The 70,687-nt window shown below is 45.0% G+C and overlaps 2 protein-coding genes, 1 long non-coding RNA gene and 1 pseudogene across 4 annotated transcripts; 1 reads left to right on the top strand and 3 right to left on the bottom strand.

Annotated features, from left to right (window-relative positions):
• Positions 1–1,106: 1,106 nt before the first annotated feature.
• On the bottom strand, positions 1,107–2,975 carry LOC308643149. Its single transcript, XR_014020709.1, has 4 exons — positions 2,752–2,975; positions 2,057–2,153; positions 1,864–1,950; positions 1,107–1,653 (listed from the first exon to the last, which is right to left on the bottom strand). It is a non-coding gene; the product is annotated as an uncharacterized lncRNA (long non-coding RNA).
• A 141-nt stretch (positions 2,976–3,116) lies between these two features.
• Positions 3,117–33,714, top strand: CLCN1 (chloride voltage-gated channel 1). Its single transcript, XM_081282972.1, has 23 exons — positions 3,117–3,408; positions 6,224–6,344; positions 6,721–6,852; positions 7,428–7,556; positions 7,762–7,895; positions 9,048–9,125; positions 10,214–10,292; positions 15,265–15,390; positions 15,690–15,774; positions 16,022–16,123; positions 16,426–16,510; positions 16,768–16,917; positions 21,898–21,967; positions 22,145–22,255; positions 24,793–25,006; positions 25,253–25,386; positions 27,416–27,660; positions 28,037–28,145; positions 28,418–28,497; positions 28,716–28,754; positions 32,336–32,440; positions 32,523–32,609; positions 33,194–33,714. Exons 1-23 carry the CDS (start codon positions 3,229–3,231, stop codon positions 33,563–33,565), a joined length of 2,967 nt encoding a protein of 988 aa, XP_081139098.1. The 5' UTR covers positions 3,117–3,228; the 3' UTR covers positions 33,566–33,714.
• A 411-nt stretch (positions 33,715–34,125) lies between these two features.
• FAM131B (family with sequence similarity 131 member B) lies at positions 34,126–44,616 on the bottom strand. Its single transcript, XM_081282973.1, has 7 exons — positions 44,321–44,616; positions 41,740–41,849; positions 41,358–41,393; positions 40,966–41,059; positions 40,478–40,675; positions 38,731–38,874; positions 34,126–38,515 (listed from the first exon to the last, which is right to left on the bottom strand). The coding sequence occupies exons 1-7, from the start codon at positions 44,346–44,348 to the stop codon at positions 38,043–38,045; spliced, it is 1,083 nt and encodes a 360-aa protein (XP_081139099.1). The 5' UTR covers positions 44,349–44,616; the 3' UTR covers positions 34,126–38,042.
• A 20,966-nt stretch (positions 44,617–65,582) lies between these two features.
• Positions 65,583–66,031, bottom strand: LOC308645295 (small ribosomal subunit protein uS13-like; annotated as a pseudogene). The gene has a single exon. The product of its transcript is annotated as a small ribosomal subunit protein uS13-like (transcript).
• Between the last annotated feature and the right edge of the window lie 4,656 nt (positions 66,032–70,687).

Below are 70,687 nucleotides of genomic sequence, written 5' to 3' on the forward strand. Positions count from 1 at the left end.
AGAGGGAGAAAGAGGCCTGCTGATTACTACAGGGAAATCCTAATCTGCTGGGAATAGATAGAAAAAGACTAAGGATTTTTCACCCTGTGCTGGGACTTGAACCCAGAACTTGGCCCCTTAAACATGCTAGACAAGCTTTCTATCATAATGACAGCTACATCCCCAGCCTAGGATCAGGAGTCCTGAAAGAGCAAAGCCCAATAAGGAGTAGAGGAGAAATGAGCACCAGTGGGGTCTTCTACAAAGAGAAAGTGTCTCAGAGGTAGTTGTAGTTGCTTTGCTGAAATTTCAGAAAGCGGGGCATGAGTGCTGTGCTGCCAGCCATGCAGAGGGAAAGTGATGCCTGAAAACACGATGACTATTGGATTTATTGCCCCATCAGTTGGGGAGGCTGGACTTGGAGTTGGAAAATAAGAAAAACTTAGAAAATCCATACCTAAATTCCGAGGGAGATTCATAGGACTATCCTATACAAGCACCTTTACCCGCCAAACAAACCTCCCTCCCACTTATGCCCCCTGTGGCCACTCTGTATAACTTCCTTCAAACAGCAGTTCCATAAGCCGGCAGGTTTGTTCTTGATTCTCCTAATATAAGAATCTGGTTCTTAGAGTGGCAGTCTGCTTTCCTTCAGGACTACATGTTTCCACTTGGCAGGTATGAGCACTTTCCTGACCCGTCTGGTCTGAGAATCCAGATCAGGCTGAGTTTCTCAGGGGCAGGAAGGAAATAGCAATTGCATCTGATAGTTGTATCAGTTTTGTACAAAAACCAATTACCTTTAAAAGAGCCAGACCTCACAAACAAGTGAAAAATCTTTTCTGTTTCTGAAGGCCTCCAACAGTATAATGTCATTTTTCACTCTATTTTCTTTGTTGAGGAAGCGCTCCTTTCATTTCGCACCAGTTCCTTAGAGCTTGCCTTATCTACTGACTGCAGTAAGAGCAGGGAGCCTCACAGAATCTTTAGTCCCTCAAACAATCACAAACATTTGTCATCTCGAAGGGTGGATGATAGGTCTGAGGATTTATGGGACTAATGGTAGAAAAGATGAGATTTTTTCAATTTTATTGGTATATAATTGGCAAATAGAGATTTTACATATTTATGGCTTACAACTTGATGTATTGGTATACGTATACATTGTGAAGTGATCACTATAATCAAGGTAGTTAACCATCATCTCACAGTTACCCGGGAGTGTGTGTACGTGTGTGTGTGTGTGTGTGTGTGTGTGTGTGTGTGTATGTATGTTGAGCACACTTAAGCTCTACCCTCAGCAAATTTCAGACACTTAGTATAGTATTGTTAATTATACAAACTACACACATTAAATCTCCAGAACTCATTTGATAACTGAAACCTTACATCCTTTGACCACCATCTCCCCAGGACCTATACCCCTAGCCCAGCCCCTGCTCTCTGCTTCTGTGAGTTCCACTGCTTTAGATTCCACCCATGAGTGAGATCATGAAGTATTTGTCTCTCTGTTTCTGGCATATTTTACTAAGCATGATGTCCTCTTGATCCATCCAAGTTGTCACAAATGAAAGAGTTACCTTCTTTTTAAGGCTGAATAATAGTCCATTGTATATGCACATTACATTCATCTGTTGATCTGTTGTTTCTATATCTTGGCTGTTGTGAACAGTCCTGCATTGAACAAGAGAGTGTTGATATCTCTTAGAGTGATTTATTTGTCTCTGGGCAGATACCTAGAAGTGGGACTGCTAGATAATATGGTATTTCTATTTTTAATTTTTGAGGAATTTCCATACTATTTTCCATAAGTATTGTACCAGTTTAGATTCTCACCCAAGTCCACAATAGTTCCCTATTCTTTGCATACTCTCCAACACTTACCTCTTATCTTTTTGATAGTAGCCGTCCTAAAAGGTGATATCTTGTGGTTTTGATTTAATTTCTCTGAATGTTAGAAATGTTGAACACCTGGAAAAGATACTTTTAATGGTATCCATCTTCCTAATTGTTTGGGTGATTCCATTTAGTTTAGGTCAAAATTAAACATTGTAGGCTAGACGTTTGGTGTCCCTACCTTCTGGTCCTTGAATTTGGATGGATCCTAAATTTTGCCTCAGTTTATAGCTTTCGTCTATAATGAGATCATTGGGAAGGAATCTTCTTAGGAAAGCCTGTGAAATAGACACAATGCTGGACGGAGCAGATTGGCCTCGGTCAAAAATTATTTATTGGCCTAAAAGAGGAAGAATAAAGAGGTGACTTCCCCTTTGTCTTTTGCTTGTTGGCTCATCATGGGAAGCACTCCTTTCCCACCACCTTGCCTCTGGCTTATTTCCGCTTCTCCCTGTTATCTGCCTGCGCTGACAGAGCTGTCATGGGCACCACAGTTTAAGTGGGAGCTCAGTCCTTCCCCGTAGATCTGGGCTGGCCATGTGGTTGATACATGTGGGTCTGGGAAAGGGGAGAAGTTCGAGAACCCAAGGCTATTACCAGTGCTTCCCTCAAGTGTTCCACACCCAGAGGGTGATAAGAATGGGATCAAGGGGGTGGCACCAAAGGTTATTAGCAGCCTCTGGCAGACCAGGGCAGAGAGCTGAAGGAGTCAGCAGGGAATGGAATGGGTTAGAGAGTCGGCCAGACAGAAGCACAGGATCTAGATGAGAACTGAACCCTGCAAAGGTACGGAGCTGGAGACCACCCAACAGGGAGAGATGGCAGAGAGGCACCAGCTGCTCTCCCAGGTGAGTTTCCTGGCCGGCATTTCCAGACCTTCTAGTTACTTCAGCACCACACTCCTGGCCTTCCACATGCTGAGGGAGAGGTGGGAGCCAGGGCTTAGTGCAGACCAATGCAGCACACAGCCCGGAGAACACACTGAGCAGCTCCCTACCCTGCCCCAGCGATATTTATAGAGGAATCACTGACCTGGGCCTGGAAACCTACTAGTGACTAGGGAGGGGACAATGCTGCTGGCCTGTGAAGGGAATTCCCTGTGGGGCTGTCCCACAGGTTCTTATCCCAACCCCCACCCCAGCACTACACTGACACCTGCTTCGACCCCAAGCAGATCAGATGTGGCTGGGGGGGGCATGTCATGTGATGGGGAGGCATCTATAAATAGCTGGAGGTGGGCATGCTGCCCCAGACGCCTTGGGGACAGGCGAGAGCAGAAGTTTAAGGAGCTGCCCTGGGGGGAGGACGGGGGCAAGCAGGCCAAGGCCTGGCTAGGGCTGGGGGGCAGGCCACATGGAGCAATCCCAGTCACAGAGGCATGGGGGTGAACAAAGCTGGTGGGGTAGTGCCCCCCAGTACCAGTACATGCCCTTTGAACACTGCACCAGCTATGGACTGCCATCTGAGAACGGGGGCCTTCAGCATCGGCTCCGAAAGGACGCAGGCCCCCGGCACAACGCCCACCCCACACAGGTAAAGTCCTAAGGGGAGGGAAGCGGTGGACAGGGGAGAAGGTGGGGCCAGGGATGGGTGAGATAGGAATTAGGTGAAAAGAGGGAGCACCTTTCAACTTTGTAAAAGTCCATGGTAATATGTACAAATTATAAAACCCTTTCAAGGGTATGGACTCACCTAAGTGTGCACTCTAGAAATATACGTGCATATTCATGTAGCCTTTATTAACAGGATAACCAACTCCTATGGGGAACTGGCAGAAACAGATCCAGGAGGAGCTCGTGCTTACGTAACCCACACAGGGTGATTCAAGTTGGGGCCCACATGCTCTGTGCTACCAGCATCTCCCACATGCAGACCCTGGGGGATTTCTGCCATGCAACCTACCACAGAACACACACACACACACACACACACAAACTCTTCTACAGAAAGCAGAAGAAAGGAGTCGAGACAAGGAGAGAAAACAGGCTGGGTGTCTTGCCAGTATTCAAAAACCTACCCATGTCAAAATGAGCAGAGAGATGCATTCAACTTTTAGGAGTTTGAGGACATAGCTCAGTAGTAGAGCACTTGTCTTGCTTGCACTAGGTCCTGGGTTCCATCCCTAGCACCACAGTGGGTGGGGAGTGGGGGAAAGCTCTTAGATGACAAGATTGAGCAAATAAGAACCTATTAAGTGTGAACCACTTAGAAAGGTGCTGGTCCTAGAAAGGAACTGGCAAACTAGTTAGGGAGAAGCATCCACCAGGGGTGGGGATCAGTGGGTTCAGACATCTAGAAGAGAGGAAATAGATTTGGGCCCAAGGAAAGGAAGGTGGTGAAATCACCCTGGAAAGTGTACAGGCCACGATTGGTAAGTCTACCTCTCGCCACAGAAACTGCAGAGACGGAGAGCGGAAGGTGTCCTGAGGGTCAGATCAGACTTAGAAAGTGTTTTGCTGACAGGGAGCCTATGTTTCTGTAGGTGTGAGGCTGGAAGCCTAAGGGGTAGGCTCTGTGGGTGATTCACAGCATTGGAGTCAAGAGGATCCTCAGCCCTGACCAGTCCCCCAGGGAAACTGTGGAGGCAGCACAGGGCTGGTGGAACTTTTGGGGAGCAGGACATAAATGTCATGTAGGCTGTAATAGTGAGATAGTGGTTTCTGGAGATGGTGGCACCTGACTGTGGCCTCTGACCCAGGCCTTGGAACACAGCATGAGTACCCTCATTCTCAACAGGGTACTGGTCATTTCTAGAGGGGGAGGGTGACAAATCGAGGAAAAGTGCAGTTAGGGCACTTTCTGGTGACAGTGAGGACACTGGCCAAAAATGCATGAAACCACATGGGAAAGAATGACAAATTGGTTTGGAGAGGGGTTCAGCTGGTTTCCACAAGTCTTTGAAAGCAAAAAAATTAGTTTGGATTTTTATGAAGGGAAATTCCAGAGTTACACAAAGCAGGGAGGATGGTATAATGAACCCCCAAGTACATGACAGTTTTCCACATTGCATCCACCTCATTTCATCAACTCTTCACATGCACAGAGGACTGTCAACATGTCCCAGGCATGGCATCACTTAGAGACTTGGGTTTTGATTCTGCCTTCCCCTCCCCTGCTTCAGTGTGGTGGTTAGTGCTGGACCAGCACAATGGATCTGGTCCTGTAGCACCTCCCAGCCTAGGTTTTGGTAGGAAGCACACCCTTCCTAAGCTATGCCAGCCTGGGACCTCAGGGAGCCGAGACAGCCCCAGTTTTCTGACCTCCACTGGGAGTATCTTCTAGCTCTGGGTCCCAGGCAGGGTTCTGAGGGAAACACTGACTCCCTGGGCCACCAGCCTCATCCTAGGAGACGAAACAGCTGGGAGCAGAGCAATGAGTGTGTGCCGGTTCCGGACCAGGTAAAAACTGATGCTCACGTTATGAAATCAGATCTCTTCTAGGTGGTTCTCCCAGAATCAGCAAAATGGCCTGGCTTGCACCTGGTCCCAGAGGCTGGAGATAGTGTAGTGGGGGGCAAGGGGGCAGTTAAAAGTGATCATTTTACACGCACCGCACAGTCACATATGCTAATGTCAAGAAGAGGCTTTGGGATCTGACTGTGCCTCTCTACCCCCTTCACATGACAGTGGGGCCTGGTTACCTTGTTTTGGGAAGTAGATTGATTGACTTCCTTATCAGACCTGATTCCTCATTATGCCTATGAAGGCTGGGGGATGAGATGGATGGGGTTTATCCAAGCTCAACAGAGAATCCAGGTGCCACAGGAAGGCATTCACAGCAAGCAGTATAACCAAGTCATTTGTCTCCGTACCCATGTGCAATTTTTATGAGTCAATGAAAAATAAAATCATGTGCTAGCTAGGCCAGTTCATCCTCACCTGGTGCAAAGAGTGACCCTAGGAGGGAAGTCAGGGTCAGGGAGTTGGGGGTCTTAGAAATTATAGAGTTCTACAGAAAGCATAGTGACACTTAAAATACCTACCAGCTATGGATGCCCAATCTAAGTATGGTTCTCTGTATCTCCACTACCTAATGGGAATTAGCCTCACTGATGAAGGCTACCACAAACCAAAATGAGTACAGGATGAGGAAGGGATAAAAAGAAGGGGTGCGTGTGTGTGTGTGTGTGTGTGTGTGTGTGTGTGTGTTTGTTGGGGATAGGGATGGACAGGAAAGAACAGAAAATATGCGACTGGAGAGTGGAAAGGTAAGAGCAGGGAGATCACAAAGTACCCTGCATGCAGCCCTCAACACCCCAGATCCAAAAGAGCTCTATTTCTTGTCTGTGAGTCTCCTTGCTGCCCTCTGTCTATTCTGAATAGACACTGACCATTCTCCTTCCATCCAGATTTATGGCCATCAAAAAGAGCAATTCTCAGACAAGGAACAGGATATGGGGATGCCCAAGAAGATGGGCTCCAGTTCTACGGTGGACAGCAAGGATGAGGACCACTATTCTAAATGTCAAGGTGATGGGGACTGAGGAGTAAAGGACTCTGGAATAGGAGGTACAGGGATTGCAAGAGTACCCTGGATGCTCCGTTGTACGTACCTCCCTCTTCCACACACTCATAGAAGCCCTCCTCTAGGTGCTAAGGGAAAAGCACTTCACCCACCTCCTTCACACTGAGCCTTGTTGCCTACTGTCTCCCCCTCCTCACAAGAAACAGAAGCTTTATAGGGGAACTCACAAATTTATGGGGAGTTGGTAGAGGTGTAAGGAGAATTCAGCAACACACACAAGACCCTAGAGCCCAATTCCTCCCCTCTACTCCTCAACCGCACACTTGAGGTAGACTGGTGGGCTGCTTTTGTCTATTTTTTTTAACCTTTTTCTCTTCCTAGATTGTATCCACCGCCTGGGACATGTGGTGAGAAGGAAGTTGGGGGAAGACTGGATCTTTCTGGTGCTCCTGGGCCTGCTGATGGCTCTGGTCAGCTGGTGCATGGACTATGTCAGTGCCAAGAGCCTTCAGGGTAGGCTCCTCGGCGTCCCCCCACACGGAGGCTGTTCCTAGGATTTCCACCTAGGGCAGGTTTGGGTAGGGGATGCTGTACGGAGGGCAGACACAACTTGTCTGAAGCACCTGGCCTCAGACAAGACCAAACCCATCAAGACTCGAGGCCCAAATCCACGTCCCTTCCACCTGCAGTGGACACCCCTCTAACAGGTTAACCCACTTGCTCCAGTTTCCCCAGGATCTTCCCAGTTTTAGTTCCAAGTCCCAGGAACCCCTCAGTTCTGGCCAGGTGGGTGGATTGTCACCCCATGGCCTCTAGCCATGCGCTACAGTCTATTCTCAAGTGTGACTTACAGCCCAAACACCTGCCTCCACTGGCAGAGGGAACTTGAGCAGGCACTCACCTCCTGCAACTCAGGTTTCCCACATGTAAAATGAAAGTAGAATCCCTGAGGAGAGGCAAACAGGATGTCCGCAGCCTGGTGGCACAACCAGCAGTATGTCTGCCATGCAGTGCTCTAGACATGGGGTGGCAGTGATCACCATAACTGTCAGCATCTCCCCTCTGACCCCAGGCTTGTGTCCCTGCAGCCTACAAGTGGACTTACGCCCAGATGCAGCCCAACCTTCCTCTGCAGTACCTGGCCTGGGTCACCTTCCCGCTTATTCTCATCCTCTTCAGCGCCCTCTTCTGCCAGCTCGTCTCTCCCCAGGCTGTTGGTGAGAACTTTCTAGAAGAGTCCACACAGTCTTGTTGCCTGCAGACTGTTCCACTCTGGCTTCCTCCCATCCTTCAGCCCTTTGGGGGCCTTGCCATGATTCCCTCCAGGACAACTTCTTCAGTCCTCCCAACCCCCATTTCCCTTCCATCTCCTGCTTAATCTCCAGCTCAAACTTGCCCATGACCCTTCTTTAACCCTTCCAGGCTCTGGAATCCCTGAAATGAAAACAATCCTTCGTGGGGTTGTCCTGAAGGAGTACCTCACAATCAAAGCTTTTGTGGCCAAGGTGGTGGCCCTGACTGCTGGGCTGGGCAGTGGCATCCCTGTGGGAAAAGAGGTGGGTCTGGTGTGCACTGGGAGAGAGCTGAGGAGAGAGAGAGAACAATCTAGGGGCACTCTGGGAGCAATTATGGACTAAAGGCAAAGCCAAGAGGCAACAGGGAGGGGAAACACTGGAAGGTCCTCTCCTGGGGATGCAGGTCAAAAACGTCATAGCTGGGGGGCTTTCCTTTAGATCAGTCTCTCAACCTGGGCACTGTTGGCATTTGGAACTGGAAAATTCTGTGCTAGAGGTACTGTCCTGTGCAGCGTGGTATTAAGTATCATCCCTAGCCTCTAACCATAGAGGTCAATAGCAACCCCAGTTATGACAACCAGAATGCCCCCAGACATTGCCAAATGTCCCTGGGGGGTGAAATCCTCCACCTAGTTGAGAACCACTGCCTTAGCCACAATCCCCTCATTTTAACATGAGAAAACATTTTAACATGAGACCTAGAAACAGGCTGTGCTTCTTCAAGGTGTCACCCTCTGGTCTCAGTTCATCCTCATGTACCCTTTGCCCCCTGCTGTGGACACTCCACACATCCAGAGTCATCTTTTTAAAATGGAATAGGTCACATCTGACCTCTGATCAGTAACTTCTCTACGGCTTTTCATACCACTTAAAATCTGAAGGTCTCACCCTAGACTGCAAGATCTGGGCTGATGACACCCTCTGTTCTGCTAACCTTCCAGCCTCCCAGCCTGCCCCACTCACTGTGCCGGGTTCACAGGGCTTTCTTCCCATCCCTCCACCACACCAAGCTCATCCCACGTGGGACTCCTGCACTTGCTTTATTCATTCTTCCTCCTGACACTCCTGTGGCTCACTCACTTCATTCAAGGTGCTACTCTGTTTCAACAGGCCCAAGGAGGGGCCTCACCAGGCTACCTTTATCTAAGCACATGTCACCACCTGCCCTCAGCCACCCCATCTCTCTCTCACCCTCCCTCACTGGCCTCTTAGTTGGCATTACCTGAAAAGAAAACATGCAGGTCTAACATCTCGCTCTCTGATGAAGCTTCTCAGAGGCAGAACTTCTGTCTGCCCCTTTTCTAGCACTTCATCCAGTGCCTGAAGCAGGGAATATTCATTTCACTGAACCCTCTGACACGTTCCCTGCCTTGCAGCCTCTCACCCTGAGCCCTGGCTATCCCTCTCTTCTAGGGCCCTTTTGTTCACATCGCCAGCATCTGTGCTGCTGTCCTAAGCAAGTTTATGTCCATGTTCTGTGGGGTCTATGAGGTAAGGTTGAGACAGTGGAACACAGTAGGCGCCAGTTGTGAAGAAAGCCAGCCGCGTGTGCACAGGGGGCTGGGAGGGCTGCCTCTGCTCCAGGCTGGCCATGATGCTGGAGGGGACATTGCACTAACCACACTCCTATTCTCCTTGGCCCTGCCTGCCCACATGAGCTGTCTAGTGCCTCCGTTTAGCCTGTGCCTGTCCTCCTCGTGCACACCTGTCCTGATCCGTGCCCCCCGCCCCATGGTGACTGGGCTGGTCTGCCCTCATGTTACCCTGCTAATCCACATGGCTGGATCCTCCATCAGTTCCCCTTGATATCCCTCCTGTGCTGCCCTTGTCCCTTTGCAGTTCCTGACCCCCACCCTGATCTTGCTTACATCCCTCCCGCCTGTCCCACCCTGCCACCCCCTGGCCCCGCGTGCTTCTCTGTTGCAGACCGTGCCTGGGCAGCTTGACCTCCTGGTGCCAGCCTGTGCGGTAGGCGTGGGATGCTGCTTTGCAGCCCCTGTTGGAGGCAAGTTTCACTTCCTCCCCTCCCCAGTTGCCTGAGCCAGACTTGGAAGAGGTTTGAGTGGCTGTCACAGCTTAAGGGTGGAGAGGGTCATGCTCACCAAAGGGGCTGGTGGGTGGGCATCCAGGGAGTGACCAGAGATTATCACCCCTAACCTCAGTCCTATATATTTTTTCATCAAAGGGCTGGATAGTCTTCTGAGAATAATTGCTGTCTCATGCAGAATTTGCTGACACTTTTCTGCCTGTCCTCTCCTGACTATTTTGCTACTCCCACTCTCACCACGAGTGTCCCCATCTCTAGCCCTCTCTGGTCACTTATAGTCTTACCTGCCTGGTATATATTGGCTTAACTTTTGTTCATCTTCAGTTTGGGCCTTGAGCCACGAGGTCACTTCCTGTTTGTCATACTCACTGAGTTTCTCCTGGCCTGGGAGTCGCAGGGGCAATGGGACCATGATGATTCCCTATGACTTAGGCCTCTAACTCTGCCTTCTTGCTGTCCCTACATGTCTCCCCCACCTCTGCCCCTTGCCCTCCTCCTCCCTCCTGCCTCTCTCTCTCTCTCTCCCTAGTAGCAGCCGTACTATTACACTGATATCCTGACGGTGGGCTGTGCTGTGGGGGTTGGCTGCTGTTTTGGAACACCACTTGGAGGCAAGTTCCCCCTCCCACATCAGGCCACCTGCCTGGCCTTTCTCACTGTCAGCCTCACCTAGTACTGGAACTAACCATTTTCCTATTATTATGAGGACAGCTTTTAGTGAACATTTTACCAGTGTCTAAGTTCAGTTCCTGCTAAAAGCTGTATGAGTGAGATGTCATAGAGGAGAGTACTGAACTGAATCAGAGAGGGCAAGTGACTGGAGCAAGGGCATCTGTTGGTAAGCTGCCGGGCATCCGAACCAAGGCAGTCTTCATAGTCCTCTACTTATTTAAACCCCATTTGTATCATCAAATCTTTTGCTGCCATGTATCATGTCTTGTGTTAGAATCCATGCACTTCTTTCTCCAAGGGAAAGCTTACATTTTGCTGTGTTCTATTAAGGATGTGGGAATTTAAGTGGACTTTATTTAGATTAAGGACAATCTCTAAATGAGGGGTCCTTGTGGAATTTTTTTTCCTGATAACAAATTATAGTTTAGTTTGACTCTTTCTACCCATATGAGGCAAGCAGTGGTCTTTCCAATAATTTTTCTTATCATGGATGTGGTTGAAGAGGCTGTTCTGTTTATTTAGTCATCAAAATCAGGTATAGCCACACTAACAGGGCAGGGATAATATGGATCATTCATTGGAGTTGTTGGTGATAAAAAACAAAAAAGGTTACCAAGTTGATAACTGAAGGAACAAAATTACAGAAAGGGCATATGCTTTTCAAATGACCACCTGCTAGAGGTTCTTTTCAATGATGAAAATGTGATTGGTCTTTCCCTAGAGGAGTCTTTCAGGTCACTAAAATGGCTTGGCTCAGGAAGAGGGCACAGGTCAAAGTTCAAAGTCAATGCAAACATACCCTGCTGCCTTGTGCTGACCCTGTGCCAAAGCACGCAGCATGGGAGACTGGGTGAGCACACCAGCAGGCACCCATTTGCACTCCTGTTGTCAGCTGTAGTCATTGAAGTCATTAGTCAGTGGAGGGTACTGTGTTTGAACCTCTAGTAATGGTACACGTTCACACTTACTTCTATATTCATGTTCACTTTTACTTACTCTTTAACCTTCAGAAGATCTGAAGAATGTTTTTGGACAAAAAAGTTTTGTTATTCTAATTTTGTTTCTATTAGCCAAGTTTTTTTTTTTTTTTTTAAGTAAAGAATCTACATTTTCTATGTAAAACCGGAATTTCTGAGGTGAATGATAAAGGTTTTTTGGTCCTGTGTAGAGTACAGAAAAGGCATAACCCATAGGAAAGTCACAAATCATTGCTTTGAACACAGAAATTGTTAAGCACTTAGCTGTGATCCCAGCTATTCAGAAAGCTGAGGCAGAAAGATTACAGACAGCCTGGGCAGCTTAGCAAGATCCTGTCTCACAATAAAAATGAAAGGCCTGGGGATGTAGTTCTGGCACTGATGGTGTGCTCCTGGTTCAATCACCTATTCGAGAAAGAAAAGAAAAAAGAAAAGAAAGGAAAAAATTAATTATTAAGCACTTGGAAATGAAGGTACTGTGCTCAGGCTGTTTGTATTAAATGATAAATGTTAAAGGTCTCTGCAGATGGCATTACTTGATTTATTTTTTCATGAATATGGAATAATTCTGAAAGAAAAGTTAGTATTAAGATCATTTATTCACCACGTAGGCAACTCAGTTCCTTACACTAATGAATGAATTATCATTCAGTAGTCTACTGAAATGACAAACATCTTTTTGCTGTCATTATTTCTCAGGCACCATGCTTAGTCCTGTGCTTGCTGGGTGTTCATGTTTGAAAGGGAAGAAAGACACACAGATCATCACAGCCCAATTAAGTGTCCCAGTGGCAGCCTGGGCAGCAGTGGGAACCTACTCCTAGGCTGCCTGGGGAGCCTGTGAGGCTTTACAAAGGGCAGTGTTTAATATGAGGTTTTGTTAATAAGCAGGAAATTACAAGAAAGATAGTGAGGCAGGGTATACTGGACAGAGGAATAGCATCAAAGTCAAGATCTGGGAAACTGCCATTATATAGGTGAGTGCTATTAGGGGGCATGGAAAAGGAAAATAGGAAATGAGTCTGGAAAGGTAAATGTGCAGAACCTGAAGGTCTTCATAGGCCATGCACAGGAAGGTAGGTTTTATTCTCTAAACTGGGATTGGCCCAATTGTACTTTACAGGACACAGTTCTTCGTGGTGTTAATAGATATAACAGGTAAAAAATGGCTTCAAGACCAAATCCATTGGAAACTGCTTGGTTAAACATATAGTTTTTTTCTTTAAAAAAACTGGAAGGGTTGTTAGAACAGCTGAGATGCTGACTTGCATGGTGAATACCCCAAATGTGGCTGGAAACATTTCCCACAGAATCCTTTTGGCAGCCACTGTCTTGGGGGACTTGTATCACACAGACCTGACTTTGGGAAGTGCTCTGAAGCCATGGAAGGATTTCGAGGAAGGAAGAGACATGACCAGCTTTGCATATCTGTCCAATCCCTTTGGCACATGTGTGCAGGATAGAATTGGCCTGTGGATTAACAGGATTAATCTAAGATTAACAAGAAGACCATTGTCATAGTCCCAATGCTAGATGACAAAAGACTGAAGTGGGCAGATGTAGAAGAGATTGAGAAGAGGTTGATAAATATGAGTGGTAGAAAGAAAAATGGGTGTGACCTGGTGATTTATATGAGGTTTGGAGAGATAGGAGAGAAGGAGGGGCCTAGGCTGACACCGAGATTTCCAGCAAAGGCAGCAAAACAATGGTATGGGAAGTGAAACAGCTGGGGAGCTGATAAAGATCACTTTGAGTATGTTGAACTTGACATTCCTGTGGCATATCCAAGCAATAACAAGTAGACAGCTAGCTAGGTAAGTCCAAAACCCAGGAACTGGGCCAAAAACAAGTTTGCTAATCTTGGTATGTAGGTGTAGCTGGCACTGCAGGCAAAGTGAAATTGAGAGCAAGAGAGGGAGACCAAGGACAACACCCTGAGTTGGATAGAGTCATACAAACCCACAGAAAAATAGAGAAAGATTCAGAGTAGAAGAGAGCAGTATCCCAGACCCAAGAGGTGAGCAGTTTGTTTCTTTAAAGCTTTGTTTCCTTTTAAAAGCACATTTTGTGTTTGGCTCAGGCTAATGTTAAAATAAGCTCTCATTCTTGAGCATACAGTGATAGACTGCTAGGGAAAGTGTCCCAGATCCACACTGTAGGAAAGAAAACCTAGCCCAGGATTTCAAAAAATTGTTGTAAAATATTAATAAGTTGGAAAGTTTCACCGAGGCCACTCAAAGCTGATTTTGCTTTTGTTACTGACAGAGGAAAGGAGGGAGCCTGCTCCACCTGATCCCCACTGTGGGGACGCCTCCTCTTAGGCAAAAGGCATCTGCATCCCCTGATGGGATTTGAAGAGCAAGGCAGCAGGAGTGGCCAGCAAAGCTGCCCCAGGTCCCCTTGGGCTAGTGCTGCCTGCTGAGAGGCCACTCACTCCGTTCTGTTCTCTTCCTTCCTCATCTTAGCCTTTCTCATTCCTCTCTGATTTGTGCCAGGTACTAAACTGGTTTCATAAATCTGAACAAATAACGAGAACTGTAATAATCCAAATTCAGAGAGAGTAAGATGAAAATGGGTAGTTTTTACCTGAAGAAAAGATCTAGCTGGCGTGGTTACCCAGAGGACGTGACATTGGGGCTGACCATAGGGCTCCATTCCTGGGCACACTTAACTCAGTGTAACCAGTTGACTGTCCCCTGCTGAAGAGGAGGCAGAGGCCCTTGTGGGATTTGAGAGATATGACTTATAGATAAGGAACAGGGAGAAGAAATTCCTAACATCTGTGATACTGTCCAAAGGGGAAGGCAGGTTGTGGGTTATGGGCACACCAACAACCTACCATCCATTGTAGGAAGAAAAGGGATAAATCTTGCCATGTTCACTGGAACCTCATCTCCATTCATCTTACTATATGCTGGGTCTCCTCCCTCATTTTTTGCTAAAGATGAGACTTAGCCTTGTTTTAGTTAATTTTGTTATCAAGTTTTACTTTGCATGTGATTAAAGTCCACCACTTTAAAAAAAAAAAAACTTATTTATTTATTTTCATATTAGGGTTTGTACCTGGGGTTGCTCTTCCACTGAGCTCCTTTTTATTTTTTATCTTGAGACAGTGTATTACTAAGTCTAACCCACTAACTCTTAATATGTTTAAAGGTTTATCTCTTTTGAATCTCTTGAAAGCTGTTTTTATAAACTCATTAGCATTCCTTCCTTAGTCTCCACGCCCCTTACTCTTATTCTATAGATCTCCCTCCTCATTTTCTACTCCAGTGATTACTCTCAGAAATAGTACTAATGAGGACTACTAATTGGACTACTACCCTTTTACCCCACCCACCTTTCTTAAGTATGATTGTTTTTAATCTTCCTCCAGCCTTGGTTACCCCCCTTGCTTTGGTCCCTTTCAGTGAGGATTTCTATGTTAATTTTTGTTTGTTTCTTTTCTTGGAATTGTCAGCTTGTGTAAATCCCCTGCTGCTTTCTTACTTCTCCAAACTCCAGCCCCTGGAGGTAGGCAGTGTCAAGAGAGTCCCAGTGAATTCTGAGCTCTGCCTGGCAATTCTGCTGAGTACCTGCCCTAGAAGCTTCCTCCTTTTAACCTTCCTACAGACTGTTTTCAACTGCCTTTAAACATCTATTGATATTCAATAGTTGCGAACTACATACTACTCAAACCTACATACTAAGGGGTGGGAGGACACAGCCACTTGAGCCTTATGGTTTGGGGGTGGCGGGCACATCCATTTCCCACCTCTTCCTCCAGCCTGGCAGGCCTGTGGTGTGCAACCTGCAACACCAAGAGATCATTCCTTTCTACACTGGCCTGTCTCAGATTTAGATTTAAGTTTCAGCAAAAACTCCCCATGTCTGAGCAGTGGGGCAGTGGAACAGTGGGGCAGTGTTTGCTGACCCCGCTTCCCTGTCCCCATAGGAGTGCTATTCAGCATCGAGGTCACCTCTACCTACTTTGCTGTTCGGAACTACTGGCGAGGATTCTTTGCAGCCACGTTCAGCGCCTTTGTGTTCCGCGTGCTGGCAGTGTGGAACAAGGATGCTGGTAACAGCGAGGCCCTGGGTGGAGGCCTTGGGACCTAAGGCTGCTGGTGAAAGGACATGGGGGGCAATTTAGGAAAGGAGTGGGTGGCATAATTTAGAAGCAGGCCCAAGGTTATAGGACAAGGACCTAGGTCATGGGGTAGGGAGTACAACTATGGAGTGATTGTGTATAGAAAAATGGAAATCACAAAGAAAAGGAGAAATCAGGCCTGGGGGCAAAGGGGCAGGAACCCTGATGGCCCACCCCGCATCTGGCTGGCGGTGGAACCCCCACTGGAACCCTGCCTTCTCATCCTGCAGTCACCATCACTGCTCTGTTCAGAACCAACTTCCGAATGGACTTCCCCTTTGACCTGAAGGAGCTCCCAGCCTTTGCTGTCATCGGGTCAGTGGGGCCAACTGCTCTAGGTGTGGTGAGCAGGGTGTGGGGTGAAGCTATGGATTGGAAGGGACCAGGCCCGGAGGTGCGGTGGGCGAGGGGAGGTGTGGCTTGTGCGGGGAGGTGTGGCTTGTGCGGCGAGGTGCGTGGAAGGGAAGGAGGGAGTCTGGGGTTTGTTTCCCTGCCGTGGTTGGGTTGGAGGGATGAGGGTTTCACGCCCGTGAGGTTCCAACCCGATAACTTACGCCCTCAGGATTTGCTGTGGGTTCCTGGGAGCCGTATTTGTGTATCTGCATCGCCAAGTCATGCTCGGTGTCCGAAAGAACAAGGCCCTCAGCCAGTTTCTTGCTAAGCAGTGAGTCACTGCCCTTCCCTTGCCCTACCCATTAAATGTTCTGATTTCTCAAGTTCCTCCCTTTCTCTTTGTAGAAGGCAGTAAACGCCTCTAGGTGGCGTGTAGGAGCAGGAATACTGCTAGAAGGGCAAGTTGTGTGGGCTCCTCTATAATGATTACTTTTTTTGGCAAAGAGAATGCTCTTTGTTGAAAGACCTGAGAGACTAGAGTGGACTGCAGGAAACTTGAGCTTGCCAAAGTTCTTGTGGTATTCACCATGGGTGGCTAGGCTCGGGGGAGGGTTAACTCTGTTTCTCTTTCAGCCGCCTGCTGTATCCTGGAATTGTCACTTTTGTCATCGCCTCCCTCACCTTTCCACCAGGAATGGGTCAATTCATGGCTGGAGAGGTCAGCCCTAGGGAGACTGGGGGTTTGGGGTTGGGGGTCAGGTCGCTGCACAGGGACTAGGTCCCTCAATCAGGAAGGGAGGAGACAGCTCAGGCTGTGAAGCTTAAATAGTTTTGCCCATGGGTGGACTCTCCTGGGAAAAAGGAAAAAGGGATCCTTGAACAGAGAGGCTGGGGAAAGAGTTCTTCATTCTCCATGTAAAAAAGGAAATACAGTCTCTCCCTGGAGAACCTGCTTGCTCTGCTTCTTCCCCTCAGCTGATGCCTCGCGAAGCCATCAGTACCTTGTTTGACAACAATACGTGGGTAAAACATATAGGTGACCCTGAAAGTCTGGGACGATCAGCTGTGTGGATTCACCCCCAAGTCAACGTGGTCATCATCATTTTTCTCTTCTTCATCATGAAGGTACTGCTCCCCCACTGCAGGCCTTGTAAACATGTCTTCAATCTAGGTACCCAGGGTTTGCGTGGTGTAAGAGGGGGCAGAAATTCTCTGGTCTTTCCCAGAACTTACAGAAGAAACCATAGAAGCTGCAGAAGTGAACCCAGATCTGGGCTAATTGCTCCGTTCATATCAATTTCGAGATGTTTGACATAATTATAATCACCCTTCCAGAGGTTCCACTTGATCTCTTATTAAGGCATCTGAGAAGCCAAGTAAACAGAGCTTAGCAATATAGATGGCTGTGTAGAAACCTTGCATTAATTAACCAAATTCCTCCCACATATTAGATAATTAGTACTTCATTCTCCATGTAACTGATACTTCTTTTTTAAAACATTTTTAACTGTGGATGGACACAATACCTTTATTTTATTTATTTATTTTTATGTGGTGCTGAGGATTGAACCCAGTGCCTCACACTTACTAGGCAAGCACTCTACTACTGAGCCACAACCCCAGCCCCTGATAATTCATTTTTCAGGTGATTTGCACATAGATTTTCTCCCCAGATTATGGGTAATCGTTTTTCTAGAATTTCAAAAGAGATAAAATATTTAAATTAATTTTAATACTGACTATAAATAATTGTTATAAATGTTATTATTCTTCATTTAGGTGGCTAAGTTATTAGGATCTTTCAACTCAAACCATTTTTTCCTGACTTCAATTAGGATCTTTTTTATATCCATTCTTTTTCATACTTGCCCATCAAAGGTTATATATATATGGCCTTCTCAATTATTACCCTGTACAAAGACATTTTTAATTTCCAGCCCTGGTGTGACATCTAGACAACTGCTGATTGCCTCTTTTCCTTTTTCTATGATTATCCTTCTACTAACACTGTGTCTTGCTTAAATAACCCAACATTTTTCTCTCTATATTAGTGTTCTCATATGTGTGTCTGCCTATATAGAACTTTCATGTTTTTGAATACCTTTCTATTAACTGGTTCATTAAAACATTTTATGAATATATATTTGCCCAGGACACAAGTCACTAAGTTATATTTATATTGTTATTACAATACAGTAGGTTTATTTATTCATTTGTTCAAAAAATGTTACTAAACACTTGCTATGTGCCACCATGTAATATTTGATCATTGATCTTTAGCTAATCTTATGCTTGCAGTTGAAAAAACTTATTTTCAAAGATCCTTTCTTGTTTTATTTTCTGCTCCTTTAATGTGCTTTTCAATGATCTTATTATAAGTACGAGAATCAAGTATTTCACACACCAGGTCTTTCCACTCTGTAACTCATACTCTCAAGATCCGCTACAGGTTTCTTGAGCAGTATTTGTGTGTGTTCTCCCCCAGTTCATTTGAAACCTTCACTTCCATATTTTGCACACTTTATTAATTTAATTCTTCTTTATTTCTTCAAAATATTTAAGAATTTTCTTATAAAAAAGTTGTCAGCATCTTGTTAGGTATTTGATTTCTAGACTTTCATTACAGAGTTTGTTTTCTCTAATTATAAATCCACCCCCCCCCCCCATGTTGGTCATTGAGTCTACAAGTCCATCTGCAGTAGGTGGATTGCAGTTTGAATGATATTTCAGAATTTATTGTCCAGTGATGATAATTGTATTTTTCTGATATCTCTAAATTGAGTTACTTTGTAACTTTGGAGTTACATACACTGTTAAAGAGTCAAGATTTTGAAAAGTTTTATAGAAACAATATACTGTATATTTTTCAACATTTTCCCTTCACCTCCCACCTCCCCAGATTTCTAGTTATGTATCTGGATTGCTCTTCACAGATTAAAACTTATTTTGAGAAACCAATTTGGATGCTATAGAAGACCTCAATTGTAATTAATTTCTCACAATATTATTGATAATATTTACATCATAAATGTATCAGAAAAAGTAGCACATAATTCCTGGGCTATATTTCAAGTCCAACAGTTTGCAGCAAGCTCATAATATTCTATAATATTTATAAACATAAAAGCATTCATTGCTACAAATCCATGATGTTTCCCAGCATTTTCACTGCCTAATCATTGGACTCACAACCATGCCCTTCTTTTTTCCAAAGTTTGAGAAATAGCAAACATAGCCAATTTAATATGTAAAAATTATCATATTAGTCTGTTCTTCATTACTGTAAAGAAATACCTAGGGAGTCTACTTTGTAATGAAAAGAGATTCTTTCAGGCCCCCAGTTATGGACAACCAAAGAATAGGGGCTTCATTGGGTGATGACCGCTTTGTGGCAAAAGGGAGCACACATATGTATCTCAGTGTTCAGTCTCTTGTATTCCCTCTGTCGTCTTCTGAAGCCACCAGGAATTAATCATGAGGACTCCACCTAGATGACTTTATCTCATCCTAACCAGTTCTAAAAGGCCCTACCTCTAAACACCATAGTCATGTTGCCACCCCCCTAATACCACACAATGGGAATTAAATTTCAAATCATGAAACCTTGGGGCACTCACACCATATGCAAAACATAGCAGTGAATAAAACAGCTTTTCCACAGTTGGATTTAAAATTTAGTGCCTCTGGACTTCTGGCAGTGTCATACAAACAAGTGGGGTTCTTAGTTCAGCTCTTTCATAATTTTGAGGAAGGGAATTTTTACCTTTCTCCATCTTGAACCATGGAAAGTATCATCGTGTTATAAATCAAATGATTATGAATGTGATTCCAGCTTCTTGATTTCCCTTTAAATAAGTCTAACTTTACTACCTTCTATCAATATGTTTGCAGCGTAGCCTGAGAACATTATGTTCTCTGTAGAATTCTTTCTGCCTGATCATATATCACTCTGTCTCACGAAGAGTCTATATGTAGTGACATCTGCGGTAATAAGTCTCTAGTTTCCTAGTTCTCTGTAATTGGTGATTAAAGTCTTGGGACTTGTGTATCCACATCACTTCTGGATCTTTTCTTTCATGTGTCAATAGCTAAAAAAAGTCTTGCTAATCTCATGTCATTCTTTGTGCTATGGAGGTTGATAACTTCAGAGTCCTGTCCCCCCCCCCCCCCCAATCCTGAACGTGTTCTTACACATATCTTGGAGGATAATCTAGTTCATCCTCTGAAATCAGACATACCAGTCATCGATTATCGGTATTACTGGAGCTTTTGGCTTAACCTGAGCCTTCAAAATCCCTGTGGTGGTGTTGTACTTATTCCAAAAAGATGTTCATAATAATTCAAGAGGTCTCAAACTATTAAATGTCATAATAATTTAAGAAGCTTAAGCTACAATTACCTAGAATCTTGTCTCCAGATAGTCTGATGCATGGCCTCCAGTGGGGTCTTGTCATTGCATTTTAAATAAGTGCCCCTGGATGAGCATCACTCTGTTAGGTATTTTAGTGACTCAGCTCCAATAGTTTTTCTGCTTTATATGAACACTGTTTGGCCAGCCTATCATCTTTCCTTCCTTCCTACCTCAATCCTGCCAATTTTCACAGAGCACTGTGCCAGTGCAGAGAAGGCAATCACAAGATGCATTCTCTACCCCAAAGAAAGTCTCAGTGTATATTTTCTTCATTTTGTGCAATTAACGTTATGGTTCTCAACTGTTTTAAACAGACATATTCTGTCATGAAAAAGTGTGTTTTGGGCCAGGGTCATGGCTCAGTGGTAGAGTGCTTGCCTCACATGTGTGAGGCACTGGGTTCAATTCTCAGCACTGCATATAAATAAATGAGTAAAATAAAGGTCCATCAACAACTAAAAAAACATTTTTTTAAAAAGTGTATCTTTTGTCTCATCTCAGAGCTTATGGGATGATGCTTCTTCAGAGTCTTCGTTACTGTCTCTTCAATTCAGCTTTGACTGATGGGAAGTCTTTCTAAGGTCCAGAAGATTAAAAATTTTATTTCTCATTAGTTTGCAGTGCAGTTGGAGCAATTTAAAAAAATGTGAATCCTTTAATCATGGCAGTTTGTTTTGACCTTTAGCTGTTACCATCTTGCACCTAATTAGTTTGAGATCCTTATCTAGAATTGGCTTACTTATTTTGGAAGCAATCATAAACCTGTTGCTGAGTTATTATATTCGTCTCATGCCTTTATTTCTTCTGCAGATATTTCAAATGTTCAACCACTATTTTCTTTTCATTCTGTTTCTCAGTTCATTTGTATTCTTTGCCTTAGAATGTGCATACTGCTTTAGCTAAAATTGTCCCAATTTCTTTTTGGAATACTACCTTATGAAGTTGACCTTGAAGATCTTTTCTATTGTATTGGCTGCCTAATTGGGCTCTTGCTTCTTCCTTTCAGTACATTCAGGACAGGTTGATTTTTTTGTGTGTGCGTGGTGGGGGACAAAGCCAAGACCCCACATATGCTAAGCACATTTTCCGTCACTGAGTAACATCCCTGTCCCCAGATCTAATTTTTCAAAGCAAATAGCTCAGGTTTCTCTGTGAGGTTCGCCATATGGGGGGCTTTGTAAAGACACATGGAAGCTAAATTCATTACGCAATAAGTCACTAGGACTTAAGTGCTTACCAGTTAGAGCTGGGGCTCCTTTTCAGAAATATTACCTGACCAGGAAAATAAATCTAGCTTTAAGAGTTTCAGGCTGCTCTAGAGGTGAACTGTCTGGGTTAAGTGAGTACAGTGGGCTCAGCGCCTTTGGGGCTTGAAAGGGGGGTCCCCTGGGGCTCTATTCCTGATTGCAGATTGCCAAAAGGGAAACAGTCATTCAAAGTAGGAGGGATTTAGTTTAGCCATCTGCAGGAACTTTCTTATCCTGTTGTCCTTTGTTATCCCTCATCCCAAAAGTACCAAGTTTTTGGTTTTGTAGAAAAGATGGCAGGCAAGATGGCTTCCAGAGGATTAGCTATCCCTGGATTTCTGTGATGACTCTTGAGGTCAGAAGGACCACAATGAGTGAGAGTGTGTGTGTGAATGTGTGTGTTGGGCAGAGTTGAGAGGGGGTTCTAATACTTCTTTGTTACCCTAGTTTTGGATGTCCATCGTGGCTACCACTATGCCCATACCTTGTGGAGGCTTCATGCCTGTGTTTGTGCTAGGTAAGTTCTGATGGCATCAAACCTGAAGCTGCAATCTAGGGTTCTGAGAATCAAGAAAGAACCTGAGATGCTGAAAGTTTGTATTTGCCCTTAACACTCATGAGAGATTATCCTGAAAACAGAGAGAATAAAGAACTTGGATTTCACAGCAAGTTCCTTCTTTTATCTTCCCACTAGGAGCTGCATTTGGAAGATTGGTAGGAGAGATAATGGCCATGCTGTTCCCTGAAGGTATCTTATTTGATGACATCATCTACAAGATCCTTCCTGGGGGCTATGCAGTTATTGGTGAGAAACTTCCCATCCTCTGGTAACAAACATTGGGTACCCCAAACTCCCACAATCAAACTCTCCGAATACGTCTTCATTGCAATGTACACAATATGGTTTCAATTTGAGGCCATCTAATTCAACTTCTGTGCCAATAACCAACCCTTGGCTCTGACACCAGCTCCTATTATACTTCTGCAGGCCTTAGTTTCCTCATGTGGATGAGGGATAATGGGGACTAAATGTGAAACATCTTGGATCCTGTCTGCATATTCAGTGAGGGTTTTTTTCTTTCCTTCCTAAGAATCATGGAACCAATAAAGCAGGTGACTGGCTCGGGTAAACTCCATCTGAAAGGGGCTAATGTTAATAAGGACTAAGGACACAGGAGCGACAGCTGAGAGACATGAGCTCTAGGTTCTCCCTGCTACTTGTTACCTGGACAACCATGGAGAAAGCTGCCTGAGCCTTAGTTCCTTTACTCTGAAGTGACTTCTGGGATGGAGCCATCAAAGGGACTGATATAATCCCCCGGATCGTCATTCCTTTTCCCACCCTCCCCTCTTCACCCAAATCCAGAAGCACCAACCAGCTTTGTGGCTCATGTAGTACCTTGCTCCCAGTCTCATTATAATGTCTTCCATTGCCACTTAGAGTCAAGGATTCTTTTTTTTTTCCCATACTGTTTATTGTTACATTATAGTTATACACCATGGTGGGACTTGTTATTACGTAGTCACACATTCGCACAATATAATTTGCCCAATATCCTTCCCCAGTATTTCCTTTTTCTCTCCCCTTCTCCCTCCTCCTGGTCCTTTTCCTCTATTTTACTGATTTCCTTCAATTTTTGTGAGATTCCCTCCTCCATCTTTCTGTTCCTTTTTCCTATCTAGTTTCCACATGAGAGAAAAACACATGACCCTTGACCTTCTGAGTCTGGCTTATTTCGCTTAACATAATGGTCTCTAATTCCTCCATTTTCCTGCAAATGACATAATTTCATTTTCTGTTTATGGCTGAATAAAACTCCATTGTGTACATACACCACATTTTCTTTATCCACTCATCCCTTAGAGTCAACTATTCTTATCCTTTATCTTCATGCCTCTCAGGTGTCCCTCCCCATCCTCCCCGGTGGACATTTCCCAGTTTATGTGTCCTGTGATAGACAATGTTCTGAAGTATGTTGGATGCATCACCCAGTAGTGTCATTCCTCCCAACATTTCCCTCTGTGACTTTTTCTTGTTCCATTTTCACATATACCATCTCAACATTCTACCATAGGCTGCCTATTATTTATATTTAAGTAAAAAATGTAGTCAGTGCAGGAGGGACTATTTGGATTGAGGAGAAAACAACTAAAAAAATTAAGCAAGATAGATTCATAGAATCATAAGATTTTTGAATCAGCAACAGCTTTAGAAATCATTTAAGGATGCTTTTACTGTACAGGCGAGAGCATGGGATTACAGAGAAATTAATCTCTGTTCATACAGTTGAGGCATAGAATCAGGATCTGATCAGGTCTCATTGCTCCAAGTCCACAGAATGATTCTTGGGTTTTCATTAATTGTTAGCATCAAGGCCCAAAGTAAAATAACATCATGATTTTATTACAGAATTTTTTTTTCTGGTACTGGGGATTGAACCCAGGAACACTTTACCACCCAGCAACACCCCAGCCCTTTTTATTTTATTTTGAGATATGGACTTGTTAAGATATGAGACTAGTTTTGAACTTGTGATCCTTCTGCATCAGCCTCTAGAGTTTCTGGGAGTATAGGCATATGCCACAGCACCCAGCTTAACATAGTATTTTAAAAACCAATTATGGAGCTGGGTGCAGTGGCATATGCCTATCATATCAGCAACTCTAGAGGATAAAAAATTAGTTCAAAATTTTAAAAGGGCTGGAAATATAGTTCAGTGGGAAAGCACCTCAGGTATGATATATATATATATATATATATATATATATATATATATATATATATATATAAAATTGAAAAATAAAGTGCTCAGTTAAAAATTATCCAAACTTTCGCAGGACATGATGACACACACCTGTAATCCAAGTGGCTCAGAAGGCTGAGACAGAAGGATCATGAGTTCAAAGCCAACTTCAGCAAGTGAGTTGCTGAGCAACTCAGTGAGACCCTGTCTCCAAATAAAATACAAAATTGGGCTTGGGCTGGGGATGTAGCTCAGTGGTTGAGTGCTCTTGAGTTCAATCCTCAGTACCAAAAAAAAAAAAAAAAAAAAGATTCAAACTTTCAAAAACAAAGAATAGATTAAACATTACTACCTTCATCTTGTAAATTAAAATCTTGGCACACAAAAAGATTTTGTGACTTACTGAAGATTACACAACAAGGTCTAAAGGATGGATTTCTAACAGGTCTGCATTCTAGCTCTACACTTATTGTTATCTCAGGAATGTTGGCACTGCCAAGGTCCCATCTCTCATTCTGTGTAATTCACATCACATCCTCAAGTGTCCTTGCTAACCATGGCTGCCTTAACCTACTGATCCTTTCCCATGTCATTCTAGGAGCAGCAGCGCTGACGGGTGCCGTGTCCCACACAGTTTCCACAGCTGTGATTTGCTTTGAGTTAACTGGTCAAATTGCTCACATCCTACCCATGATGGTAGCTGTTATCTTGGCCAACATGGTGGCTCAGAGCCTGCAGCCCTCCCTCTATGACAGCATCATCCAGGTCAAGAAGCTACCCTACCTGCCTGACCTTGGTTGGAACCAGCTCAGGTCAGGGACACTACCTGGAACTGGCACAGATTTGATGAGGGAGACGGGGCTCTGAGGTTGAGATGGAGATCAGGGTCAATGTTGGGAAGCACTGTTCTCAATTACATTTGTGTTTCCATGTACTAATAAATACTGTGAGTGACTAGTGCGTGGCAAACCTCAAGGGAGGAATGGAAGGGACAGCAAAGGCATAGGCAAGTGGGGCGGGGGGGGGGGGCTAACCCACCCTGCTTTCTCCCTCCATAGCAAATTTACAATCTTCGTTGAAGACATCATGGTACGTGATGTGAAGTTTGTTTCCGCTTCTTGCACATACGGGGAATTGCGATACCTGCTCCAGACAACCACGGTCAAGACTTTACCACTGGTGGATTCAAAAGGTTAGTGGGAAGGAAAGAAGCAGACTTCTGAACTGGTGACCTAAACTGGGGTTGTACAGAGGCAGAGGTGGCTCTGTTGAGCAGGCTTGCCTATACAGCCACCCTCCTGCTGTGGAAGGCCCAGCCTGGCCTCATAGGGATCTTGATCTTCCTAGAGGAAAAGGTCAATGAGGAAGTGGTCAAAAATCCAGTTAAATAAATACAGTTGATTCTTATTGTTGGAGGCACTTCTGTTCTATAAAGTCACCATGAGCCCAGAATTAGTGAGCACTATACTGAACAATTGCCCCTAGGGGAAAAATTGCAATAAGGTTCCTTAGAGACTCTGGTCAGTATTTTGTCAACTAATCAGCATATAAACTTATATTATATGTGTTCCTGTTTAAAGGTGCTTTATTTAATAGATATTTGTTATTTATTAACATTTAACTTGTGGCAACAGCACTGTAATCATTCCTGAACGAAGCTTACCTGACACGCATACTTTCTCCGTAAGGCATATCTCAGCCTCCTTGTGCTTAGGAACACTAGACAGCACTTCAGCACCATGGCATTACGTTTGGGGGTCATTTTAAACAGCAAAATCACCAACTACAAAGCTTGAAGATGCAAAAATCATGGCTGTAAGAAGCTTGCAAAAAGAATCCTTATTTACAATACTCAAGCTGAAAGGAGAAAGCTAAGCACTATTTTGTTCAACCCCAGATGGGGACATGAGCATTGGGAAACTTAAATATTTTGTTCCCCTGTATGTGTCTGTGAATTACAGAAAAAGCACCTCTAATATTGATATGGGGTTACAAATGTACTTTAGGGAGTAGGTGAATTCACAATTAGGAAATACATGAATAATGAGAATCATAGCCTTTTACTACTTAACTAAATCACATCTGTTTTTAATGTTCAACTTAAGGAAGAGATGAAACTGTTCCCTAGGGAGTAATGGATGGTTTTAGTAAACGGTGACTTCACATTTCTCTTCCCTCACCATACCTCTTGCCCAGATTTGGTAGCTCATCCTACTTTGTATTATTTTATTGTGGTTTATATATTTATGTCTTGCCTTCCTCACTATTCCTTGAAGGTAGAATAGTGTCTACCTTCAAGGAATAGTGAGGAAGACAAGCTATAGCTTCTGTCTTTCCAGCATGCCTTGTCCTAAATATTTACTGGATATTCAATAAATACTTCTCTAGTGAGTGTTTAAATTATGCAATAGAGAAACATCAGGTGGAGCTATTTGGAGCCATTAAGATTGTTAGTCTGATTTCAAATAATCAGAATATCCAAATTTCTCAATTTAGACATTTTCTCTAAACTAAGGCAGGTTCTATTATGTTATAAAGCAATGGATCTTGGTGTAAAGGTACAGCCCATGAGGTGCAGGATTTTCACTGTAATGACTGAGATTTAGCACAGTTTATCTCAGTAACACTGCTACAATTTCATGACCTTAAAACTTAATGAAAATGTTAATTATTATAGCAGAATTTCTGTAAACATATCCTGACCTTTCCAGAAAAAGTAGGCATTTATTTATGTCTAGAAAGACCCAGTTTAAGTGATGACATGTCAAATGTGAAAGGCAGTGTCCTCGTTTCCCTTCTTCCAGGGTAGAAGACACGAGCTTGCATTGTTTGTACTTCTTTCAAAGTGTGCTCAGGTCATAGCCTGTTTGAATGACTTTTCACAGATCATTCTATTGCACAGGGTTGATTGATCCATTTTAATACTGAGCTCCTCTATTTGCAAACATTCTATATGAGGGCAGCATCCAAATAAGTACACTTTAGCACCAATTGATGTGATACCAATTGGGCCTGTAAAGTGCTAAATGTGTGAAATAGAAGGGATGGAGTGAGGTCAACCCTGGAGGATTTTTGAAATGAGTTTTTAGAAAGAGAGGGCTGGAGAGGGAAAAAAAAAAAAAAAAAAGCAGACACTGGGTTTCTGCTCCCCTGGCTCAGTTGTGCCAGGTAGCTGAGCAGAGTCCGGAGCAGCCCCCAGGCTGAGCGTGGGTTCCCCCCAGATTCAATGATCCTGCTGGGCTCCGTGGAGCGCTCAGAGCTGCAGTCGCTCCTGCAGCGCCACCTTTGTCCGGAGCGGAGACTGCGAGCTGCCCAGGACATGGCGCGGAAGCTGTCCGAGTTGCCCTACGACGGCAAGGCGCGGCTGGCAGGGGAGGGGCTCCCTGGCGGCGCGCCCCTGGGGCGGCCCGAGTCCTTCGCCTTTGTGGATGAGGATGAAGACGAGGACCTCTCAGGGAAGACCGAGGTGATGAGCCTGGAAGGGCCTGGGGGAGCCGGACCGAGGGGGCGAAGGGAAAGAAAGTTGTCGGCAGGGGTCGCTAGCGACATCTCCACCGTTTGGCGATGGCTGGGCTGGACCGTGACAGGTGCAGGGAAACTAGGAGATCGGAGACCAAATGTGGATGACTGAGAAAGCCAGAATTCTGGATTGGGTGAAATAAAGGCAGTCCTCTGAGTCCAGTCCCTGAAGGAGATAAGGTTGTAGGTGACTGTCGATGGGACTTCAAAGGGATGCGGGAACCTGAGCCACGGGGAGGAAAAGTTAGATTTCCCAGGACACCCACTGGGAAAGGCAGGGAGGCCTCTTTTCGGAGGCTGAGAATTTTTGTTATTTCTTTCAGCTTCCTCCTCCTCCTCCTTCCCCCTTTCCTGCTGCTCCATCCGCCCCTGAAGAGCCCAATGGACCCCTGCCCAGCCACAAGCAGTCACTGGAAGCCCCCGAACCTGCAGGTGAAGACCTCCTAGCATACCCCTAACTCAGGCCTTGGGTTGAGTCTGAGCTCACCACCTAAGGCCTACTCCTATGAGGAGGTATGCGACCGGTGATGGCGGGAGGAGGTCTTATTGCCCAATATTCCGTATTACTGCCCCCAGGGGCAGAGGTGGAAGAGACGTGTCTACAGAAATGAGGCACCTGGGAGTGCAGTCCTTTGGTGACAAAGTGTCAGGGACCGCTCAGAAGCCCCTGGCCATTTCCTCTCTCTATGCACCACTCCTTTCAGGTCAAAGATTCTCCATCTTCCATTGCCTGCTACGCTGCTTGCTGGGCAGAGCTCGCCCTGCAAAAAAGAAAACAACCCAGGTGAGAGGAGATGTGTTCACAGGGACGAGGGGAAAGGGATCTTGTCTTTGAGAAGTGGGAAACCATGGTCCATAAACAGGGGTAGGGATGCCTGCAGGGAAGGTGACTTGGAAAGGAGGTTTCTGTGGCCTTGGCCAGGAAGAGATGACTCCTGCTTCATGGGAAACTGTTGCTAGTGTGAGAAGAAAAAGACCTTGACGCATGTCTTTCTTCTCTAGGATTCAACAGATTTGGTGGATAACATGTCACCTGAAGAGGTAAGTAAGAGAAACTGCAACCTTGGGTGGATTGTTCTGCCCCATGGAGGTATTGATGATTTTTTCCTACTTTCTTCACTGTGTTATTGTTAAGGATAAAACAATGCTTCCTAGACAGGAAGCATTTTGAGAGGTGGGAGTAAGGTATAATTGTGGAGAGTAGGGAGCATGTGATGGGCCCAACAGTATTCTCTGAGGAACAGAATTGTTAAAGTTCTGAGCCTCTGTGAGAAGATGGGGCCATGGTACTAAGATGAGCTTTGAATCTTCTGGAGTTAAGGGACATTTTAGAACAGGCAAAGGCCATTCAGAAGGGTGGCACTTAACTGAAGTAAAATGGCACCATGGATCCAGGCTCTAACCGCAAGGATGGAGAAGAACCACATCAAAACTATCATGGATGAATCTGCCCTGGTGGTGGATACGGTACTAGACCCATCAGGCCCTGAAACTGTCAGACAGTGAATCTGGGATCTGCAAATAGAAGACAAATCATGTGTGGGGACAGGTGCCTATCTCCTAAAGAGGCAGTTACCAAGTACACCAGAGAAAACCCAATACTGACTGTGCTTGTTTGTGAGGAGAGAACAGAATGTGGAGCAGTGGTTGGGAGCCTGATCAAAACAGGCCCTAGGGGTTGTAGAGGAGCAAAAAAATCCATTAGCAACTATTCCGTGTAGCATAGAAGAGTACAGGCTGGCTGCAAATCCTGAAGAGGCAGAGCTTTTAAAGTGGGTAGCTGACAAAAGGCCATGGTGGGTTCTATTTTAAAATAAACATCTTATTGGACATCCACAATGAGTATGTGCTGCATATCAGAAGTACTGCAGGCTCAGAGGAGGAGGTTGTGGGTTGGTGGGAAGAAAGAAAGAAACCTTCCCTTTCTCCCCTGCCACTCCTCCAAACACACGCCCTTCTGATACATGACTTGCGGAAAAGTTAAATAGATGATCACAGAGGCAAGAGAAGAAACCTTCCTTGGGACACAAAAAGGAATCAGGTGGGCTATGGCTGCATTTTAGGAGTATTTTGTTAAGTTCCTAAATCCGATAATATGAATACATATGCTTTTATTGTACCAAAAAGTGAAAACCAGAGCTGGATGTGGTGGCACATGTCTATAATCCCAATGACCCTGTAGGCTGAGGAAGGAGGATTACAAATTTGAGGCTAGCCTCAGCAACTTAGTGAGACCCTGTCTCAAAGTTTTAAAAGAAGAAGAAAAAAAAAAGAGGATGTGGCTCAGTAGTAAAGTACCCCTGGGCTCAATCTCCAGTATCATAGTAAATTAATTAATTAATTAATTAAAGGCAGCTAATTTGATCAATGTGGTCTTTTTTTTTTTTTTTCTTATACTGAGGACTGAACTCAGGGGCACTTGACCACTAAAGCATATCCCCAGCCCTATTTTGTATTCTATTTAGAGACAGGGTTTCACTGAGTTGCTTAGTGCCTCATCATTGCTGAGGTTGGTTTTGAACTCCTGATCCTCCTGCCTCAGCCTTCAGAGTCACTGACATTACAAGCATGCACCACCATGCCCAGCTGATCAATATGGCTTTTTAATGATTGTTGGAAATAAAGTTCAGCTAGACATAAAAAGAAGATAGATCATATATTTCTAGCTTGTCTTTCCCAAGGAAAACTTTAAGAAACTACCCACTCCCATGTGACAAGTTATGGAGGTATTTTGGAAAGATAAGGTACAAATTCAGGATATTTTGAACACATTTCTCAGATCAAATCAGATGAGATGACAACCTTGACAATATCAAGATGTTGGTATTGACAAAAAAATATAAGGGAACTAAGGGAATTATGAAAATAATTCAATATGGTAAGAATTCATTCAATGTCCCAGCAATTCTGCATATTCTGTTTAGAGTATACACGGTTAGAGGTCTGGTTTCTAACTGGTCCAGAGCTTTTTGCAAGACCCTACAGCAGCATCCTCTTCCCTTTATACAGAATCAGGGGCTGTACCTTGGTCAGCACACAGTTCTAGAAGCCGGGCTCCACCCATTGCTGACTGTGGAGTCTTGGGCACTGTGTGCCTCTGCTTCCTCATCTGCAACGTGAAGATGAAGATAGGGTTGTGGGGGAGCATTCAGTGAGCTAAGACACGTAAAACAATTAGAATGATTCTTGGCACAGAGGAAGTGCGTGTATTACTGCTGCTGGAGAGGCAAAAAAGGAAGCTGAGCAGGCCAGAAATTATCATGGAAGAGGACAGGACCCACCCTATCCATCCTATAATATATCCTGCCTGCAGCAGTCCTGCTAAGTGCTCGTCCATCCTGTGCTGAGTGCTGGTTAAACCTTGTAGGAACCTTTATTCAGGAGTTTAGAGGAGGCATGACTGTCACTGTCCAGGAGCCTCAGGACAGATGGAGGGAGCCTCTCTGTGGACCACACACTAGACCCTAGAATTCAGTGACAGCCTTTGTTGTTATTCTCCGAAGCTTAGAGGTACAGATTTGGACAAAAAGGGAAATAAGTAGGTAAAGCACTACATCACTCAGAGAATACAGATTGAAGAACAATTTTAGAAACTCTTAGGTCCATTTATGACATAATGGTTTGTTTGTAATCTTGGAGTTTCCAATGTGTTTATCTAATGTCAAGAGAATTGCTGGAGCCAGGCTAGAATGCCATAACCTTAGCTCAGGCGGCTGAGGCAGGAGTATAGCAAGTTTGAGGCCAGCCTGGGCAATTTAGCAAGACCCAAAATAAAAAGTAAAAAGGACTGAAGATGTAGCTCTGAGGTAGAGTGCTTGCCTAGCATCTTTAAGCTCTGCATTTGATCCCCAGTTTAAAAAAAAAAAAAAGATTATTATACTGGCCTTTGTGCCTCAATGTTCCTATCAGACCAAACTCAAAAACTAACAAACTAAAACCAGCTTTCCTCAAGTTACCTGAGTGCCATGAGATGCCACTCTGCTCAAATTCAACACATATTCAGCGTGATTGACTTCATCAGAGGTTGCTGTGCTAATTTCTTCATGTATATAGCAATCGGTGCACGCAACATTATCAAGGAACAGGTGTCTGGTAGCAGAGGAAAGACAAATGCCAGGCAAGGGTGAGCATAACCAATGCCACTTCTGAAAAGGAAGGACTTGCAGAGCTCCACAGGGAAGAAAAAGAAGGAAAGTACGTCTGGCTGGGAAAGTCAGGAATGACATGATGTGGGGAGGGGGTTGGTGCCGGAATCCAGGTGGTAAGAACAGCAAAGACAACCAGAAGGTGCATTTGAAGAACAGAAAGCGATTGGGTTTGATTGGAGCAGGGGGTCTATGGGAATAGTGGAAAATAAGGCTGGAAAGACAGGTCAGAAGTCAGTGTTTGGGGTCCCATGGATGAGGGCTTGGGAGACTAGAAGAAGGAACCCTTTCCTTGGTATCCAAGAGTGCAGGGTGGGTCTAGGGCCCAATGAGAGAGAGAGAGAGGCACTGTCCTCTGGGAACAAGGGTCAGTAGTGGTTCACCTGTGTTTCAGGGTTCTGAGCAGGGACAAGGAGGCTAGTTCGGGTCAAAGCTGGGCCTCTGTGATATTGGTGACGGTCCTACTCTGCCTGACAGATTGAAGCCTGGGAGCAGGAGCAGCTGAGCCAGCCTGTCTGTTTCGATTGCTGCTGTATCGACCAGTCTCCCTTCCAGCTGGTGGAGCAAACGACCCTGCACAAGGCAAGGCCTTGCTGGCTGCTCAGGGCTGTAGGGAGGACATGCAGGTATGCCGGGTGCACTGACCTGTGTTCTCCCCACTCAGACTCACACCCTCTTCTCGCTTCTCGGCCTTCATCTTGCCTACGTGACCAGCATGGGAAAGCTCAGGGGTGTCCTGGCACTGGAAGAGGTAATGGACAATGATGGGTCCCCCGTGAGGAGCAGAGGGGCAGATGTGCATAGGACAAGGGGGTACGAGTGAGGAAGGGATGGTATTGATATCTTGGAAGTCCTTCCAGGTTTCTCCATTTCTCACTCAGAGACTGGAGGAAGTGGGGGGAGCAACCAGTGGGAGGTACAAAGCCTACCATGGCTTCAGTTGCAAAGGGGGCAGGATTCTCCACGCCAGGTGAGACCCCACATCACCTTCCACTGATGGCTTGAGTCACATTTCAAAGAGTGTGCCATGGGAGGGAAAGAGGTAGGTGGATGAGACTAAGAAAGTCACTAGGAAGGAAGGGTCAACAGAGGGCCTGAGCCAGGGGAGCTGGAGAGTCACTGCCGCTCCGCAGGCAGAGCTGTCATGCTCTTGTCTCCTCCTTGTCTCCTTCCTTTGTTCCTGATGTCTGTCTCTCCACTTCTCCTTCCCTGCCCCCCTGTTTCTTTCCCATTACTGTTTCCTTTTGTGTGTCTGTTCTCACCTGTCTCCCCCCCACTGCCCTCATCTTTCTCTTTGCTACTTTGTGCCTCTTTCCCTCTCCTACTCCTCACCAGCTACAGAAGGCTATTGAGGGCCACACCAAATCTGGGGTGCAGCTCCGCCCTCCCCTTGCCAGCTTCCGGAACACAACTTCAACTCGAAAGAGCCCTGGGGGACCCCTGCCTCCTGCAGAGGGCTGGAGCCTGCCCGAGGATGGAGCTGGAGTCCTTGGAGCTGGGGATGTGGCTCCTGCCTCCCCAGAGACTCCTGTGCCACCCCCGTCCCCAGAGACCCCTCGCCCCATGGCCTTAGCCAAAGCAGAGCGTGAGCTGGAGGAGCTGGAGCTGGTGGAGAGCCCAGGACCAGAAGAGGAGCTGGCTGACATCTTGCAGGGCCCCAGTCTGCGATCCACGGACGAGGAGGATGAAGATGAACTGATCCTTTGACCGCCTTCCAGGCCCTCGAGCGACTGCTGAGAGGCCCACACCAGAGGGTGGACTTGTGTGGGCAGGGTGTCCTGAAGGGCACACCTGTATTTTGCCCCTCCCAGAAATTTTAAAATGTGATATTCTTAAAGGAGGAGTCGGAACTGGGGCAGGGAAGAGTTTGGGTCAATTTTTCAGACACTTCTCCATTCCCAGGCAGGTGTTTCTAATCCCCAGGAAGGTCCCCTGATATCCCGTGGGTCTTCCTGGGTTTTCCTGTTGTATGGATGGGGTCCCTGACTCCCCTCACCACCTTCCAATTCCCCAGTGCTTTTGTCCCAGCACCTTCCTGGTCTTGCTTTTCCTTTTGTTTCCAAAGCTGGAGACTAAGCAATGGCCCAGAATGATGGTGGCCTTGCAAGAGCCATATTGGAGAGGGAAATGGGACTACCTCCTGGCCTTGTGGACAGATCACCCCAGAATGTGTCTTCAGACTGTCTACAGCTGCTTTTCTGGAAGCCCCAGCTTGCATACATCTGCTCCAACCATGTGCCGCCAGATCCTATATACTGCCTGGTCTCTAGGGCCATTGCTAGGGCAGGAAAGGCCAACCACACCTCCCTTCCTCTGTCCCCTGCTTCAAGCAGTGAATTAAAAGTGTCAAAAGACCATCAAGGGCAGATGCCTGGAAAAGGTTGCTAAAGGGTCCACATGGAAGGGGCAGGTATCTTACTGTCAAATAACATGGTTGGCTCCATGGTATTGCCTGACTCCCTCTAGCAGAAGGCCCCATTTCCTTGTTGCCCTGATGCCTGGAAAAGGTTGCTAAAGGGTCCACATGGAAGGGGCAGGTATCTTACTGTCAAATAACATGGTTGGCTCCATGGTATTGCCTGACTCCCTCTAGCAGAAGGCCCCATTTCCTTGTTGCCCTGTTTCCAGGTTCCTCCCTACAAAATGGATCTTCCCTTACCCCACTATAGTGATTGACCTGTCCTGACAAGGGTCATCTCTCCCCTAGAATCCTCTGCTAGAGCTGCTGCTAAGAACCAAGGCTGGGGTCTCTCTGACATCCTTGGCCCCCTCTTAGTCCAGCTCCTTGGATTCTTCTAGGGGTGTGGAGTTCAAGGGCACCCTGAAGATGGCAGGTTGTTTTAGTGCTTCCCACTCTTGGGGCGGTCACATCCTCTTCCTTGGCTGTGGAGCATGCCTTAGCCTGCCTTCCTAAGAGATGCCAGGTGCGCCGAGCATCCAGAACCTCCGCTCCTCGCCCCAGGGCATGGCTCCTTACCCTCCCTCCCTGCCTACCTTATTTAGTTCTGCAGTTGTGTCCTCTCCCCAGCATTCTCCTCCTGCCCCTCCCCTGTGCCCGGTCTCTTCCATCCCCCAAATAAGACACTTGAAGTCAGAGGGTACCACCACAGTCTGTTTAGTGTAGTTGAACACAGCTCTGGCCTTCTCCAGCCTCGTGGCATCCCTTCCACCTCCCCAGGCCAAGGGACAGACGCTGAGCCTGGGTAGGGAGATTGGCAGTGAGCATCCAAGCCCATGCCCGTGTGTATATAATCTATAATATTTATATATTTATATAGAATTCTCTCTGTAATATATGTCATAGAATCTCTCTTGGGCTTGGGTGAGAAGGTCACATTAAGAAAACATGCTAAGACTGGCCATGAAAATGGAGATGCCTCAGACCTGGAAGACGGTGTGGGATGTACGGGTGGGTGCAAGGGTAAGATAATGAATCCACCCTCAAGATCCCCTCCTTAGCAAGAGGATAAGAAGGAAGGTGGGGAGGGCGGGGAGGGGACAATGGAAGGGGAGGAATGGAAGGTCCGGATTTTCATTTAATAAATTCAGTTGAAAATGAAAGTGCACCCCCCCCTAAAAAAATCATTTAGCAAGAGCAATTTCATTCACAAGAATATAAAAACAGCTCTGCTCCAGAGCTGCTGCAAAACGTGCCGCACAGCCTTTAACCCCAAAGGAAAAGCGACCCTTCCCCACCCCCCAGCCTTTTCCTGCACATGCCCCACCCCTCCCCTTAAAATAGGCTAGAAGCAAACCCCCATGCACCCTGCCCCCAGCACCAGAGAGGCAGTCCCTCCCTCCAGAAGAGTCCAAAGTGGTCCCAGGCCAGCTCCTCAGGTCTTCTCCCTCTTGAAGGGGGTGGAGCGCCTAGCTAAAGGCAGACCCCACCTGACTCTGCTGTGATGTGGCAGCACCCAGGGGACCAAGCCCCAGTCATGTGGGAACCCTACTAGTTCCTTCAGCTCTTTAATCATCTTCCATCGGGGACCATTTGGCTTCCTTGGGAAAAGGAGGGAGGAAAAAAAGCTGCTTTAGTTTACCTTTCTGAACTTCCCAGGGCCCTGAGCAAAAAGGAACTGGACTGAATGAACCTGCTTCCTGTATTAGGCATCCATCATGAGCTGGGGGTAGAATGTAGGGTACTGGGGGATGAGACAAAGAGGAGAAGGTGATGCACTGACAGAGTGGGTCGGATAAGGCAAGGAATCAGGGGCCTTGTGGGTGGAGGGTAGCCTGAGCACACAAACCCCAGCGACCTGCAGCAGGAGATGGGCCAGGACAGCTGCCTGCCTGGGTAGGCAAGCTAACCCCTTCCCGACCTCCTAGCAGTGAGGCCCTGGTACGCCGAGTCATGACACATTAGCAAGCACAGAGGTATTTTCTCCCGTTCAGGCAGCATTAGATGAAGTAAGTGACCAGTCACCTACCGTGGCTCACCATGCCCACTCTCATTTCTGCTGAGAACCAATCTCAGGATAGCCATTCTCCCCCTCCCCTGGAAGACAGCACTGGCTGCACTTGAGGGGCACATGTGTATGAGGGTTGGAAACTGGTGGAGGGCAAGAGTCACAGATGGACAGAAGCACCCCAACTCTTGACCTCTTCACTCCAAAGCCACAGAAGTCGGGCCTATGGGAAAATGGGTAGCTTGTATTCCTGTCCCAGCAGAGGATCAAGTAGTAGGACCCCTAACAGAGTGTGTGACTCAGGCCTTGAGCTGGGGTCTTAGGAGCACAAGGAAAGGGAAGCAGGCTCTGAGCCTGAGGCTTCTGCTCCTGCCAAAATTCTACCTCCGCCATAAGCCAGGAGTGGGCCACCACTTCAATGGTAGGGGCAAGTTCTGCCCAGCTTCACTCCCCAGTTCACACTGGCTCCTGTCCTCAGGCACCCTCACAGAAGTACTGGGCTGACTTGCTGCTCCATGTCCCCACCTTCCAATCCAAACCAGAGTGGACACTGGGTGCCCACGGTAAGCTTGTACCCCACTGCAAACCCATCCTGAAGGAAGGATGCACTGATTCTCCCCTCTTCCTCCTCAGGCAGCCCAGGGAGGGAGGGAGGACACCTGGGAGGCCTTCCCAGGAGTTCTGGGAGGAGCTGACAAAGGGACAGAAGGAACCAGTGTCCACCTTGGCCCACAACCACCAGCCTCATCGGGCGAGGCAGCAGCAGCACCCGACTCCTCCCTCTGCCCTGCTCGACCCTGAGTCCCACAAAGTTATAAAAATGTAGAAAAGGCAAAGAGAAAAGTGTAAACAGCTCCAGAGAATTAGGGTGGGTGGGAGGAGCCCTGGCCCTCACGCTCCCCACCAGCCAGGACACCTACATCCTGTGTCAGCAGATCTCGTGTCCCTCACCCTCCTCAGGGCCAGAATCCTGGAGCAAGGGGTGGAAGAAGGCAGGAAGGGAGCCAGAGCTGGAGCAGCCAGCCCCAGCTGGTCTTTTCCCAGATCTTAGGATCCTCCTTTCAACCATGGGACATTCGAGATCGAGATCCTAGAACAAGCTGCCGTGTTTGTCCTTGATCTCATTAGTAACCCTCTTAACTCTGGGCAGGCCTTGAGATCAAGAATCATGCTTGTACTCCCTGTAAATCCAGCTGCCACCTCCACCTCCTCCTTGGCTCCTGATCTCAGAAGCCAAATTACCCATCGGGGGCAGACAGTCCACCCTGGACACCTACGTGCCCTTCAGTGCCCTTCAGTGCCGGCCGAGCCATGAGGTCTGCTCCTCACAGTGGGAATAAGCTGGGGCCACTGCCAGAGGAAACACAGAGTCAGGAACAGCAAGAGTGAAATGGAGAAAGGAGGCATTCAGACAGCACAGCCAAGGCTCCTGGAAGACGGAATCAGGGAGCAAAGAACTGAGATCCAGTCTCCAGTAGGCCCCTTGCCCTCCTGTCTCTGGGTTGCACACAGGCAGACCCAGACCCACAGCCACGGCTCTTCTCTCACTACCATGCCAGGTTCACAGCCATATAGTTGCCTGGGTCTCAGTTCCGGGCCTGTGGTTTCTAGAGCGTAAGCCTAGATACAACGCCTGTGGGTCCTCCACTTTCCAGGTGAGGGCTGGAAGCTCCAGGGTTCCCCCGAGGTCTTCTGCCCGCGTTTCAGCTGTGCTGCTGGGGCAAGGGAGGGTCTGGGTTGCAGCCATGCCCCTCAGGTGAGAGTGGCGTGGGAAGAAGCTAGTTGTTGGCCTCACCCTCCTCCTCATCAAAGGACTGCACACCTGAAGATGTGACATCAGACACCTTCCTGCTGAGAGCAGTGGACACCTCAGGGTCTTCCCGTGGGGAAAGTGACTCCAGGTCTCGGCATCCTGCATCCTCTTCCTCCTCAGGGGCCAGTGGCCTCTTCTCCTCCTCAGCAGGGCCCCTAGCCAGGTCCACCCCACCCACCCCTGGCACCCAGTCAGTGTCTCCCCCCAGCAACGGTGGAGGCTCCTGAGCAGAGTATCCTGAAGCAGGATGGACAGGCCCCATGTCATGTAGGCTGGGCTGTGAGTCATCAAATGCAGGGCCAAGGTAGGATCCTGTGGCTGGAGAGGCAATGAGGGACTGGTCACTTGCTTCCCAGGCATCAGACGATCCCAGACAGTACATGCCCTGGGACACATAGGAGTGAGGCCAGCCATCCATGGGGGCTTGAGCAAGGGCATCTGTAAAGAGAATCAGGAAGGCTGAAGGGGCCGCAGAACATCAGAGGCAGTAATGACAACACAGAAGACTGAGGGTAGAACAGAGGGTGCACAGAGTGGGAGGACAGTGGGAGAGTCGAGACCAACAGGAAAGTCCTGGACAGGTAGATGGGGGCAGCCCAGAAACCGGGGAGCCTCTTAGGCCCCAGGGGTTAGGTTCTGGAACCATCTCTCACCCTGACTCTCCATCAACTCCTGGTAGTTGTCACTGTAGTTGCAGCCCAGTGGCTCCTGGGTGGAGTTGACACTCATGTCCTCGCCATCCATGGAAGACCAGGCCATGAGTGTGGCCTCGGAAATAGCAAATTGTTCCATGACTCCTGGGAGAAGAAGTGCAGTCACCACGAGATTCCTCAGGGAACCCGCAGACACACGCAAAGCGGGCAGAGACCCCCTACTGCAGCGAAGCTCAACAGAATCAGAATGCAAGCCACCAGTTTCATTTTAAACTTCATAATAGCCATATTTAAGAAAGTAAAAAAGAAACAAGTAAAACTAACTTTAACAATATATCTTATATCCTATGTAGCTCAGTATGTATAAAAGATTATCATTTTACCATATCATCAATATAAAAAGTATTAATGGGGGGCTGGGGATGTGGCTCAAGCGGTAGCACGCTCGCCCGGCATGCGTGGGGCGCTGGGTTTGATCCTCAGCACCACATAAAAATAAAAGATGTTATATTCACCAAAAATTTAAAAATAAATATTAAAAAATCCTCTTTCTCTCTCTCTTAAAAAAATAAAAACTATTAATGAGATATTTTACATTCTTTTTTTTATAGGAAGTCTTTGAAATCCAGTCAGTATTTTACACTTAGAGCCCATCTCCATTTGGACTAGCCACATTTCAAGTGGCCAGTAGCTACTGTATTGAACAGCACAGTTTTTGTATAGGCCTCGAAACAAGGCAATATTGTGGGACTTCCCAGAAGGTCAGATTTAGGATGCCTAGGGGAAAGAGTTGGGGGTCTCTAGTGAGATTAAAGTTAGGGATTTCCAAAAGTTCATCTTTGCAGGATTTTAGGAATTGAACCTAGTATTAGGCGGTTGAGAGCAGAAGCTAACTGGCAAGTCTCAAGAACAACAGAGAATCCCCAAAGGCACATCAAGGGAATGTGGGTCTACAGTGTTATAAACTGTAAGCTCAAGGGACTGGAAGGAGAAAGAAGGGTATAATAGTGGAGATGGTTGTACTTGGGGGACCCTATTCTAGTCAAAGTAACGAGTCAGTTGAAGGTTGTATTGCTACTGCCCTGTCCCAACCCCTGCATGTCCTGCCGTTTTCTCCATCACCCATACCACCAACACACCAAATCTCGCCTTGCTGCTAGACCTATCCCTCTTTGTAGGCATTTTTTCAGACCTGTCATAAGAGCTCTGCCATCCTTATGGGTAAACTACATGTCTGTAATGGAACCTGTACTGCGTTCCTAGAACTCAACTCCTTCTGTAGACCGCTGTCTCCTAGTCCAGTTCCCTTGAGCATGAAGAGGTTGTCACAAGTAATGAGCCCAGTAAGTGAATTCCCGACACGAAATGCTGACAGGCTAAGGCTGGAAGAGATCCCCAAGGCCTGGCCTTCTTTCACTTCTAGAAACATGAGTAGAAGCAGAGGCTTCGAAGCCCAAGGCTCCCGCATTTCTCTCTACTAAGGGAGTCATGGGGTAGTCCCCCAAGGTAGGAGAGAAAGCATCAGGATAAGGGGGCTCACAAATCCCTTAGAATTTCTTTCATTTGTAGGATCATAATACAGGCATGTTTGACGGCCCTTCTCAGCATCCGGTCAAAACACTTGAAATTATTGGGAAATGTAAGCCTAGGGTCAGCATATGGATGGGGTCAGCATAGGGAAACAGTTTGGAGAGTCAGTCTGTGGTCATCTCAACACATATCTCTTGAGGGTTCGAGGTTCAAGTACCTGCTAAAAAGCGCGCCTCCTTCTCGCCATCGCTGAGGTCGGAGTAGGCATCCGTGTCCCTGCGCACCGCCTCATGGCTATGTTGCGGCTGAATGGTTGGGGCCTTTCCCCAGCCCTGCCACTCAATCATATGGGCCACCCGGCCTTGCCCCATGGCTGTGGGCTTTGTCACATGGTCCTTCATGCTTCTTGAGATCCCTAAGGAGCCAGACATTCTCCATATCCTCCAGAATATCACAAATTAGACCCTGCCCCCCATCATTCCTGCCCCAGGCCACAGGATTGCCATCCCATTAGAGCAAGTATCCCCCGGGACTCAACATAAGAGGGACAAGCCTCGAGGAGGACACAGGAGCTTGGAAAAAAGAACAAAAACTCAGGGGTGTGGGGATGTGGGCCCTTATCAAGCCTGAAAGGATGAGGAGACAGAGACCAGGAGCTTTTAAGTATTCCCTTGTCTGGATGCATCTCCAGGTTGCAGGTCTCACCTGAGAAAGATGACTTGGCCAGGGCCCCAATGCCATAGGCGTTAGAGTTTCGTTTAAGCTTCGGAAGGATGGAAGTTGTGTCCTCCATGGAGAGCTGGAATAGGGAATATGGGAGGAGGAGCAGAAGAACAAGAAGGTATAGGGATGTTCTATGAATGGAGAGGGGTCCGTGGTTTCTACAAATAATATGCACTGGGGCAGGTCATATATCCTAGAGTCCCCAGGAGGTATATACTCCAATCACTCTTGAAAATGGAGGACACGGTGGAGGATGGGAGAGCTCACAGTGCCTGCTGGAGCTAGGCAGCACGTGTCCTCTGGCGGGTCTAAGGGAGACTATAAAGAAGAGGGGTTAGTGTGGACTGGGGAAGGCTGGGCGCAAATGCACTCACATTGATGCCGTCCCAGGAGAAATCAGTTCGCGTTTGCTGTAGGAGAGAGGAAAGGGAATGGTATTGTAGGCACTTCCAAGGGTGTGCGTAAACCCACATTCCTCAGAGGGATGTCTAGAAGTATGCAGAGTGCAGCCAGCTTTCCTGAGGCTAACTTGGGGAAGTAGGATCTCAGTGGGAACGGCTGGCATGTATTTTCAGAAAAGCGGGAAAAAATGTTCTGTAAAAGTGTCAGTCTGAAGGAGTTTTGGGGATGTTGCCATGAAATTTGGAAAGGGAATTCAAAGATCAGGCAGCTAAATACTTAGGGGCTTCGTTCATGGCTGTTCTTGGGATCTCTGAGTTCTCCAGCAAAGGGGGCAGCCAAGCAGGGAGGCCTTACCTCCGTAGAAGGCCGGTGGAGGCTGCTCCCATGCAGTGAGCTGGTGCTGTCCATGTTGATCTGGTCCACATCCTTCAGACCCTTCCAGTCCACTGCAATCACCTCATTCCCTGAAGGGACCGGAAGGTTAGTTGCTCACTCTTGTCCCCTGGGCCTGTCCTTTGTCTTTTCTCACAGAATGCTGAGGCCACAGACTGGGACTATACATACCCCATCTCTTCTCAACAACTGTCATGCTTTCTTCTGATTTCCCATTTCCTAGTGTCCCAATATTTTTGGTGAGAGAAATAATAATGCTGAGCCAAAACATTCAGTTTTAGCTCCACCAAGAATAGCACACTCAGAAAAAGTGTTTCAGGCCTTGTTTGTTGTTGTTGTTTACATAGAGTGGGAGGAATCAGAGGTTGGATTTTAGTAGGATAACAATCCTCCATTCTGTCCAGAGCAACCTGACTGTTTCTATATGGGATCTGGGTTTTTCACCAACTGCAGAGTACAAAAGGGAGCAGAACTTTAAGGAGATGCTTCTTGCCTAGGCTTTATCATTTGGGTGGGGATGGGGAGAAATGTGACTTCCCTCAAGAAAAGACCTTCCATAAGAACTGCTGTACTTGTGGGGATAAAGGCAGAGTGGCAAGGGCTCATGTGTTCCCAGAGAAGCAGTGAGAGTAGAAAGAGTGAAGGGTGAGATGGAGACACTGCATTGTTGGGAGACAGGTGATAGAATCAAGGGGAGGGACAGGAAAGTAAGAGACAATGGGACTTTGCAAAATCAGCATTGAAAGTGTAGGAATTTGAGGCAAGTTCGAGAAAACTGAAGACAGGGGAAGAGTAGACAGGGTTTGAGGGCTGTCAATGTAAGGGAACCAAGGCACGTGAACCAAGGAGCCAAGGGGTAGATGCATAGCCCTAGTGCAGAGTGTCACTGTCTGGAGTCTCAGGGAAGAACTTCTTGGATAGTTGCTGAGGGATTCAAGCATCAAATGGCTGTCTGAACCATTTGCTCTTATGGATATTCTACACAAAGAAGTTTTGTGACTCAGTTTGGGGTTACAGGTCCCTTCTTGGAAAGGATGCACTGAATGGGGTCTTGGACATGAGGAGGCATTGGGGCATCTCTGATACAAAAGGAAGAGGATTGGAATTAATGGGATTGGGGGAGGTAGGACCCCTGTCAAGCTGGCTAGCTCCCCCTTGGGTACCTTGGGGGATGCTGAGATGGGTCAGGTCAGGGGCTGTGACTGGGATACAAAATATGGACATCTACACGTAGCAGGAATGGGGCAGGCAGAGAACAATCTCTGAGGAGAAGAGAGATGGCGGAGGGCAGAGTGGGAGAGAGGGGAGGGAGGAAAGGTGGCCTTTGAGGAAAAGGGAGAGCTGAGTCAGAGCCTTGGGGGGCAGGGAGGGGGAGGGAAGGGGAACTGGGGAGAAGGGGAAAGCAGAGGAGGAGGGGGGTCTCCATGGAAATAAATCGGGTCCCAGAGAAATCAGGCTTCCGGAGAGTGAGTTTGTTTGTAATAATAATAGGAATTATTCTCTCAGCCTGAGGTCACTCACTGGGGCGTGTAGGCAGGAGAAATTGGGAGTTGGAAAGGGAAAAATTGGGGGTTTGGGAGAGGGTTGGATTAATTTGTTAAACCGCAAGAGCAGAATGGGTATATGGGGTGGGGGATAGAAAGGCGGTAGTAAGGCAGAGGTTGAAGGAAGAGGTCGGATTAGGAGGCGCCTTCCACCTCCCCCAGGCAAAGGTAAATAAAGAGCCGGCCCCGCCCCGACAGCCCCGGCTGACAGGTGCCGGCGGGTCCCGGGGTTCCTCCGTGGCGCCGGCCCCACCCTTCTGGGAAGCGGGCTCCGGCCCCTCTCCACGCTCCAAGCCCCAGCCTCCGCCGGTGTCCAGGTGTCCACCGCTCTCCCCTCCACCCCAGCCCAGCCCGGTTCCCTGCGGGCGCGGAACCGGTTCCCTCCCCAGGCACCAGGCTCTTCCCGCCCCCGCCCCAGAGGGAAAATGCACGTGAACAAAGCAAATCGCGGGAGGCAGGAGCGACGGGAAAAGGCAACCGAGAGGAAAAGGGTTGGGGGCAAAACACCCGAGCCAGAGGGAGGTTGGCGGGATGGGGTGGGGGCGTGCAAAAGGCACTCGGAGCCGAGAGCGGGGCAGGGGGCTCTTAGGAGGGGGCTGCTCTAGAAGCCGCGGGGCGAGGAGGCGCTGGGCACCGCGGAGTAGAGGCGACGGCCTGGAGGTGGAGGGTGAGGGGACCGAGAGTAGGGCAGAGCGACGGAGGAGCGGAGGGAGGCTGCCGGAGAGACGGAGGGAGAGGGACCGCGCCTGCGGGAAGGCGACGGGGAGAAGGGACCGAGCCGAGAGGGACGGAAGCCCTGGAGGCGCCAGAGGCGAGCCGGGAGGATGAGGAATGGAGGGACCGCGAGCGGATGGAGGGAAAGTGGAGGCGCGAGGCAGGGCCGGGCGGGCGCGGGCAGCGGTGCCCGGAGGGGCGAGGGCAGGGGTGGGGGAGGGGGCGGAGGAGCGACCCGGGGCCGAGCCCGGCCTCCGCCGCCCGCGCCCGGCCGCGGTACCCACCCACAGTCCGCGAGCCGATGCAGCCCATGGCTCCGGGGGCCTCCGGGGCCGGGCCCTCACCGACTCGGGGCGCGCGCCGGGGGGAGCACCGGGAGCCGCGCCGCCGCCCCAGCCGCTCTGCAGCGCCGCGGCTGTCTCCGCTCGGCTCCGCTCCCCCCTCCCCTCTCCATCCCTCCCCACGGCAGCCTCCGTCGTCGCCGCCGCCGCCGCCGCCGCCTGGCTCCCCCGCCCGGGCTCGGCTCGCGGCGGCCGGGGAGGGGGCGGCCCGGGGATTGGCTGCGCGCGGCGCCTCCCCGCCCCTGGCCCCGACCCCGCCGCCGCGCGCCCCGCGCCCCTCGCCGCGCCGCTGCCGCCTGCCTCCGCCTGCCCTTCCCAGACCCCTCCCCGGGGTGCCGGTGGGATCTCAGGGTGCCCGGCTGGCGTGTTGGGAGCCGGGGCAGGAACCCAGGGCCCACCCTTGGACGCCGGCGGGTGGACTTTGAGGGCGGTGGGTGGGAATGCTTTAGGTTTAGAAAGTAGGATGGGGTGGGAATCAAGCCCCACTGAAGGGCCTTGGATACCAAATTCCGCAAACACTTGTTTTCTTCCTGGGGCCGCATCTGGGACGCACACGGGAGCGTGATTGGATACAGCTTTGGTTGCTCTGCGTTTCATGTGCGCTATTTTGTCCACCCAAACAGATCGTGAAGTCTTTGCCAGTGGGTCATGTGTGAAGCTTCCCTGTGCTCTGTGCTCGCTGGACGTTCTGCGATGGGTGTGGGGACGGTGCGGGCAATCTAACTCCAAGCCTGACCTGGGATGGGGAGTCGGGATAATTCAATCACAGCTTGAGTGCAGTAAAAACCTCAGGACGCGAGGCTGGCTGCAAGACATAGTTTTAAGTCCCATTTAACTTTCTAAGCCTTGCTTTCCTCGGACTGAGGAGAGCGTGGGTGTCGCGAAGCAGGGAAGGGAGAGGAAGGCGGACCTCTGGTGGGAAGAAGTGAAGAAGATACCAAGGTGGTCTCCTACCATGAGTTGCAAGGGCTAAGGGCACTATGTCATATCAGGGAAGAAGTAGAGTCCTGGAAAGACACTTGAGAAGAGGCAAGGAGCCCCTTTAGTCTCAATAGTCCCAGCAAGCCCAAATTGTGAGAGCAGGTCAGGTTAGCCCCAAGGAAGATAAACAAACACTAGTCCAGGATGTGTTTGCTCTCCACAGCTTTGATGTTCCTCCCTAAGTTGGAGAGAGGATGGTGGGCCAGAGCCCCTGATGTGTGCTTCTAGCAAAGGAGAAGTCTATGGATGCAACTTTGCAACATTTCAGTTATGAATGGGAAGCTGCATCCTATGGAATTACAGAAGATGCGGACAAAGATAATTCGTCTGTTTTTTTGATGCTGCAACAAAAGACTGAAGACTAGGTAATTTATAAAGAATAGAAGTTTAGGGATAGGGTTGTGGTCCAATGGTAGAGTGCTTATCTAACACATTCAAGGCGCTGGATCCAAGCCTCAGCACCACGTAAAAGTAAATAAATAAAAATAAAGGAATTATGTCCAACTACAACTTAGAAAAAAAAATTTAAATTAGAAGTTTATTTGGCTCACAGTTCTGGAGGCTGGAAGTCCAAGAGCATGGTGTGGCATTTGCTCAGAGTCTGGTGAGGGCTTTCTTGCTGTATCATGACATGACTGGCAGGTATCACATAGGGGAAAAACAAGCACACCAGCTCTAGTCTCTTTCTTTTCTTATAAAGCCACTAATGCCAAAATGGGAGTTCCGTTCTCATGATTGCATCAAATACTAATCACCTCCAAATGACCCCACCTCTGTATGTCATTAACGTGTGAATTTGAGGATTAAGTTTCCAACACTTGGATTTTGGGGGGAACACATTTAAGTCATAGACAATACTAGTAATCTAATTGCAGATCTGAGAGGCGAGATTATGGAGAGAAATTGATCTTTTGTTTATGTGCATGAAGAAATAAATCAAATCGAATGATATAACGCCTTAGGGGAGAACAGATAAGAACCAGTCTGCTTGGATTTTAACAAATCAGTACAGTTTGTGGCAGCAGCTGATGCCTTATTTCAACAACGAAGAAAAAAAGTACTTTCTTTTCCCCCTCATCTACTATTGTCGGTGATACAACAGAAACATCAAATAGTTTCAGTCCTTCTGGAATGTATTGTTTTGCTGCAAAGGAAAGAAAACAGAAAAATGGTAACACAAGAAAAAATACTAGTCTCAATGCCCTAAAACCCCTATTACTTGATCAAAGAAAACATTGACAAGTGAATGGCCAGATACAGAGATCTTAGACCAACTGCCTTCCACCATAAACTGCTGTCCCCTTACAGTAATCCTTGAGTAATATATTTATGTTGTACTGTGTAATCCTGTACCATGGTTACCATTGCCTTCCTTTGGTCCCCCTCCCAAAGCTATACAAGGCTGAATCTATCCAAATGACTTAAATCGGGTTAGCATGAGGAATCCTAGGCCCTGGAGACCCCTCCCACATTTTGTCCTGAGGATGTTTCCAGCACCAGAGAAAAGCAAATTAATTCTAGGCTCAGTCCAGGCCAACTCCACTCCCTGTCAGGGCCCTCTTCCCTCCCATCATTTAGGGCATTCTCCAAGTCTCCTTGACACCTTCTGAGCCAAGGCCAGAGATTCCAGTTCTGGTAGGAACGGAAACAATCATTCTAGAGGACAATTTGACAATACCAATCAAAAAATTGTTAACATATGCATTGTTCTTGTGGTTGTTACTAAATTGTGATACAACTATTCCATTTATAGAAATATTCTAAAGGAATAAAAATAGAATGTTGACAAATATTTAACCTACAGCACTCATCAGAGCAAAGCTGTTAACATCATACCTGGGAATTATTTAAATAAATCATGACATATGTCTATAATAGCATAATATGCCACTATTAATAATATCGTATAGTAGCATTTGTTGACATGGGAAAATATTCATGCTATATTGTAACATTATAAAAGGTAGGCCTATAAAAATTATTATAAAAGGGAGAGTATAACAGTTTTTGTTTAAAATACACACACATTCTTCCCATCATTTCTCAGTCTTTCTATCCCAAGTAATTTATGGAATTCCTGATGAAAGCTCATGTTTCACAAGGCTCTAAGTCCATTCATACTATACAGTTTGACCTCCAATGAAATCATAATATTAACTGGGTTATTTCCAAAATCTAAAAATACAGGACATTGGCAGAATGCCCCTGTGTGCATTGTACTTCCTAACTGGTCGCCTTTGGGACACAGTCCCAAGGTGAAATCATGTCTCCCAACCTCTGTTTTGCTGGCTTAGGAGAGGCTGGCCTCCTGTCGGTAGTTCTTGGATAGAAGGAACTGATCAGGTTCAGTAGCAATAGTGTTTATATTCTTGTTCTAGGATGCATGGAGAGAGTAAAGAATCCATAACCTTGGATGGGAAAAATGACATCTTCATATGCACTAACTTGTAACTGTAATTCCCATTGACTTCTGTAAACATGTAGGTAGCAAGGACTATAGAATCAGAGGTGTTGTATTGTGTCTTTGTCGCTAGTACAAATCACAGATGGTTATAAGATAGTCATTATATTGTTTTACGATATCTGTTATGTTCATCACCATTGCCTTTACATTTTTTATTTCATGCTTTGTCTTTGTGTATATGTGCATATAGGAAAATGCTGTACCTCTGTGCTATATCCCCAGATCCTTAGTTAATGCTTTTATAAAGAAGCAAATACATTACTATAACACAATTTTATAATAACTCTATTTTGATATAATTTCCTCCCTCTTACTTTTGTTTCTTTCCCTTTTCTCTTTCTCTCCCTGTTTTCCCCTCCCCTCCCCTTCTTTCTTTCCTTCTTTCTCTTTTTCTTCCTCCCACTCTTTTTCTCTTACCTACCTTCCTTCCTCCCTTTCTCTTTCTTCCTCCCTTTCTCTTTCTCTCTTCTTCCCCAAAACTGTTGATTGCACTCAGAGGAGAGGCTGGCCTCAAACTTGCCATTTGGCTTTAGCCTCACAAGTCATTGGGATTACAGATGTGTGCACCTTGCTCTGCTGTAATCATATTTATTTCATTTTACACATTTAATATTATTTTGAGAGGGGAGAACATGGGCTTTCCAGATTGCGAGTCCAGGGCACAAAACCATTTAAGAACTCCTAGCCTCCAAAGACACATTTGGTGGAGGGATCACCTCTTTCATCACCCCTCTTTAATCGTGGACTTTAATCGTGTTAGCAGTCGCAAACCAAATGGCCTAGTAAGATATGTATCTTCTCATTTGTATCTGGGGTGTTCAAAAACTATGGTAGGTTCTTTCCTCTTATCTGAAAGACTGAGGGTGTGAAAGCTGGGGTGGGGGGCTGCCTTTATACACACAAGCACAATAGCTTAGTGATGCATTATATGTATGTATATATATATATATATATATATATATATATATATATATATATATATGTTGTAGGTGGACACGATACATTCTATTCATTTATATGTGGTGCTGAGGATTGAACCTAGGGCCTCACACATGCTAGCTGAGCACTCTAAGGCAGAGCCACAACCCCAGCCCTTAATGATGCATTACTATTGTTTTAAAGGGAGACATTAGATCACTGTTAAAGGCCTAGGAAGTGATCCAGCTGAGAAGGGGAGGTTCCAAGTCCAAGAGGACAGCACTGATTGCTTAGGCAGTGGCAGGTGTGTGTTGGGGGAGCTCAGGGAGAGACATTAGGCTCAGCAGGAGGAATCCAGCTCTTTCATCCTAGCAGAAGGAAAGATGGGAGAGGGCAGCAGTCCACATGTTTGGTGTTGGAAAGATGAGGGATTCCTGTCTGCTGGCATCTGTTCTCTCTGGCAAAGAGACAAGATCATCTACCAAGAGTCAGGTAATGGGGGAGAGAGGTGGGGAAGAGAGGAAAAGTAAATAAATAACAATAGATAGTATGCAAATATCACTTTGCAGTTGATCAAGGGTTTTCAGTCTGTTTTTAGGACAGCTCTGTGGGGAAGACAGTGTGGTAGCATTGCAGTTGAGAGTCAGGGGTAGAGGTCAGTTAATTTTCTTGTCCCCAGGATCATCCAGCTGGACAGAGAAGGAATTGGAGTTTTAAATTCAATTCAGACAGGAAAACCCAACCTGGATTCTATAGAAAAGAGCTTTAGTTATGCATTTGTTCATTTGTTTTTGTTCTTTGTTTTGTTTTTTGATTCCAAGGATTGAACAAGGGGCACTTAACCACTGAGACACATCCCCAGCCATTTTTCTTTTTTATTTTGTGATAGGGTCTCACTAAGTTGCTTATGGCCTCACTATTTGCTGAGGCTGGCTTTGAACTTACGACCCTGCACCCTGGTGCCTGCCTTGTTCATTTGTTTTTTAAATAAAGTTACTAGGCTCAGAAAATCCAATTGAAACATATGTTTTCACTCTTGACATTTTTTAAAAATATTTATTTTTCAGTTATCAGCAGACACAACATCTTTGTTTGTATGTGGTGCTGAGGATTGAACCCGGGCCGCATGCATGCCAGGCGAGCACGCTACCACTTGAGCCACATCCCCAGCCCCTCTTAACATTTTTAAAAATTTATTTTAATTAGTTATACATGATAGTAGAATGCATTTATGCACTTTGATGTATCATACATAGATGGGATATAATTTCCCATTTTTCTGAGTGTACATATTGTAGAATCACATTGGTTATGCAGTCACATATATATATACAGTAATAATGTCTGTTTCGTTCTACTATCTTTCCTGTCCCCACAACCCCTCCCCTCCCTTCCCTTGACTTCTCTCTACCTAATCTAAGGTAACGCTATTCTTCTCTAGTGCCCCCTGCCTTATTGTGAATTAGTATCCGTGTATTAGAGAAAACGTTCAGCCTTTGGTTTTTTGGGATTGGCTTATTTCACTTAGCATGATATTCTCCAGCTCCATCCATTAACTGGCAAATGCCACAATTTCATTCTTCTTTAAGGAATATATTCCATTTAATACATACCACATTTTCTTTATCCATTCATCTATTAAAGGACACATAGGTTGGTTCCATAGTTTAGCTACTGTGAATTGAGCTGGCTATAAACGTTGACTTGACTAAAAACCGAGGAGTGGGATAGCTGGGTCAAATAGTGGATCTATTCCAAGCTTTCTGAGGAATCTCCATGCTTTCCATAGTGGTTGTACAAATTTGCAGTCCCACCAGCAATGTATGAGTGTACCTTTCCCCCCACATCCTTACCAACATTTATTGTTGCCTGTATTCTTGATGATTGCCATTCTGATAGGAGTGAGACGAAATCTTAGAGTAGTTTTGATTTTTATTTCTCTAATGGCTAGAGATGTTGAATACTTTTTCATATATTTGTTGATCAACTATATTTCTTCTTCTGCAAAGTGTCTATTCAGTTCCTTAGCCCATTTGTTGATTGGGTTATTCGTTTGTGTGTGTGTGTGTGTGTGTGTGTGTGTGTGTGTTAAGTTTTTTGAGTTCTTTATATATCCTAGAGATTAATGCTTTATTGGAGGTACATGTGGTAAAGATTTTCTCCTAATCTGTAGGCTCTCTCCTCACATTTTTTATTGTTTCTTTGCTGAGAAGAAGCTTTATTAAATTTGATTCCACCCCATTAATTGATTCTTGATTTTACTTCTTGAGCTTTAGGAGTCTTGTTAAGGAAGTTAGATCCTAGGCTGACATGGTGGAGATTTGGGCCTAATTTTTCTTCTATTAGGCACAGGGTTTCTGTACTAGTGCCTAAATCTTTGATCCACTTTGAGTTGATTTTTGTGCAGGGAAAGAGATAGAGGTTTAATTAAACCTCTACATATGGATTTCAGTTTTGCCAGCACCATTTGTTGAATAGACTATCTTTTTTCCAGGTAATGTTTTTGGCAACTTTGTCTAGTATAACATAACCGTATTTATGTGGGTTTGTCTCTGTATCCTCTATTCTGTACTATCGGTCTACAAATCTATTTTGGTACTAATACTATGTCGTTTTTGTTACTATAGCCCTGTAGTATATTTTAAGAACTGGTATTGTGATGCCTCCTGCTTCACTTTTCTTGCTAAGGATTGCTTTAGCTATTCTAGGTCTCTTATTTTTCCAAATAAATTTTATGACTGCTTTTTCTATTTCTATGAAGAATGTTATTGGGATTTTAATAGGAATTGCATTAAATCTGTGTAACACTTTTGGTAGTATGGCCATTTTGACAATATAATTCTGCCTATCTGGGCTCACAGGAGATCTGTCTATCTTCTGAGGTTTTCTTTAATTTCTTTCTTTAGTGTTCTGTAGTTTTTGTTGTTGAGGTCTTTCATCTCTTTTGTTAGATTGATTCCTAGGTATTGTATTTATTTATTTATTTTAAGGCTATTGTGAATGAGGTAGTTTTTCTAATTTCTCTTTCAGTGGATTCATCGCTGATTTATGGGAATGTGTTTGACTGAAAATTCATTCATTAGTTCTAGAAGTTTTCTGGTGGAATATCTTGGATCTTCTCCTTTCATGGGATAGTATTTCATTTGAAGAGTATTGGTGTTAATTCTTCTTTGAAAGTCTTATAGACCTTGGCTGAGAATTCATCTGGTCCTGGGCTTTTCTTAGTTAGTAGGCTTTTTGTTTTGTTTTGGTTTAGTTTTAATTTTTGCTTTTGGGTACCAGGGATTGAACTCAGGGGTACTCAACCACTGAGCCACATTCCTATTTTGTATTATATTTTGTATTCCTATTTTGTATTTTATTAGAGACAGGGTCTCAGTGAGTTGCTTAGTACCTCGCTTAATTGCTGAGGATGGCTTTGAACTCATGATCCTCCTGCCTCCGCCTCCTGAGCTGCTGCGATTACAGGCATGAGCCACCGTGCCTGGTGGTTGGCAGGCTCTTGATGGTGTTTTCTATTTCATTACTTGAAATTGATCTGTTTAAATCATGTATGACCTCCTTCCTCATTCAGTTTGGGTAGGTCATATGTCTCTAGAAATTTGCCAATGTCTTCAATATTTTCTATTGTATTGGAGTATAAATTTTCAAAGTAGTTTCTAATTATCTTCTGCATTTCAGACATGTCTGTTGTGATATTTTCTTCTTCATTTTGTATTTTAGTGATCCAAGTTTTCTCTCTTTTTCTCTTCATTAGCATGGCCAGGAGTTTATCTATTTTATTTATTTTTTCAAAGAACCAACTATTCTTTTTGTTAATTTTTTCAGTTATTTCTTTTGTTTTGATTTCATTGAGTTCAGATCTGATTTTAATTCTGATGCTTTGGGTGTTGATTTGTACTTTATTCTAGGGCTTTGATATGTAGTAGTATTAGGTCATTTATTTGTTGACTTTTTAATTTTAATGAATGCGCTCAATTCAATAAACTTTCCTCTTAGTACTGCCTTCATAGTGTCCCAGAGATTTTGATATGTTGTATCAGTGTTTTCATTTACCCCTAAGAATTTTTATTTTATCCTTAATTTTGTCTATTATCCATTCATCATTCAATAATGTATTATTTAGTCTCCATTTTTTACAGTAATTTAAATTTTTAATTTTATCATTGATTTCTAATTTCATTTCATTGTGATCTGATAGAATGCAGGATATCATCCTTTTTTTATTTACTAAGAGTTGCTTTGTGGCATAAAACATGGTCTATTTTAGAAAAGGAGCTATGAGAAAAAAAGTATATTCACTCATTGATGGATGAAATATTCTATACGTCTGTTAAGTCTAAATTATTGATTGTATTATTTAGTTCTATAGTTTCTTTATTTATTTTTGTTTGGAAGATCTGTCCAGTAGTGAGAGAGGTGTTAAAGTCACCCAGTATTATTGTATTGTAGCCTATTTGACTATTGAAATTGAGAAGGGTTTGTTTGATGTACATAGATGCTCCATTGTTTGGAGCATAAATATTTATAGTTGTTATGACCTGCTGATATATACTCCCCTTAAGAAGTATGAAATGTTCTTCTTTGTCTCTTCTGATTAACTTTGGTTTGATAAAAGGTTGGAAACCCGTGCTTGTTTACGCAATCCATGTGTGTGATAAGTTTTTTCCCATCCTTTCGCCTTCAGCCTGTGGATGTCTTTGCCCATGAGGTGAATCTCTGGATGACAGCATATTGTTGGGTCTTGCTTTTTAGTCCAATCTTCCAATCTATGTCTTTAGATTGATGAGTTGAGGTTGTTAACATTCACTTTTATCACTGAGATATGATTTGTATTCCCTGTCATTTTATTTCTGAGTTTTAATTTGACTTAGTTTCTCCTTTGGATGAATATTCCTTTAGTGTAGATCCTCCCTTTACTGGTTTTCACTTTTTTCTTTTTCCACTTCATCCTCATGGAATATTTTGTTGAGAATGCTCTATAATGTAGGTTTTCTAGTTGTGAATTCTTTTAATTTTTTGTTTATCATGGAAGGTTTTAATTTCATCTTCAAATATGAAACTTAATTTTGCTGCACATAAAATACTTGGTTGGCATCCATTGTCTTTCAGAGCTTGGAATATATTATTCCAGTATCCTATTAGCTTCGAGGGTCTGGATTGAGAAATCAGTTGAGATCCAAATTGTTTTCCCCCTATACGTAATTTGATTTTTTTTCTCTCATAACCTTTAAGATTTTATCTTTATTCTCTGTGTTAGTCATTCTCATTATAATGAGTCTTGGTGTGGGTCTGCTGTAATTTTCTACATTTGGGATCCTGTAAGCCTCTTGTATTTGATTTTGCATCCCATTCTTTAGGTTTGGGAAATTTTCTGCTATTATGTCATTGAAAAGATTGTGCATTCCTTTGGTTTGTATCTCTGCTCCTTCATCTATTCTGATAACTCTTAAATTTGGTCTTTTCATGTTATCTCATAATTCTTGGATGTTGTGTTCATGATTTTTTAATATCTTCTCTGCATGTTCAACTCTACTTTCAAGATTATATATTTTGTCTTCATTGTCTGAGATTCTGTCTTCCAAGTGGTCTAGTCTGTTGGTGATGCTTTCTATTGAATTTATAATTTGGTTTACTGATTCCTTCATTTCAAGGATTTCTGCTTTTTTTTCCCCCACTCTTTATTGAGTGATGTTTCACCTCCTGTAGTTTATCTTTGATTTCCCTCCTTATACTATGCTTTACTTCACAAATTAATTGAACTATATACAGTCTGAACTCCTTTTTGGACATTTCTTCTACTGTTATCAGCGGCTTCTATCATTAAAGCATCTTGGTTTGTTTGAGACGCTTTATCCACCCCCCCTTTTTTTCTCATGTTGTTAGTGAGTTTTCCCATCTAGAAGTTTGGATCTAAGGCAGGATAAATTATGCCCTGTAGACCTATTGTGTCCCTGAAGGTTTCCAGCGCTTCACTTTTACTAGTGAGACCCATATCAACAGCACCCAGTGTTCACATTAAACTAATAGTTCCCACTAAGGCGTCTACTGCTTTCTCACATTAAACCAAAATGATAAGTTCAATAACTTTCTATTATAGTTAGATTTCAGAAATCTAACTATAATAGATAGTTAGAAAATTTGTTAAAATGGTGTACAATTTCGAATGGTAGATGAGAGAACAGAGGTAGTGTAGTACACAATGTTCATGAGGGAGGAAGAGATAAGCTAGAAGCAAAAATTCGAAGGAAGAGTGGAAGGGAGCCAACAGAGATTGGCTGTTGATTGGAGAAAAGTTGGAAAGAAAATCCAAGAAAACAGACGAGTAAGAGGAAGAGTACAAAGATAAAAAATTAAAGACATAAGAATACAACAAAAATGCAAAACACCAATTATATATCGTTGTCCTCCACACACTGATGCATAAAGATATCCTATTCCAAATATGGTACAGATATTAGTGAATTGAAAAATAAAATAAAATAAATCTTGCTGGAAAGTCGAGCTGTCTCTGTGAGTGTTCAACAGTTTCTCAGCCCTGTCTCAGATGTCTCTCAGGAATGGCGGTGGTTGGTGGCAGCAGATAGCCGGTCAGCAGCAGTGGTTCTGAAACAGTGTCATCAGCAGCTGCAGTGGTGGCTACAGTGGGGATTGCAACGGTGACTGTGGGGTCAGTATCACTAGGCGATCTCAGGGACGCAGCATCAGGGCTGGTGTCAGTGGCTTCAGGGGCAGTGATGTCTTGGGTGGCAGCATGGGCAGCAACCCTCAGAAAGAAGAACTCCAGGCCACCTGGGGTGGCAGCAGCAATGGCAGTAGCTGATTGGAGAGGAGACCTCCGGGCTTCAGTGGTAGCGACCTCAGAGGTAGCATCAGAAGTAGCAGCGGCAGTGACCAGAGAAAAGACCTCTGGGCACTGCACCGGCCTCTGGGGCAGCGGGGTCTGCCCACTCTTGACATTTTTAAAGGTGTGCCCATAAGCTGAAGAGAGGGCCATAGCTACTTACATTCCTAGATTTTAAAGTGGAACAGAGATGATCTTTCCTTAGAGTACCTTGTAAGGACAGCTTTGTCATGAAGTCTCAGTGATCAACATGTAGGAAGGGGCTGGAGTCTGAATCTTGGGGCTTGGAGGAGGTTATGCAGGCAGCTCAGCCTTGAGTCAGCTTTTAGAGGTTCAGAGGGGACCCCATGTGCTTAAGGCACCAAACATGGGAGTATTGATGCTAGAAAACTGGCAAAAACAATCTTGGGGTCTGGGTGGAAATCACAAGGGTCTGAGGACTAGATATGACGCAGATCTGTATTCTTTTTTTAAATATTTCTGTACTTATTTTTAATTGTAGTTGGATACAATATCATTAACTAATTAATTTATTTTTATGTGGTGCTGAGGATTGAACCCAGGCCCTCACCCGTGCTAGGGGGAGCTCCACTGCTGAGCCACAATCCCAGCCCCAGATCTGTGTTCTTTTTTTTTTTCACTGTTTATTTTTTTTTATTGGTTGTTCACAACATTACAAAACTCTTGACATATCATATTTCATACATTAGATTGAAGTGGGTTATGAACTCCCAATTTTACCCCAAATGCAGATTGCAGAATCATGTCGGTTACACATGCACATTTTTACATACTGCCCTATTAGTAACTGTTGTATTCTGCTACCTTTCCTATCCCCTACTATCCCCCTCCCCTCCCCTCCCATCTTCTCTCTCTACCCCATCTACTGTAATTCATTTCTCTCCTTGTTTATTTTCCCATTCCCCTCACAACCTCTTATATATAATTTTGTATAACAATGAGGGTCTCCCTTCATTTCGATGCAATTTCCCTTTTCTCTCCCTTTCCCTCCCATCTCATGTCTCTGTTTAAAGTTAATCTTTTCTTCCTGCTCTTCCTCCCTACTCTGTTCATAGTTGCTCTCATTATATCAAAGAAGACATTTGGTATTTCTTTTTAGGGATTGGCTAGCTTCACTTAGCATAATCTGCTCTAGTGCCATCCATTTCCCTGCAAATTCTATGATTTTGTCATTTTTTAATGCTGAGTAATACTCCATTGTGTATAAATGCCACATTTTTTTTATCCATTCATCTATTGAAGGGCATCTGGGTTGGTTCCACAGTCTAGCTATTGTGAATTGTGCTGCTATGAACATCGATGTGACAGTATCCCTGTGGCATGCTCTTTTAAGGTCTTCAGGGAATAGTCCAAGAAGGGCAATAGCAGGGTCAAATGGTGGTTCCATTCCCAGCTTTCCCAGGAATCTCCATACTGCTTTCCAAATTGGCCGCACCAATTTGCAGTCCCACCAGCAATGTACAAGTGTACCCTTTTCTCAACATCCTCGCCAGCACTTGTTGTTATTTGACTTCATAGTGGCTGCCAATCTTACTGGAGTGAGATGGTATCTTAGGGTGGTTTTGATTTGCATTTCTCTGATTGCTAGAGATGGAGAGCATTTTTTCATGTACTTGTTGATTGATTGTATATCCTCCTCTGAGAAGTGTCTGTTCAGGTCCTTGGCCCATTTGTTGATTGGGTTATTTGTTATCTTATTGTCTAATTTTTTGAGTTCTTTGTATACTCTGGATATTAGGGCTCTATCTGAAGTGTGAGGAGTAAAAATTTGTTCCCAGGATGTAGGCTCCCTATTTACCTCTCTTATTGTTTCTCTTGCTGAGAAAAAAACTTTTTAGTTTAAGTAAGTCCCATTTGTTGATTCTTGTTATTAACTCTTGTGCTATGGGTGTCCACAATATGTAGATCGGAGCCAACTTTTTCTTCTATCAGACGCAGAGTCTCTGATTTGATATCAAGCTCCTTGATCCATTTTGAGTTAACTTTTGTGCATGGCGAGAGAAAGGGATTCAGTTTCATTTTGTTGCATATAGATTTCCAGTTTTCCCAACACCATTTGTTGAAGATGCTATCCTTCCTCCATTGCATGCTTTTAGCCCCTTTATCAAATATAAGATAGTTGTAACTTTGTGGACTAGTCTCTGTGTCCTGTATTCTATACCATTGGTCCACCCGCCTGTTTTGGTACCAGTACCATGCTGTTTTTGTCACTATTGCTCTGTAATATAGTTTGAAATCTGGTATCGCTATACCGCCTGATTCACACTTCCTGCTTAGAATTGCTTTTGCTATTCTGGATCTTTTGTTTTTCCATATGAATTTCATGATTGCTTTATCTATTTCTACAAGAAATGCCGTTGGGATTTTGATTGGTATCGCATTAAACCTATAGAGAACTTTTGGTAATATCGCCATTTTGATAATGTTAGTTCTGCCTATCCATGAACAGGGTATATTTTTCCATCTTCTAAGATCTTCTTCTACTTCTCTCTTTAGGGTTCTGTAGTTTTCATTGTATAAATCTTTCACCTCTTTTGTTAGGTTGATTCCCAAGTATTTTATTTTTTTTGAGGATATTGTGAATGGAGTGTTTTTCCTCATTTCCGTTTCAGAAGTTTTGTCGCTGATATACAGAAATGCCTTTGATTTATGCGTGTTGATTTTATATCCTGCCACTTTGCTGAATTCATTTATTAGTTCTAGTAGTTTCTTTGTAGATCCTTTTGGGTCTTCTAGGTATAGGATCATGTCGTCCGCAAATAGTGATAATTTAAGTTCTTCTTTTCCTATTTTTATGCCTTTAATTTCTTTTGTCTGTCTAATTGCTCTGGCTAGTATTTCAAGGACTAAATTGAATAGAAGTGGTGATAGAGGGCATCCCTGTCTTGTTCCAGATTTTAGAGGGAATGCCTTCAACTTTTGTCCATTCAGAATGATGCTAGCCTGAGGCTTAGCATAGATAGCTTTTACAATGTCAAGGTAAGTTCCTGTTATCCCTAGTTTTTCTAATGTTTTGAACATAAAGGGATGCTGTACTTTGTCGAATGCTTTCTCTGCGTCTATCGAGATGATCATATGGTTCTTATCTTTAAGTCTATTGATGTGGTGAATAACATTTATTGATTTCCGTATATTGAACCATCCTTGCATCCCAGGGATGAATCCTACTTGATCATAGTGCACAATTTTTTTGATGTGTTTTTGTATTCGATTCGCCAGAATTTTATTGAGGATTTTTGCATCTAGGTTCATTAGAGATATTGGTCTGTAGTTTTCTTTCTTTGAGGTGTCTTTGTCTGGTTTTGGAATCAGGGCGATGTTGGCCTCATAGAATGAATTTGGAACAGCTCCCTCTTTTTCTATTTCCTGAAATAACTTGAAAAGTATTGGTATTAATTCTTCTTTAAAGGTTTTGTAAAACTCCGCTGTATACCCATCCTGGTCCTGGGCTTTTCTTGGTTGGTAGTCTTTTGATTGCTTCTTCAATTTCATCCATTGATATTGGACTGTTCAAATTGTGTGTATCCTCCTGACTCAGTCTGGGCAAATCATATGACTTAAGAAATTTATCGATGTCTTCACTATCTTCTATTTTATTGGAGTATAGATTTTCAAAATAATTTCTAATTGTCTTCTGTATTTCTGTAGCATCTGTTGTGATATTGCCTTTTTCATCCGTATGTTAGTAATTTGAGTTCTCTCTCTTCTTCTCTTCGTTAGCATGGCTAAAGGTCTGTCAATCTTATTTATTTTTTCGAAGAACCAACTTTTAGTTTTGTTAATTTTTTCAATAGTTTCTTTTGTTTCAATTTCATTGATTTCCGCTCTGATTTTAATTATTTCTTGCCTTCTGCTACATTTGCTGTTATTTTGCTCTTCCTTTTCTAGGGCTTTGAGATGTAGTGTGAGCTCATTTATTTGTTGTTTTTTTCTTTTTTTGAGGAATGACCACCAGGCAATGAATTTCCCTCTTAAAACTGCTTTCATTGTGTCCCATAGATTCCGATATGTTGTGTCTGTATTTTCATTTATCTCTAAGAATTTTTTGATTTCCTCCTTTATGTCTTCTGTAACCCATTGATCATTCAGTAATATATTGTTCATTTTCCATGTGATGTAGGATTTTTCCTTCCTTCTTTTATCATTGATTTCCAGTTTCATTCCATTATGATCAGATAAAATGCATGGTATTATCTCCAACCCTTTATATTTACTGAGGGTTGCCCTATGGCATAATATATGGTCTATTTTTGAGAAGGATCCATGTGCTGCTGAGAAAAAAGTATATCCATTTGATGATGGTTGATATATTCTATATATGTCAGTTAAGTCTAGGTTATTGATTGTGGTATTGAGTTCTATAGTTTCTTTATTCAACTTTTGTTTGGAGGATCTGTCCAATGGTGAGAGAGGTGTGTTGAAGTCACCCATAATTATTGTGTTGTGGTCTATTTGATTCTTGAACTTGAGGAAAGTTTGTTTTATGAATGTCGCAGCACCATTATTTGGTGCATAAATATTGATAATTGTTATGTCTTGTTGGTGAATGGTTCCTTTTAACAGTATATAATGTCCTTCCTTATCCCTTTTGATTAACTTAGTCTTGAAGTCGATTTTATTCGATATGAGGATGGCCACCCCTGCTTGCTTACGAGGACCGTGTGCGTGGTATATTTTTTCCCATCTTTTCACCTTCAGCCTGTGTATGTCTTTTCCAATCAGATGTGTCTCCTGGAGGCAGCATATTGTTGGATTTGTTTTTTTAATCCATGATACCAGCCTATGTCGCTTTATTGGAGAGTTTAAGCCATTAACATTCAGAGTTACTATTGATATATGGTTTGTACTTCCAGCCATGTTTGATTATTTATCCTTTTTTAAAAAAAATTTAGTTTGTTTCTCCATGATTATCTTTCCCCTTGCCCTCTGTCTTTACCGAGGCACTTCCCACTGATGGTTTTGGTTATTGTTTTTCATTTCTTCCTCGTGTAGTGTTTTGCTCAAAATGCTTTGCAATGCTGGTTTTCTGGCTGCAAATTCTTTTAACTTTTGTTTATCATGAAAGATTTTTATTTCGTTGTCATACCTGAAGCTTAATTTTGCTGGATACAGAATTCTTGGTTGGCATCCATTGTCTTTCAGTGTTTGAAATACATTGTTCCATGACCTTCTTGCTTTCAGTGTCTGTGATGAAAAATCCGTTGTTAACCGTATTGGTTTACCCCTGAATGTAATCTGTCTCCTTTCTCTTGTAGCTTTTAATATTTTCTCTTTGTTCTGTATATTGGATATCTTCATAACAATGTGTCTTGGCATTGGTCTACTGTGATTTTGTGTGCTCGGTGTCCTGTATGCATCTTCAATTTGTATATCTGTTTCCTTTTTTATTTCTGGGAAGTTTTCTGTAATTATTTCATCCAGCAGGTTACTCATTCCCTTGGTTTGAATCTCTGTACCTTCTTCTATCCCAATGACTCGTAAGTTTGGTCTTTTTATGTTATCCCATAACTCTTGGACGTTTTTCTTGTGATTTTTTTACCAGCCTTTCTGAGTTGGCTAGACTCTTTTCAAGATGATATATTTTGTCTTCATTATCTGACGTTCTGGCTTCTACTTGCTCCACTCTGTTAGTGATACTCTCAATTGAGTTTTTAATTTGGTTTATCGTTTCCTTCATTTCTAGAATTATTGTTTGATTATTTTTTATAATATCTATATCCTGATAAAGATGCTTAACTTCTTCTTTTATCTGTTTATGAAATTCATTCTCAATGTGTTCTTTCGCTGCTTGAATTTGCTGTCTTGTATCCTCTTTAAGGTTCCATTCCATCTGTCTAAGGTGTTCCTTGAGTTCTTTATATGACCATTTTTCTGATGACTCTAGGTCCTCCTGAATATTTAGGCTGTCCTGCATTGTTTGTACTCCTTTTCTTCCTTGCTTTTTCAAGTTGCTCATGTTACTTCTTGTTCTGTTTGACTGCTGAGTTACTGTTTACTCCTATAAATTTATTTGATGCTTGGGAGGAAAGGTATTAGAAGGGAAGGGAAGAAGTCACTAAAGAGAATGAGAGTAAGCAGGTAGAATTCAAGGAAGGGGGAATAAGAAAATTGAAAAGAAATGAAAAGACAAAAGAAGAAAAAAATAATAGGAAATAAAAAAATTTTAAAAAATAATAAAAAATTAACATTAAAATTAGAAGAAAAAAATTAAAAAGGAAATTGTAAAAAATAATTTAAAAAGCAACAAGAAAGAAAAATGAAAATGAAAGAAAAAACCCAAATCAAAAAAAAAAGAGAAAAAAAAAAACTAATAAATGCAGTCTTAGAGTTTGATTAACTTCTCTTCCAGTAGTTGGCGCTGTGCCCACCAGGCCAAGTTTCTCCTGTCAATACGTGGGAACCAATCACTGTGCAGCAGCTCCTCCTCCCAGACTGGGCGAGTCTCCAATCCTGAGTGCCTAGGGCCTCCTCTTGTGTCTAGTCACTTCCCCACTTTTCCTCTAGCCAGGCCCCTCTCACGGGTGCCGCTCACCACAATACTGGCTACATGCCAGGTCTGGTGCTCCCGGGAGCCCTGTTTTCATGGACGACTGGGCACACTCTCCCTGTTTGCCATTCCCTCAGACCCTAAGTTTGTAGAGCTTGGGGCTGAGAATCCTCAGCGAATTTTACTTGCCCTCCGGTAGCCACACCCCCAGTAACTGGTACAAGAGACCTCAGTTGTCAGCACTGGTGAGAGCAGTAGCCGGGAGTTCCGCGCAACGGGTCCCGCGCCACGTCTGATTCCCTCGGTCTGGCTATCGCCCTCACGGGAGAGCTGGGGGGGGGCCCTTACGGGAGAGCTGGGAGAGGCCCTAAAGGTTTCCCCGATGTGTGGAGAGGGAAGGCTAGGGAATTACACACCTGTAGCCGCCGGTTTCAATGAAGTTATCTCCTCCGCCACAGTCTGGTGACGTCAATTCTCTGCCATGGTGGTATCTCTTGCAAATGGCGACGGTTCGTTTCCCTTTGCCGGGTGACCAATGCAACGGGTAGGTCCTTACTGTCTCTCCCAAGCCCCGTTTCAAACCTGTGGCCACTACCTATGAAGGCTTGGTTGGCATTTACCTCCGTAGGATGAGAAGGGCTGACCAGTTGTTTCAGCCGGATGGATTAGTGCTGAGTCACAGCTGTTTGTCTGCGGGAAGCAGGCTAACGGGAGCTTGAATTCAGCCGATCCGGGCTCAGTGTGTGTTCTGAGAGGCCCAGACTGATCGCCCCAGATCCACGTCAGCTCAGCATTGCCTAGTGATCCTGAGCAAACAGAATTTAGATTGTTTACAACTCCCTATGCCCACATAGCTGAAAAGGTCAGAGACTTGATCTCTTTGTGCCCGCTGCCATGTTGGAATCTCAAGAGGAGATCTGTGTTCTTTTAAAGGAAGTAATTTCCTCAGTGCTCCGTGAACAGAGCACCAGGAGTAGGGTTTGGGGGAGTTTGATTGCTGACAAGGGACCCCATTCACATATGGGTACTGAAAAGAGCTAAGTTCCAGATGAGTGGGAGTACTGGTAATGTGGGTGTTGTATTTCCACAGAATAGGGAGTGGCTGCCAAATCTGCCCTGCTGGGCTAGGTTGTTCCTGTCCCCACCCTTAGCTGGGTTTCCCAAGCAATCAGTGAATAATGTCCCAGGCCTCCATGCTAAGGCAGGGCCCTTCCCTGAGCAGAACAAGTTGGCTGGTAAAGGAAGGACATCTCAGCATCTCAGAGCAGTTAGTTATAGAGGAAGCCATGGTCCATAGCAAAATTCTCTAGTTTCTGTCGGTTGTGGAGAAAAAAGGCCTCACTTGATCAATCTCTGACCTGATGGACACTGAGGAAGACAGAAGCCTTAAGGGCAGCATGGATTGCTTATTTGATAAAGTTTGAAGCCTTTGCAAAATACCGGGTTCTAGGTGCATTCACTCTGGTGTTTAGATGAGGACCAGTAGAGGCCATGGTGCTCTCACCTTGGTGCACCCCCAGGTACACATCTCCATGTGAAGCTTCCTGCATGGGCAGCTCAGCATCACTGAATCCATCTTGTACAGGATCCTGTGGTTCCTGTTCAGCAGAGGAGAGTGCCCAGGCAAATGTTCCCTGCAGACTCTCGTAGAAGTTGTGCTTCAGATCACACGTAAGTGGACTTGCCTAGTATTTTTTTTTTTTTTTTTTTTTTGGGAGATAGGTCTGTGGGAAAGCCTGAAAGACAACTATTTCAGATTCCCTAGTTCCATCCACTATGGTTTGGATATGATTTGTGTTCCAAAGATTCATGTGCTGGAAGTTTGGTCTCTAATATAACAGTTTGGAGAGGTGGTGAAGTGGTTAAGAGGTAGATCCTAGTGGGAGGTGATTAAAGGTCATTGAGGATACCTTTTCTGAAGGGATTAGTGCCTTTAAGCAAAAGTGGGTTAGATATCTCAGGGCTGGGTTGAGTGCTGTCAGAGTAGGTTGTGGTAAAGCTTGGCACCATCCTTCTGTGCTGGTACTGCTCCAAGCTAACTCCATGATGACATCCACCATGTCTGATGCAACATGAGGTCTGAGAAGTGACCACTCAAAACTTGGATATTTTACCTCCAAAGCCATGAGCCAATATAAACCTCTTTCTTTATAAAATATCTCATCTCAGGTATTTTGTTTTAGAACACAAAGAAAGCTAAGACACCATCCAAACGTACTCATGAGAAAGACCAGTCTGAGAGTTCTAGGCTATGGGGTTCCTGCATCTCTCTCAGAGGGCCCAGAAGAATGTGTGGACATTCCTGCTGTTTCCTGATCAGGCCCCCAGACAATTCAGGGCTTCAGGGTACCATGATCATTACCAGGTCACAAGCGGAAGATGACCAGTTAAATTGCGAGGGCCCAAGAAGCAGGACCTGGAGTCTGAGCAACCAGGAGTGAGCGCCAGGTAAATAATGCATATTCCCAGAGAGAAGAACAAGGCGGCATCTTCAGAAAGTAGCTGCTCCGCAACCACAGATCTCAGAGCATTTACAAAGAAAGGAAGGGATCGGCTGTGAAATACAGATGGTGGTTGCTTGTCCAGCCCCAGTGGCTGTGACTTGTCCGTTTTATAGCCCTCCCTCCAGGAGAGCCAGTGAGAACCTGGAACTGGAAGACCCCTTTCTGACAGTTGCCACAGTGGCCTGGCAGGTATTTTTGCATTCAGGGAGGGGGAGCAGTGGATGACGTCTCACTAAGCTCTGGAGCCCTCCCATCTCCCCTGGGAGCCCTTAGCCCTCTCCCTTCTGTGTGGCAGGCCTGTTGATTGGAACACCTTCCTGTCAGTTGTCTCCGTCACCAAGGACAGCTGACAGCCTACCTCAGATTCCTGAATGTACTCTCTTCTAAGTTTTCCAACCCTGTGTCCACTCTGGATTTAGGGATTTCCTGCAGCCTCAGCCTGGACCCCTCTTGTAAATGCTTGATTGGGTGAAGATCTGCTTCTGGCAAAGTCTACCTGTCTGAACCTCTTTTGCCATCCTGATCTTCCTGAATGGTACATAATGCACCAGGGGTAGACGTGGCTGCCGTCCGCCACCTCCTATGAGCTGGTCCACTGAGTCCAGAGAGACAGATAGAGGTGTTTTCCTGAAAATTAAAGAGCAGCTGGGACACAGAGCATTAACTGCAGACTGCTGCATGCTGGAATTGAAAGTCAAGAGTCTTGCTATCCTTTCACAGACAAGGAAAACCCATCTCTCAGATCTTCAAAGCCACATAACTCTAAGTGGCTTTGTAAGTGGCCTAACTCTGACCAAAATTCAGGGCCTTTTTTCTTGGTCTATCATCCTTTTCCCTCTTCTATGATACCTCCATAATAACTTTATCTTAGATTATTGTTCATTAATTTTGATTATAGCATTAAACACTGTTGAAATGAACTCTCCTCAGTGTCTTTTTCCCCCCATCGGTATATAAACTATTTATTAACAGAAAAGGCCTACAGACTCATTTCTTCTTAGATACACCCACGGTGCAGCCATGGCGCCCAGTGGTCTTAGTGTGCTGGCCTCGGACACAAAGGCCCCAGAAGTGGCGCGGTCCTCTGTGGGCCCTAATCTTCTTCAGTCGCTCCAGGTCCTCCCGGGGTTTATTGTCTAGACCACTGGCCAGAACCTGGCTGTATTTCCCATCCTTTACATCCTTCTGTCTGTTCAAGAACCAGTCTGGGATCTTGTACTGTCGTGGATTCTGCATAATGGTGATCACACGTTCGACCTCATCTTCAGTGAGGTCTCCAGCCCTCTTGGTGAGGTCAATGTCTGCTTTCTTGAGCATACCTTCACCCCACTCCCTTAATGGCAGTGATGGCAAAGGCTATTTTCCGCCGCCCATCGATGTTTGTGTTGAGTACTCGCAAAATGTGCTGGAACTTTTCAGGAATCACTAGAGACATGGCGGCAACAGAGCGGCAGCGTTAGGCCTCCTGTGGAAGAAGCTCCTCTGTGTGTTTTTGTTCAGGTAGACTCCTTAGCTTCTTACAGATGAAATGAATTTAAAAGAACAATTTTTAAAAAATTGTTCTAATTAGTTATACATGACAGTAGAATGCATCTTGACACATCATACATACATGGAGTATAACTTCTCATTCATCTGATTGTACATGATGTAGAGCTATACAGGTCATGTAGTCATATATGCACATAGGATAATAATGTATGATTCATTCTATTATCATTCCTGCCCCATGCCCCCTCCCCTCCCCTTCACTCCCCTCTGTCTAGTCCAAAATACCTCTATTCTTCCCCACCCCTTTTTGTGAATTAGCATCTGCATATCAGAGTAGACCTTTGGTCTTTGGTTCTTTGGGATGGGCTTATTTTACTCAGCATAATAAAGAATATTATTTTAAGAGAGCAGATCTCATGTTAAATGTTTTTTTTTTTTTCTGAGAACAAAATAAAATTTAAAAAAGACTGGTGTTCTTTCTAACTTATGAGTTCCAGAGTGAACTGTTCTTTTGTTCTTTGTGTTTAAGAATAGGTGTGTAACTCCAGTGTTTGTGTTCGAGTCATTGTTTGGTTAAGATTTTGTCACTGTGATAAACTGATAGGCGTAAGTCATTACTGTCCTGGATGGAGGTCCACTTGAGGGCTGTTCACACAATGAGTCAATAAAGATTGTCGTAGACAAGAACTGCCTACCAGTGAACCTACCCAGACAAGAAAGTCCAGAGGAGACTGGAAGCTTGGAACTTCAGGTAATGTGTGTGTGTGTGTGTGTGTGTGTGTGTGTGTGTGTGTGTATTTCTCTCTTTAACTTAAAAAAAAATTGCACTGTGACTTGTCAGCAAGCACTTGTCATAGAAAAAAATAAAAAGAAAATCGATCATCATATTCTGATGTGTTTCCTTTCATATATATCTATATATAAATAGTTGTTTTTTTTTTTGGTATCAGAGATTAAACCCAGAGTTGCTTAACCACTGAGTGACATCCTCAGCAGCCTCTTTAAAAAATATTTTATTTAGAGACAGGGTCTCACGAAGTTGCTTAGGGCCTCACTAAATTGCTGAGATTGGCTTTGAACTCACAACCCTCCTGCCTAAGCCTCTTAAATCACTGGGATTACAGGCATGTGCCACCACACCCAGCTTCCTTTCAAATATTGTTTTGCACATATACATTTAATAGGTGGCTAGGCTTGGGTTTGTGAGTATCAGAGTGTGAGAGAGGTATGGGGGCTTTGAGAGTGGACACATGGGAATGATTCTAATGATTGTCCAAGGAATTTAAACTGGTATGGTGGCATGATGAGGGAGGTAGAAAGAAGAGCTGACATGAACCAAAGGTCTCAGTGGTCGAAGGTTTGTTTGAGTTAAGGTTAAAGAAGGGAAGGAGTTAGAAAATAAAAAAGAGCTGGTTGGAGAAAAGGTGGCTTAAAAGTATGATATTGAGAAGATGGAAAAAATTCTATTTGAAGTTATATCATGCAATATGGTAGCCACTGGCCATGTGTGACCACTGAACACTGCAATGGGACTATTCTGAATTGAGATGCTGCTAGTGCAAAATATATACCATTCTCATGAATTAGTACCAAAAATGTAAAATATTTCAGTAATAATTTCTAAGATATTAGTTACATGTTGACATGATAATATTTTGGATATATATTGGCTTAAGGTACATTATTAAAATTAATGTCATTTATTTTTTATTTTAAAATTATGTATATGGCTCAAATTATATTTCTTTTTCATGGGGGTGCTGGTGAAGTAGAATTAAGTCATCTGGTGAGAGAATGTCAAGGAACATAGAGGCAAGTGGAAGGAAGAATCATCTATGCAGATATTGAAGTGACTAAGAATTCATAGCAGAGTCATGGTTGAGTGAGTGACAGTGAAGTAGAACATAATGATGTTCAAGAAATGAAGATGTATGGCCCAGGGTGATAGATGACAATGCAAATGCGCATAGAAGCATGTAGTGAGCTAACTGGAGATTTGAAGTTGGGAGATTTTAGGGACAAGGGAAGGAAAATGGTCTGGACATAACAATAAGGATTCACAGAGGTATCTGTTCTGTAGTCGGGACCAATGGAAAGAAGGTTGTGGAGCAAAGACGTTCACTGCCATTAGGAAGGGCTACAGAGGAGGGGTGTTTTCAGAGGAGGCTGGGTTAGGGCAAGAGGGCAGAAACTGTTCCAAGAAGAGGAGCATGAGCTGAGAATGGCCTATGAGCTCTAGAGGGCACCCTGGATTGGCACCCCTGGATTGGCAGGGGAGTGAAATGCAGGGTGAGCCGAGAACCTGGGGCTTCTTTAGGGGACTGGCATATTGGGGTTATGGGACTTAATAAAATGAGCTCTGGTGGTCTTGAGGCAGAATGGATGGAGGTGAGGCTCTGAGTACAGGGAGGTTAAGAGGAGTGGTGTTCTTTTTTCATTTCTGCTGGGGGACATGGAGGCCTGGGAAAGGGCATTTGTACCTGAGTTTGAGGAAGGGTGTGTGTCTCCCTCTTCTACAAGGCCACCAAATTCTGGACTCCATCAAAGTCCTCTCGATTTTCATGCAGTACTTGTGTTATGGTTTGGATCTTGAATATCCCCAGAAGACCTGTGTGTTAAAGCCTGGCCACCAGCTTGTGGTGTTACTGGAAGGTGGTGGAACCTCTAGGAGGCGGGGCCTAATGAAAGGAAGTTAGGTCATTGGGAGATGTGACCTGGCCCTGGAGATCAAAGAAGGGATTCCCAGCTGAGATCTGAATGATCAGCAGGAGTTCACTAGGCAGCAAGGGAGGGGAAGCATGCCGACAGAGGAGCAGCTCCTGGGAGGTCAAGGGACATGCCCTTGAAGGGGATAGTAGAATCGCCTCCTCCTCTCATTCTCCTTTTGCTTTCTGGCTGCTATCTACTTCTACCAGGATGAACTATGCAGCCACAAGCCCAAGGGCAACAGGGCCAAGCAACCATGGACTGAAATCTCTGAAACCATGAGCCAAAATAAACCTTTCCTCCTTTAAATTGATTTATTTCAGGTATTTTGTCACAGTGACAGAAAGCTAACAGAACTTCAACAGGTGATTTCTTCAGCCAATCATAACTTCAAATTACTACTCAGAAGCAGATGACTTTAAACCTTCCCTATAATTCTCCTCTGCTCCCTTCTCTTCTCTGGGTGTGGGTAACCTACTCCATCGTACTCTGGCTCATTCTGGGCATGACTAGAACAAAGCACATGTTCTTACTCCCACAGTTGTGCCTCTGAATGGAAAGCACCACTCTGCATGGGGCCAGAACTTGGGCTGGGTCAACGGCTCTCCCTGCCTCCCTCCCCACATTCAACCCATTGCTAGGTTCTGCCCATAACTTTGTGTCCTAAAAAGCTCTCTAATCTGTGCATTTTCATCCATCTCCACAAACCACCCCTCTGCGTCAGAGCGCTATAGTAGCCTCTTCCCTGTGTATTTCAGTACTGCCCCTCCTGCTACGGTGCACACCACCTCTAGGGGGATATTTTCAACTTTTTTCATGCCTTTCTTTTCATCTAAAGCTCAGCAGCGGTTCCCTGTTGTCCTCCGGATAGAACTGAAGCTCTTCCTTGTGCCCTGCAGCTTCTCTGCACACCATCCAGCCTTCTTTCCCCGCAGTGCTTGCACCTGACTCTGCGTTCTCACGTGGCCGTCTCCAGATATCACAGGGCCTCCCAGGAACTGCTCCTCTGTCGGCATGCTTCCCCTCCCTTGCTGCCTAGTGAACTCCTGCTGATCATTCAGGTCTCAGCTGGGAATCCCTTCTTTGACCTCCAGGGCCAGGTCACATCTCCCAATTATATACTCTTTCAGGTCCTGTGACCATTGCAGTTTTGGGCCATAATTATTGGATGAGTATCTCCCACCTGCAGATCCCCTACGGGCATGGACTCACCATGAGGGCTGGAGTCATGCCTGCTTTTACTCAGTTTTATATTCCCAGCACCTAACAAAAAGCCCAGCACACAGTATGTGTTCAATAAATATTTTGGGATGAATAGATGAATGGCTCGAGATGTCATAAAAACCCTCATATTTTATCAAATACAGGGTCTACTTTGATCTAGCATGCAATTCCAAAAATTCTGGAACTCAATTTCACTCAGTAATTACATAAGCATTTGGATCTTTACCAGGAATGGGGCAGGGCCTACTCTGCTGCTACAAAGCAGACTAGAACACCTTTGCTAGAACTACACAGATTGCTGCTTGGCAGAACATCCTCCAGTTACTTCTCACGCTTAGGGGCAAAAGCCAGAACTGGTTTGCTGAAGTGCTGAGGGCCATTGCCAAGTAGAAATGACGCATCAAAATTTCCTTGCTAGCTACCCCATGTTAAATGGATTTCGCTGTTGACATTGCATGTAAGGTGACCTTGCTCAAGGACCAAGGCGGATCCGGGTTTAGAGCTGATCAGATTTGAGGAAGTATCCCGGTCCTTGGGTTTAGGGCGTTCCCGGTTTAAGACAATAGGGGTTTTAGGGAAGTTGGAGGTTGAAGATTATTGCTGCCGGGATTAGGGTGTTCCTGCTGCTTGTTCCCATTGAGTTCTCGTGAGATTCAAATGGGATATTGGA

The sequence above is a fragment of the Spermophilus citellus genome (genome assembly GCF_964194105.1).
Source record: "Spermophilus citellus genome assembly, chromosome: 3".
In the NCBI taxonomy this organism is placed as follows: domain Eukaryota; kingdom Metazoa; phylum Chordata; class Mammalia; order Rodentia; family Sciuridae; genus Spermophilus; species Spermophilus citellus.

Coding starts and splice junctions, on each gene's coding strand:
- CLCN1 (XM_081282972.1), top strand. CDS start 3,229: ATGGAGCAATCCCAGTCACAGAGGCATGGGGGTGAACAAAGCTGGTGG. Junction 7,896..9,047: donor GCATCCCTGTGGGAAAAGAG/GTGGGTCTGGTG, acceptor CCTCTCTTCTAG/GGCCCTTTTGTTCACATCGC. Junction 22,256..24,792: donor TGGGGGCTATGCAGTTATTG/GTGAGAAACTTC, acceptor ATGTCATTCTAG/GAGCAGCAGCGCTGACGGGT.
- FAM131B (XM_081282973.1), bottom strand. CDS start 44,348: ATGGGCTGCATCGGCTCGCGGACTGTGG. Junction 41,394..41,739: donor TCCACCGGCCTTCTACGGAG/GTAAGGCCTCCC, acceptor TCTCTCCTACAG/CAAACGCGAACTGATTTCTC. Junction 41,060..41,357: donor TCTCCTGGGACGGCATCAAT/GTGAGTGCATTT, acceptor TCCCTATTCCAG/CTCTCCATGGAGGACACAAC.